General features: G+C 32.8%; 2 protein-coding genes across 4 annotated transcripts; both read right to left on the bottom strand.

Moving 5' to 3' along the window:
- Window positions 1-37,053: 37,053 nt before the first annotated feature.
- On the bottom strand, window positions 37,054-43,584 carry LOC117929733. Of its 2 annotated transcripts, none has more exons than XM_034850120.1 (7): window positions 43,349-43,584; window positions 40,484-40,627; window positions 39,758-39,825; window positions 39,599-39,649; window positions 39,417-39,476; window positions 38,856-39,320; window positions 37,054-37,426 (listed from the first exon to the last, which is right to left on the bottom strand). In XM_034850120.1, the coding sequence occupies exons 1-7, from the start codon at window positions 43,470-43,472 to the stop codon at window positions 37,388-37,390; spliced, it is 951 nt and encodes a 316-aa protein (XP_034706011.1). In that variant the 5' UTR covers window positions 43,473-43,584; the 3' UTR covers window positions 37,054-37,387. The 2 variants fall into 2 exon arrangements, with proteins under 2 accessions (XP_034706011.1, XP_034706012.1); XM_034850121.1 differs by having other exon boundaries at window positions 40,484-40,661; window positions 43,349-43,397.
- Window positions 43,585-47,010: 3,426 nt separating this feature from the next.
- On the bottom strand, window positions 47,011-53,173 carry LOC117930007 (probable disease resistance protein At4g27220). Of its 2 annotated transcripts, XM_034850457.1 has the most exons (4): window positions 51,469-53,173; window positions 50,212-50,915; window positions 48,967-49,478; window positions 47,011-47,942 (listed from the first exon to the last, which is right to left on the bottom strand). In XM_034850457.1, exons 1-2 carry the CDS (start codon window positions 53,032-53,034, stop codon window positions 50,868-50,870), a joined length of 1,614 nt encoding a protein of 537 aa, XP_034706348.1. In that variant the 5' UTR covers window positions 53,035-53,173; the 3' UTR covers window positions 47,011-47,942; window positions 48,967-49,478; window positions 50,212-50,867. The 2 variants fall into 2 exon arrangements, with proteins under 2 accessions (XP_034706348.1, XP_034706347.1); XM_034850456.1 differs by having other exon boundaries at window positions 50,212-53,173.
- Window positions 53,174-72,089: the final 18,916 nt, after the last annotated feature.

The raw sequence follows: 72,089 nt of genomic DNA, 5'->3' as shown, positions 1-72,089 counted from the left end.
ATATTCTTCCTGAATTTGGAGATACTTGATTTATTAGTTTGAATTTGATAACAACCATGGTAATAACTGGTTTTAATTTCAATAAGAAATCTAAAAGAAATCTACTGGTGGTGGTGATGCAACAGGTTTAGGTGGTGCCGGGCGGGGAATATTCCAACCAATGTAGCGGGAGGGCTGTGGAGGAGGCCTTCCTATGAGATTTCCAAGTCGATCTGGGTAAGCCTTTATTTTCTCAGATGATCAATTTGAAGCAACTGAAACAAAGCCCACATCGGAGAAGGCTCGGATGGGTCGGGCCATTGCAACAAAGCTCTTCCCTACTTGACTAGGTTGCAATACCATGGAATATGAGCAAAAGTAGAAGCAAGAAAGCAGAAGAAGAATCCATTTCTATTGCAATATACTCGATTATAAATTATTACGTAGAGATAGAGATGTTTCACATCGTATATGCTATCTCTATTTAATCCAGGACCCAAGACTTCTGCCAAATGAATAAGCGCCTTTCATTCTTTTGGAATTTGTCAATATAAATGGGACAAACTAATAAAGGATTCCAGACCACCAACCTTCTGGACCCGATTTTTTATTGACTTTTACTCACATATACAGATGATGTCATTTTCTAGCATGAAGAAATTAACTGAACTCCATTAATTCTGATATATAAAGTACATTGCACATGTATATCTCTTCCTGGAAGCAGCATGACCAGGATGCATGGGTGATACTTAAAAGTCTTAAATAAAATTTCCAAGTCACTGAATTGAAAATATATGTAGCTTATGACAACTGTGAAAAAGAGTAAGTCTTAAATATATGTGGCTTATGTAGCATGACCAGTGTGGGTGATGCTTAAAAGTCTTAAATAAAATTTCCAAGTCACTGAATTGAAAATAGATGTAGCTTATGACAGCTGTGAAGAAGAATTAGGGCATACACTCAAAAGTCAAATAAACCAGTAAAAAAAAGGAAGATGAAGCTTCCTATCCAGAGTAAGGTTATGTTTGGTCCAAGTAAGGAAAAAAAAAATTGCTCAATAAAATGATTTTTTTAATTTGGTTATCTGAAAATTTTCAAAAAGAAACCAAATATAATTCAAATTAATTAAAAACTTATACATTTTTAAATTACTTAATCTTTATATTGATGAGTTAAAATAAATATAATAAGTTTGACTTAGCAAATAAAAGTAATTTATCGACTTCAACTTTATTTTTTATTTTTCTTCATTTTTTCTTTAATTCTATTTTTGCTATCTATTTTTTTTTTCTTGCACTTTCTCTCAAATTTTTCGGGAAGCAAACATAGCCTAAGAATTTATTCATGAATTTTTTTTAAAATACTTAATTCGTTTTTACATCATTTCAGAGGGTTAACATATAAAAGCAAACTATATTTTATAAAATTCAGTAGTTGAGGTTCAACATGTAATATGGTTTTATAATGCTCTTTTTTTTCAATGTATATTTTATGATTTTAGAGTAGGGGCATTGGTAACTCATTATCAAAAGATACTTCGCAAGAAATGAGCCAAATACTCAACACATAGTAGTCAACAATATTAATTACTTCAGCAACCTTGATGTAAGGGAATCCAGCACCTTACAAGGATTATTGAATTTTTCAATTTTCAAAATATATTTTTTGGAGAAGAAACAAATAATGATATTTAATTATAAGATCGATGATTTTTTGTAACGAATTTGTTATTTGGTAGTAGGATGGATTTACTGCTGGTTGTGGGTGAGTATTGAGATATTTAATTCAACATTATATATATATATATATATATATGCCACAGTTCCTACAAAATTTTCTATAATAACAATAAAGCAGAAATTTTATTATTTTTTTTACTTTTTATTGAAAGTAATTCTCTCAGATTTCAAATTATTTCTTTTTTCTTTTTTTTTTATAATTTATTACTTATTTCTTAAATTTTTTTATTGAACAGAAAATATCAAGATATTTTGCTTTTTTTTAATGCTATAAATAACACTTGTGCTTTGTTTTTTGTTTTTTTTACAATTTAATACTTAATAAAAATAAAATATTAAAAAAATAAACAACTTAATATTTAATACTATTAAACATTATTTAGCTTTATTTAGAATTAAGTAAAAAAAAAAAAAAACAAACATAGTCTAAGTCATGCACATTGAGTACTTCTTTGATTGTGTTAATCACCAAAAATGTCAAGGTGGATTTACTCCTTATAGATTGCATAGAACACTTAATTTTTCCATTTATAAAAAGAAGCAAGTATAATATTAAGAAATTGCATCAATGCAAAAAAACAGATTGGAACTCTAAAAGACTTGTTGCTTTTATCTCCTTTATTGCAAGTTCATTTACATATCTTTAGCCTGTGGACATCTTTAGAGCTAAGGAAATCCTTGGATTTATGTCTTGTTACCGTGTGACCATGATATTTTATTAATCGTTGTACACGGTAGATCACAATGCGTTAATTGAGCCATATTTTGTAAGTATGGTTTTTTACTTAAGTTATAATCACTTTTAGATTACACTTGATTCCTTAATAAAAAGTAAAATTTATCTCCTGTTGGCATTATTTTGTGATATCCATTAAAGAACTTATGAGAAAATATATTATTTAGCATTTCATGTATAATGCATAAATCTTTTATGCTTAGAGAAGACAATGGATGGTGTTTTTTTTTTTTTTTTTTTTTGGTACCCACCCTACCCCATCCCTAATGCGATAAGTTTAAAATTTAAATAAATGGGTTTTGGACGGGTTTGAGTATTGTCTTGTTCTACCCCATTCCACCCGATCATATATAAAATTTAATTTTTTAAATAATTTAATTTAATTTTTATTTTCCTATTATTAATATATATATATATATATATATATATATATATAATAATAAAATACTTTTAAAATAGGTTTTAATATTTTAATTATTTATCAAATATATTTATTTTAATGTAATTAAAAAAATATTTCAATTTAAAAAAAAATAAAAAATAAAAAGTTAAAGAGGAAAGGCATGTCGGGTATGGGAATTTCTCATACCCACCCCACTCTATTTAATTTTTTTTAATGGAACGGGGATGGGAAATATTTTAACCCATTCCAAATCCGTATCGTTGTCATCCCTATTTATACTCTTCATTTGAATTTAAAGTAAAATGGAAAGAAATAAAAAATAAAAAGAAAATATAAGTAAATAAAAATTCAAGAGAAAAAAAAATATACAACTAAACTTCTTGAATCCTTTTTATGTTTTTTTTTTAATAATTTTATTACGTTTATTTTCCCTTCTTAATTTTCGAGTTAAGCCAAATCGAATAATTTGAATTTTTACACAATTCCTTTTTATAATTTTTGCTATGATCCAATCGGAGGAGTCTTAGAGATCCAAATTTCTCATGATTCAATAACAACAATGGGTCTCCCATCTTCAACAACACTAGAAAGGCAACCAACCTTGATCCTTTGTAGTAGTGGTCACCATCCTAGATTTGCTCATTGACAATAGCCGGTTCTCGAACTTAGGGACCACAAATCATGTGACCAATGATTTGAGCAATCTGAATCTTAGGTCTGAGTGTCAAGACACAAACAACGTTTACATGGGTAATGGTGTAGGTTTGGCAAAATGGTAGGAAGATGAAGCTGCAAAGAGTTTATGTTTAATTATAATTATTTATATTTAATTATACAAGAATATATTCATCAAACAAATTTTCTTTTGATTTTTATACACTTTATATATAATTTTAAAGGTTTTATGCTGATAAAATATGAGATTAATTCAGTGGTTCAATTGATCCAAACAAAGCAAATTTTGGTGCAATTAGTGCAATTGAAAATTTCTTAAACAATAAATGGAAATCAAATTAATAGTAAATTTCATCATCTAATTGATTTGGTTGACCTGGTTTGATTTAATGAATATATATTATTATTGTACAAATAAGCTCTGTGCTTATTTGATTTTTCTGATGCAAAAAGAACTTTTGTAGAGAAAAAGAAAATTGAGTGATAGTTTGATAGAAGAACAGTCCATATGTTATAGGACACTTGCTATTTACCCTTGAAATTTATATATATATGTATACCCCCATTGAATGTTCGTTTCTTTGATGATCATCTAAGTAGTTGATATCAGTCAAATATTTTATAAAAACACTTGTATTGTTCTTGCTCAAATTAACTTTAAATTATTTACTTTAAAATGAATTATTATTAGTGTTAAGTAGCCATAATTCCTTTTTTTTTCTTTTTCTTTTTTCTTTTTTATCTTCTTCATAAAAATTAAGAAACATGGCTCATAAACTCTCAAAACTCAATTTTGTTAATTTTTAATATTCTTCTTGGATTATCTTCTTCTGAGATTTAGAGATATTTGATTTATTATTTGTATTTGATGATGCCAAGGGTTTTTATCTTTTTTAATAATTTGATTTTAATTTCAATAGGAATCCTTTATCTAGAGATGTAGGTTTTTTAAAATGTGTTTGAGAGTGTTTTTATTTAAAATGTTTTTAGTTGAAATGATTTTATAGAAGTGTTTTTTACAAAATCACCTACCAAGTGCTTCTTCAAAAAGCACTATAAGTGATTTTTTTTAACTTTTTAATCACAATAGGCTAGAGTTCTTCTCTCGTAGTGGTTGTTGCATTGCCTCTAATGTATTCCCCCTGATACATATTGGGTCTCTTAAGATGAAAAGCAATAAAGATACAACCTATTCGCAAACTCCCTATACAGACTTCCCTCCATGGTGGAATATCATGAGGCTTGACCAAGGAGTTTATGTGATTCCCTTTTGTCATGCATGGGTGACACTTCACTATTTGTATAAAAAATCGTTAGGTCATCTCTACATATGTTGAATCTTTTGTGGTATTTCATGTTGATAGATCAATGCTCTTCAATGGTGCTAAGAATTGCTAAGTTTCAATAGATTAATGGGTACATTGTTTTCCCTCATTATTTGCTCAATTTGGAAGTTATCAAACCACTAGCTTCCAATTTGGCTTAGGTTAGGTATGCTTCCATCCATTCATCTTTGGCTTCATATTGGGTTAAAACTTGGCAAACCATGAATTTATAGTCAGGATAGACTTGAAACACTTACGAGCTCTAAGTAGGTGCATGGTTTCTAACTTATAAAGAAGGGCCTTATATTTAGCTTCATTATTGGATGCTTTGAAACCTAATGCAATACTTTTTTCAATGATTCCATAAATGAATCCGATGTTTGCACCCTTTTAACTAGAGGTTTTATCCGCATATAGGATTAGATGGAGGTTGCATACAATAGATAGCAAGTCACAAGCCCAAGTACTTAGTGTCTCATTTTTATTTACATAGGGATGAATAGGAGTGTAGTTGACTCAATGTAGTGGGATATTGAGTCAACTTCAAAATTGGATTCTAAAGGGGTCAGGACTGTCCTATGGGTTCTAATGGTCCTCATTTGAACTCATATATCTTATTGGGACTGTTTATGAAGGTTGGATTGACTCTTGGTTCATTTATGTACATACGGATGTTTTAGTAATTTCGCAAGGTTGCATAAGAGTTAGTGAATGACATTTTTAGATTGACCTAATTGATTAATTAGACAACCTTATTGGGTTAATTAATCAATTATAATCCTTTTTTAGTTAGATCAAGTGACCTAAGCCTATGATGGGCTCAAGTCACTTAAGCCCAGTAAGAATTTTATAAATAGCCCCTTAAGGGTTAACGTTTCAAGTTTTTTCTTTTGTTCATTCTTTGAATTTCAAATAAGGAGTCCTAGTCTCTACCCTCCAAACCTTCACCATTTGAATGCCAAGCTTCAAGGTTGAGTCATCCGGTGGAAGGACGTGGGTCTACGAGACTTCCAACGACTTCGTTTTGTTCTTCACCAAAAGAAAACAGTTTGGGAATTCCATATCAATTGTAAGCACACTAAACTTTTTTTCAAAATCCTAGAAAAAAATTTGGATGCATGTATTCCAATATGCATAGGATTTAGAAAAGCCTAGGGAGTTTTACATGTATCTAACCTAATCCTAAGATAAGAAACGGAGCAATCCAAAATTCTCTTTAAGATGTTGGAATGCAATTAACTCTCTATGGTAGAATGTTGAATCAATTTCAAAATTAGATTTTGAATGAGCTTCTATATCTTTTATGGTTCCCAGTAGTTCCTACTAGAGCTCACACTCCTTGATGGCATATTGAGGGATATTTGGGTTTCAATTCATATGTGTGCATAAGAGTATTTCAATAAAAATGTAAGGTTGCACAAGGGCTTATAAATTGTCTTTCTACAATAGGTTAATTAATTAATTGTAGCCTAATAGGACTAATTAATTAATTACAACCCAGTGAGTTAAAATAAGCAATGCAAGCCTGAGATAGGCTCAAATCATTGAAACTTACAAGGAGTCTATATAAACACTCTTAAGATTTAGAGTTAGATAGTCTAGCTTATTACTGTCTTCTAAAGAGAACCCTAGCCCTTATCCCTCTAGAGAAAAGTTCACCCTTCTCCATTGCTAAGATCCAAGGAAGAACCATCAATTGAAAGATCTTTATGTCTTTGAGATAGTTCTTCATTGATTGGAATAGACGTGGAAACATCCAAATCTTTGCTATGTGATCTTTATTGTTTTTTATAACCTTTAATAAAGTTTTAAGGGCCTATCTATTAATTTATACTGCACTTAGGATCTTAGTTGCATGCACCCTTAAGAGATCCAAGGCTTGTATTAGATTTATCCAAGAATCCAACCAGTAGGCTTTTCCTATTGTTTTGCAGCTTTTTGCCACATACTTCCAAAGGTGGTTGGAGGTATCTATTTAGCGACAATTGTTAGATAATGACTACTTTAGAGGTCATCATCGTATGTTAAGGCCCTCATTTTTGGGTTGGGTGATTTTTTGGACCTTCAATCCTCATACCATCATTTTGTATCATCGACTAGAGCTAGCTAGTTCTCTTTTTCTAGCCTCTGAATCAAGCTCTTTCACTCCTAAAATCCTCCATTCCTTCTTTTTGACCAATTCCTAATATAATCAGACTAAATCTCATGTTCATGGTATTGCTCACCCTATGATTACTCAATCCAAGAAATTGTTAGTTAAGCCTAAGGTCTACTTGACTATTAATTTTACCATTGTGGAGCCTAGCACTATGCAAGAAGCTTTACAAATTCATCATTAGAGGGAACCTATGGAATAAGGGTATACTGCCTTAATTAAAAATAAGATCTAATCTCCAATTCAAAAGTCAATTGATAGAAGAATAGTTTGTTGCAAATGGGTATTCAAAATCAAAAGGAATCCTAATGAGACTATACAACAGTACAAGTGACAATTGATGGCTACAAGATATCAGTAATCTCCTGGTTTAAATTTCATTGAGACCTTCGGTCCAATGGTTAAACTGACAACAATTCATGTGGTGCTAATAACTTTAGATAGAAATTGGGAGATCAAACGCTTGGATATAAATAATGCACTCTTGAATGGGATCCCCCAAGAACTGTATTTATGGAGCAATCTCCCAGGTTTGAACAACATGATCAATAGGAACTTCTACATGGCCTGAAACAAGTCTCACAAGTTTGGTTTGACAATCTTAGATCATCACTGCAGAACTAAATCTTATCTCCTCAAATTTTCTTTTCATTCCATTATTGTCCTCTTGAATAAAAACTGCTCTCTTAAGGATCTTGGATCCCTTAACTAAGAAATTGAGGTAAAGAAAACAGAAATTGGAAGTTTACTTCTTTCTCAAGAAAAAAATATAACAGAACTCCTACATAAAGCTCATATGGACATAAAGCATTTTCCACTCCAATGATGTGAACTCTACAGATTGCTTATGATGATGACTCTATGAAGAATCCAACACTACATATAGAAGCCAAGAGGATGCATGTAGTATGTAACTATTACCAAACGCAAGATTGCCTAGTGTAAACAAGGTATCTTAATATATGCAACACCCTTCATATTGTCATTGGAAGGTTGTAAAGAGCATCCTAGGTATCCGAAAGCGACTATTGATTTTGGAATTCATTGGCATCAGATCCACATAATAGAAAATCTAATCTGGATTTTGTATCTTTCTAGGCAACAGTCCTATCACCTGGAGCTCAAAGAAGGAAACTACAATCTCAAGATCAAGCACTAAGGCTGGAAATAGAAGCCTAGCTAATGCTACAGAAAAAATGGTTTGGCTTCAATCCTTTATCAAAGAACTTAGCATTCTACTAACCAAAGTTCCAACTGTTGTTTCTTTAAGTGCTAATTTTGTCCAACATTTAGAACCCAACGTATGGAACTCGACTTATATTTTGTTCAAGAAATTAAGATCCTTGAGAATTTCTTTTATCAGATTGTTGATATCTTCACCAAACCACGGTCTACTGCCTATGTGGTGTCACCCACCAACCACACTCAACTTGAGGGGGCTATTGGAGATGATGCAAGATTTGCTCCATAACTAAAGAAAAATTAGTCGTTGTCTATTCTAGAATATTCAATGCAGCAGAATTGTCTAGGGATTGCAACATCATAAAAACAATGTTTGATCAATGCTGAGAAGTAAGCAAACTTCATTTTTTGATAATATTTTACTCCATACATACTTGAACTGAAAAACCTAACATGAGGTATTGTCAAAATAACATCGATCTTAATCTGGCGATAATAGAGATTAAAAGCATATGAGGCAGACATGCGCTAACAGATGCATGAAACTCATGGGCTGCTAGGTAGAGGTGGTGGTGGTGGTGGTGGTGGAGAGGGAGCGGGAGGAGGCAGATAAAAGTGATGCGACTGCCCAGGCTGAGGAGGAGGCTTCCACATGGGACTCCCAAATCGATCTGGGTATCCCTTCATTTGCTCCAACAATCGATTTGAAGCAGCGGGCACAAAATCCGTATCAGAAGCAGCTTCTAAGGGCCGTGCCATCGCCACGTAGCTCTTACTTGTGTGACTGATCTGCAACACCACACTATGAATTAATATAACTAAAAGCAAGAAAAGAGCATTCATTGCAGTCACTTTGCTATGGCATTATGCTTGATCTTATGTATATATTTTATAGATGGAGAGGTCAATTAGTTGACTCATTGCTCGAGAAATATCAGATCTGTTACCAAACCCAAATCGCACGTCTTGGAATAAATAGGAAAAACTAGAAATTAAAAGAATTCTCACGCCACCAATTTCCAATATTTGGCGGCTTTCGACGACTTCAGTGTAGGAATTTGAAAACATATTGTTTGAAGTAGACATCATTAATTGGCCATATCAAAATTGTGTGGTCTAATAATTCATCACATGGCTCTTTCGATGAACACGAAAGAGATGGTGCACAAAAATTCCAAGTCAACCAAAGAATTAAATTGCATGGACTTGGATGATACTGCTTCGAAGAAGAAATTAAAGAGATGAAATTATACTTTTATACATTTCAAATACTCAAGTCCAAATAGTAGGAAGAAGAAGTTGCAAAGAGTATACGATTTATTATTATTTATCTTTAATTATACAAAAATTTATTCACCAAACAAATTTTCTTTTGATTTTAATACTCTTTATATATATATAACAGAAAATTTCAAAAACAATATATGGAAATCAAATAGTCAATTTTCATCTAATTAATTTGATTGACTTATAACTAAGGTTTGACTTAATAAATATTATTATTATTATTATACAACTAAGCTCGGTGCTTATTTGATTTTTTCTGTTGCAAATAAGAACTTTTGTGGAGTAAAAGAAAGAGGTTTGATATTTTGATAGAAGAAATACAATCCAGATATAACAAGACCCTTGCTATTTTCCCTAGAAATTTGGGATAAAAGGAATTAAAGCTTAATTTACCAAGTCAATATATATAAAAACTCTTATATTGTTCTTACTCAAATTAACTTTAAATCATTTACTTTTAAAATTAGCTATTATTAACTCTAGTTAGTCATAATTCCCATTTTATTTTTTATTTTTTTCTTTTTGAACTTCTTCATAAGAAGAAACATGAGATATAAATTTAGCAATATTCTTCTTGGATTATATTCTTCCTGAATTTGGAGATACTTGATTTATTAGTTTGAATTTGATAACAACCATGGTAATAACTGGTTTTAATTTCAATAAGAAATCTAAAAGAAATCTACTGGTGGTGGTGATGCAACAGGTTTAGGTGGTGCCGGGCGGGGAATATTCCAACCAATGTAGCGGGAGGGCTGTGGAGGAGGCCTTCCTATGAGATTTCCAAGTCGATCTGGGTAAGCCTTTATTTTCTCAGATGATCAATTTGAAGCAACTGAAACAAAGCCCACATCGGAGAAGGCTCGGATGGGTCGGGCCATTGCAACAAAGCTCTTCCCTACTTGACTAGGTTGCAATACCATGGAATATGAGCAAAAGTAGAAGCAAGAAAGCAGAAGAAGAATCCATTTCTATTGCAATATACTCGATTATAAATTATTACGTAGAGATAGAGATGTTTCACATCGTATATGCTATCTCTATTTAATCCAGGACCCAAGACTTCTGCCAAATGAATAAGCGCCTTTCATTCTTTTGGAATTTGTCAATATAAATGGGACAAACTAATAAAGGATTCCAGACCACCAACCTTCTGGACCCGATTTTTATTGACTTTTACTCACATATACAGATGATGTCATTTTCTAGCATGAAGAAATTAACTGAACTCCATTAATTCTGATATATAAAGTACATTGCACATGTATATCTCTTCCTGGAAGCAGCATGACCAGGATGCATGGGTGATACTTAAAAGTCTTAAATAAAATTTCCAAGTCACTGAATTGAAAATATATGTAGCTTATGACAACTGTGAAAAAGAGTAAGTCTTAAATATATGTGGCTTATGTAGCATGACCAGTGTGGGTGATGCTTAAAAGTCTTAAATAAAATTTCCAAGTCACTGAATTGAAAATAGATGTAGCTTATGACAGCTGTGAAGAAGAATTAGGGCATAAACTCAAAAGTCAAATAAACCAGTAAAAAAAAGGAAGATGAAGCTTCCTATCAAGAGTAAGGTTATGTTTGGTCCAAGTAAGGAAAAAAAAAGTTCAATAAAATGATTTTTTCAATTTGGTTATATGAAAATTTAAAAAAAAAAAACCATATATAATTCAAATTAATTAAAAACTTATTCATTTTTAAATTACTTAATCTTTATATTGATGAGTTAAAATAAATATAATGAGTTTGAGTTAGCAAATAAAAGTAATTTATCGACTTCAACTTTATTTTTTATTTTTCTTCATTTTTTCTTTAATTCTATTTTTGCTATCTATTTTCTTTCTCTTGCATTTTCTCTCAAATTTTTCAGGAAGCAAACATAGCCTAAGAATTTTATTCATGAAATATTTTTTAAAAAATACTTAATTCGTTTTTATATAATTTCAGAGGGTTCACATATAAAAGCAAACTATATTTTATAAAATTCAATAGTTGAGGTTCAACATGTAATATGGTTTTATAATGCTCTTTTGTTCGATGTCTATTTTGTGAGATTAGAGCAGTGGCATTGGTAATTAAATTATTAAAAGATACTTCGCAAGAAATGAGCCAAATACTCAACACAAAGTAGTCAACAATATTAATCACTTCAGCAACCTTGATGTAAGGGAATCCAACACCTTAAAAGGATTATTGAATTTGTCAATTTTCAAAATATATTTTTTGGAGAAGAAACAAATAATGATATTTAATTATAAGATCAATGATTATTTGTAACGAATTTGTTATTTAGTAATAGGATGGGTTTACTGCTGGTTGTGGGTGAATTGAGATATTTAATTCAACATTATATATATATATATATATATATATATATATATATATATATATATATATATATCCACACTTGCTACAAAATTTTCTATAATAATAAGAAGGCAGAAATTTTACTAAGATGGTGTTTGTTTTTTTAACTTTTTATTTAAAGTAATTCACTCAGATATTTTATTAATCGTTGTAGACGGTTGATCACAATGCGTTAATTGAGCCATATTTTGTAAGTAAGGTTTTTTACTTAAGTTATAATCACTTTTAGATTACACTTGATTCCTTAATAAAAAGTAAAATTTATCTCCTGTTGGCATTATTTTGTGCTATTCATTAAAGAACTTATGAGAAAATATATGATTTAACATTTCATGTTTAATGCATAAATCTTTTATGCTTAGAGAAGACAATGGGACGGTTTTTTTTTTTTTTTTTTTTTGTACCCACCCTCCCCCATCCCTAATGGGATAAGTTTAAAATTTAAATAAACGGGTTTTGGACAGGTTTGAGATTTTTTTTAAAACCCAAGACGAATTCGAGGCAAGTTTGAGTATTGACTTGTTCTACCCCATTCCATCCGATTATATATAAAATTTAATTTTTAAAGTAATATAATTTAATTTTTATTTTCCTATTTTCAATATATATATATAGTAACAAAATACTTTTAAAATAGGTTTTAATATTTTAATTATTTATAAAATATATTTATTTTAATGTAATTAAAAAAAAGTTAAAGAGGACAAGGCATGTCGGGTATGGGAATTTCTCATACCCACCCCACTCTATTTAATTTTTTTTAATGGGACGGGGATGGGAAATATTTTAACCCATTCCAAATCCGTCCTGTCGTCATCCCTATTTATACTCCTCATTTGAATTTAAAGTAAAATGGAAAGGAAAAAAAATAAAAAGAAAATATAAGTAAATAAAAATTCAAGAGAAAACAAAATACATCTAAACTTCTTGAATCCTTTTTATGTTTTTTTTTTTTAATAATTTTATTATGTTTATTTTCCCTTCTTAATTTTCGAGTTAAGCCAAATCGAATAATTTGAATTTTTACACAATTCCTTTTTATAATTTTTGCTATGATCCAATCGGAGGAGTCTTAGAGATCCAAATTTCTCATGATTCAATAACAACAATGGGTCTCCCATCTTCAACAACACTAGAAAGGCAAACAACCTTGATCCTTTGTAGTAATGGTCACCATCCTAGATTTGCTCATTGACAATAGCCGGTTCTCGAACTTAGGGACCCACAAATCATGTGACCAATGATTTGAGCAATCTGAATCTTAGGTCTGAGTATCAAGACACAAACAACGTTTACATGGGTAATGGTGTAGGTTTGGCAAAATGGTAGGAAGGTGAAGCTGCAAAGAGTTTATGTTTAATTATAATTATTTATATTTAATTATACAAGAATATATTCATCAAACAAATTTTCTTTTGATTTTTATACTTTTTATATATAATTTTAAAGGTTTTATGCTGATAAAATATGAGATTAATTCAGTGGTTCAACTGATCCAAACAAAGCAAATTTTGGTGCAATTCGTGCAATTGAAAATTTCTTAAACAATAAATGGAAATCAAATTAATAGTAAATTTCATCATCCAATTGATTTGGTTGACCTGCAACTAAGGTTTGATTTAATGAATATATATTATTATTGTACAAATAAGCTCTGTGCTTATTTGATTTTTCTGATACAAAAAGAACTTTTATAGAGCAAAAGAAAATTGAGTGATAGTTTGATAGAAGAAATACAGTCCATATGTTATTTACCCTTGAAATTTATATATATATATATATATATATATATATATGTATACCCCCATTGAGTGTTCGTTTCTTTGATGATCTAAGTAGTTGATATCAGTCAAATATTTTATAAAAACACTTGTATTGTTCTTGCTCAAATTAACTTTAAATTATTTACTTTAAAATGAATTATTATTAGTGTTAAGTAGCCATAATTCCTTTTTTTTTTCTTTTTCTTTTTTCTTTTTTATCTTCCTCATAAAAAGAAACATGGCTCATAAACTCTCAAAACTCAATTTTGTTAATTTTTAATATTCTTCTTGGATTATCTTCTTATGAGATTTAGAGATATTTGATTTATTATTTGTATTTGATGATGCCAAGGGTTTTTATCTTTTTTAATAATTTGATTTTAATTTCAATAGGAATCCTTTATCTAGAGATGTAGGTTTTTTAAAATGTGTTGGAGAGTGTTTTTATTTAAAATGTTTTTAGTTGAAATGATTTTATAGAAGTGTTTTTAACAGAATCATCTACCAAGTGCTTCTTCAAAAAGCACTATAAGTGATTTTTTTAACTTTTTAATCACAATAGGCTAGAGTTCTTCTCTCGTAGTGGTTGTTGCATTGCCTCTAATGTATTCCCCCTTATACATATTGGGTCTCTTAAGATGAAAAGCAATAAAGATACAACCTATTCGCAAACTCCCTATACAGACTTCCCTCCATGGTGGAATATCATGAGGCTTGACCAAGGAGTTTATGTGATTCCCTTTTGTCATGCATGGGTGACACTTCACTATTTGCATAAAAAATCGTTAGGTCATCTCTACATATGTTGAATCTTTTGTGGTATTTCATGTTGATAGATCAATGCTCTTCAATGGTGCTAAGAATTGCTAGGTTTGACAATAGATTAATGGGTACATTGTTTTCCCTCATTATTTGCTCAATTTGGAAGTTATCAAACCACTAGCTTCCAATTTGCTTAGGTTAGGTATGCTTACATCCATTCATCTTTGGCTTCATATTGGGTTAAAACTTGGCAAACCATGAATTTATAGTCAGGATAGACTTGAAACACTTATGAACTCTAAGTAGGTGCATGGTTTCTAACTTATAAAAAAGGACCTTATATTTAGCTTCATTATTGGATGCTTTGAAACCTAATGCAATACTTTTTTCAATGATTCCATAAATGAATCCGATGTTTGCACCCTTTTAACTAGAGGTTTTATCCGCATATAGGCTTATATGGAGGTTGTATACAATAGATAGCAAGTCACAGGCCCAAGTACTTAGTATCTCATTTTTATTTACATAGGGATGAATAGGAGTGTAGTTGACTCAATGTAGTGGGATATTGAGTCAACTTCAAAATTGGATTCTAAAGGGTCAAAACTGTCCTATGGGTTCTAATGGTCCTCACTTGAGCTCATATATCTCACTGGGATATTTTATGAAGGTTGGATTGACTCTTGGTTCATTTATGTGCATAAGGATGTTTTGGTAATTTCGCAAGGTTGCATAAGAGTTAGTGAACGACATCTTTAGATTGGCCTAATTGATTAATTAGACAACCTTATTAGGTTAATTAATCAATTATAATCCTTTTTTAGCTAGATCAAGTGGCCTAAGCCTATAGTGGGCTCAAGTCACTTAAGCCCAGTAAGAATTTTATAAATAGCCCCTTAAGGGTTAAGGTTTCAAGTTTTTTCTTATGTTCATTCTTTGAATTTCAAATAAGGAGTCCTAGTCTCTACCTCCAAACTTTCACGATTTGAATGCCAAGCTTCAAGGTTGAGTCATCGGGTGGAAGAACATGGGTCTACGAGACTTCCAACGACTTCGTTTTGTTCTTCACCAAAAGAAAACAGTTTGGGAATTTCATATCAATTGTAAGCACACTAAACTTTTTTTCAAAATCCTAGAAAAAAATTTGGATGCATGTATTCCGATATGCATTGGATTTAGAAAAGCCTAGGGAGTTTTACATGTATCTAACCTAATCCTAAGATAAGAAACGGAGCAATCCAAAATTCTCTTTAAGATGTTGGAATGCAATTAACTCTCTATGGTAGAATGTTGAATCAACTTCAAAATTAGATTTTGAATAAGCTTCTATATCTTTTATGGTTCCCAGTAGTTCCTACTAGAGCTCACACTCCTTGATGGCATATTGAGGGATATTTGGGTTTCAATTCATATGTGTGCATAAGAGTATTTCAATAAAAATGTAAGGTTGCACAAGGGCTTATAAATTGTCTTTCTACAATAGGTTAATTAATTAATTGTAGCCTAATAGGAGTAATTAATTAATTACAACCCAATGAGTTAAAATAAGCAATGGAAGCCTGAGATAGGCTCAAATCACTTAAACTTACAAGGAGTCTATATAAACACTCTTAAGATTTAGAGTTAGATAGTCTAGCTTATTACTATCTTCTAAAGAGAACCCTAGCCCTTATCCCTCTAGAGAAAAGTTCACCCTTCTCCATTGCTAAGATCCAAGGAAGAACCATCAATTGAAAGATCTTTATGTCTTTGAGATAGTTCTTCATTGATTGGAATAGACGTAGAAACATCCAAATCTTAGCTATGTGATCTTTATTGTTTTTTATAACCTTTAATAAAGTTTTAAGGGCCTATCTATTAATTTATATTGCACTTAGGATCTTAGTTGCATGCACCCTTAAGAGATCCAAGGCTTGGATTAGATTTATCCAAGAATCCAACCAATAGGCTTTTCCTGTTGTTTTGCAGCTTTTTGTCACATACTTCCAAAGGTGGTTGGAGGTATCTATTTAGCGACAATTGTTAGATAATGACTACTTTAGAGGTCATCATCATATGTTAAGGCCTTCATTTTTGGGTTGGGTGATTTTTTGGACCTTCAATCCTTATACCATCATTTTGTATCATCGACTAGAGCTAGCTAGTTCTCTTTTTCTAACCTCTGAATCAAGCTCTTTCACTCCTAAAATCCTCCATTCCTTCTTTTTGACCAATTCCTAATATAATCAGACTAAATCTCATGTTCATGGTATTGCTCACCCTATGATTACTCAATCCAAGAAATTGTTATTTAAGCCTAAGGTCTACTTGACTATTAATTTTACCATTGTAAAGCCTAGCACTATGCAAGAAGCTTTACAAATTCATCATTAGGGAACCTATGGAATAAGGGTATACTGCCTTAATTGAAAATAAGATCTAATCTCCAATTCAAAAGTTAATTGATAGAAGAATGGTTTGTTGCAAATGGGTATTCAAAATCAAAAGGAATCCTAATGAGACTATACAATAGTACAAGTCACAATTGATGGCTAAAAGATATCAGTAATCTCCGGGTTTTAATTTCATTGAGACCTTCGGTCCAATGGTTAAATTGACAACAATTCATGTGGTGCTAATAACTTTAGATAGAAATTGGGAGATCAAACAATTGGATATAAATAATGCACTCTTGAATGGGATCCCTCAAGAACTGTATTTTTGGGTCAATCTCCTAGGTTTGAACAACATGATCAATACGAACTTCTAGTACACAAGCTACATAGTACTATATGGCTTGAAACAAGTCTAACAAGTTTGGTTTGACAATCTTAGATCATCACTGCAGAACTAAATCTTATCTCCTCAAGTTTTCTTTTCATTCTATTATTGTCCTCTTGAATAAAAACTGCTCTCTTAAGGATCTTGGATCCCTTAACTACTTAGAAATTGAGGTAAAGAAAAAAGAAATTGGAAGTTTACTTCTTTCTCAAGAAAAAAATATAACAGAACTCCTACATAAAGCTCATATGGACATAGAGTATTTTCCACTCCAATGATGTGAACTCTACAGATTGCTTATGATGATGACTCTATGAAGAATCCAACACTACTTATAGAAGCCAAGAGGATGCATGTAGTATGTAACTATTACCAAACGCGAGATTGCCTAGTGTAAACAAGGTATCTTAATATATGCAACACCCTTCATATTATCATTGGAAGGCTGTAAAGAGCATCCTAGGTATCTTAAAGCGACTATTGATTTTGGAATTCATTGGCATCAGATCCACATAATAGAAAATCTAATCTGGATTTTGTATCTTTCTTGGCAACAATCCTATCACCTGGAGCTCAAAGAAGGAAACTACAATCTCAAGATCAAGCACTAAGGCTGGATATAAATGCCTAGCTAATGCTACAGAAAAAATAGTTTGGCTTCAATCCTTTATCAAAGAACTTAACATTCTACAAACCAAAGTTCCAATTCTCTAGTGTGACAATCTAACTGTTGTTTCTTTAAGTGCTAATTTTGTCCAACATTTAGAACCCAATGTATGGAACTTGACTTATATTTTGTTCAAGAAATTAAGATCCTTGAGAATTTCTTTTATCAGATTGTTGATATCTTCACCAAACCACGGTCTACTGCCTATGTGATGTCACCCACCAACCACACTCAACTTGAGGGGGCTATTGGAGATGATGCAAGAAGATAGAAAAGATGAAACTGAAACTCTGCTCTCTTTGTTAGAGAAGCAAGAGAGAGAAATTGAATATATATATATATATTGTTCAAACAACTCTATTACAACAGATGGAGACAGGTTGTAATACCAGCTAGTACAACTAAAATACAGTTGGTAAAATAACAAACCAATAACAATAAAGCTAACAAATAACAAGTGGGCTTCATCTCGTGAGATCAATAACTAACTCCTTTTTTCTTGGCTTATCATCCCCCCTCAAGTGAAAGGGTCTTAGAGCTATACAAAGCTGAGATTTGAGGGACAAGAACCTTGAACTTGTGAGATGCTTAGTCAATAAATCTATTGGCTGCTCTTCAGTGGGAACAAAGTGCAGTTGTATCTTTCCTCTCATGACTTGATCTCATATAAAATGAAGGTCTATTTCTATGTGTTTAGTTCTAGCATGAAACACAGGGTTCTTTGCCATATGGTAAGCACTGATATTATCATACCAAAGCAAAGGTATTACAAGTATTGGCACACAGCTATTGCAATAAGACTTGTATCCAAACAATCTCAGTAGTAGCGAAAACAAGGCCACGATACTCAGACTCTGCACTGCTGCGAGACACTACTTTTTGTTTGGTAGAGGACCAAGAGACTAAGTTACCTCCTAGATAAATGAGATATCCACTTGAGTTGCGCCTATCATCAAGGTGAGCACCCCAATCTGCATTTGTGAATCCCTCTATTGTCAAGTTACTTGAAGGACCTAACAGGAGCCCATCTTGCATCGTTCCTCTTAGATACCGAAGTATTCGTTTGACTGAGAGCCAATGAGTTGTGGTTGGGTGTTGCATAAATTGGCATGCCTTATTGACAACAAAGGCTATATCAGGTCTTGTCAAGGTAACATACTGAAGTGTCTCTACTACACTTCGATAATGAGTAACATCTGTCATAGGATCTCCATCAAATTTAGACAAGTTCTTCCCAATAGCACCAGGTGTTTTTGCCAGTTTGGTATCAAACATTTCAGTTCTATGAAGCAGATCTGAAATGTATTTGGTTTGGCTTAAATGCATAGAGCCTTCATTGTAAGAAACCTCTACACCGAAAAAGAATGAGAGTTAACCCAAGTCGCATAAGGCAAAAACTAAATCAAGTTTAGCTATGAGAGAAGAAATCTATGTGGAGGAGGTGCCTGTTATGATTATATCATCAACATAGACAAGAACTATCAAAGTAGCCGCCTAACCAAAGTGTAGAAACATAGAACTATCAGTCCGAGACATGTTGAATCCCCACTGAAGAAGAGCATAGCTGAGTCTTTGAAACCAAGCTCTTGGGGCTTGTTTCTAGCCATATAAAGCCTTCTTTAATCTACACACTCTATTTGGTAATTGAGTGTCGAAGTATCTAGGAGGTTGAGACATATAGACTTGTTCTTCTAACTCACCATTGAGGAAGGCATTGTGAACATCAAGTTGCCGAATTTCCCACTTAAAACTGAGAGCAACAGTAAGTATGATGCGAATAGTGACAGCCTTAACTACTGGACTAAAGGTCTCAAAATAGTCCAGACTATGAGTCTGATTATATCCTTTTACCACAAGCCTAGCTTTATACCTCTCTATACTCCCATCTGGCTTATGTTTCAGTTTATACACCCACTTACAACCAATCACATTGACATCAGGTGGTTGTTCAACAAGATCCCAAGTATGGTTTCGATGAAGTGCAGCAATCTCCATTTCCATAGCTTTAGTCCAGTTTGGATCTTTGAAGGCCTGTTTGAGAGTAGATGGTTCTGAAACCTTTATGGTAGAGAGATCAAGAATGGTCTTTTTCTTGGTTATACCACGCATGGACCTTGTTGTCATTCGTGGAGCAGGAGCAGTGACTTGAGGTTCTGGAATAGATTCAGCTAGCAAATCTGTAGTAAGAGAAGAACTATATGTGTCCAGAGGTGAAGAAGAGTCTATAGGAATAGGACTTTCACTTGTGGATAGAGAATGAGAATCTATGGAAGCATGACTGATATTTGAATCTGGGAAAAGACATGGAGTAGGAAAAGAAGTAGGAACTATAATGGCAAGGGTAGAGCCTTCTGTTGAAGTATCATTAGAAGAAATGGAAGACTTGGACTGAGCAAGTGGGAAAGTTGATTCATCAAAGACCACGTGGGGAGTAATATAGACTCTTCCAGTTACATAATCAAGACAAAAAAACCCCTTGTGATTCAAACTATAGCCATGAAAAAAACATTGGACAGATCTGTACTGCAATTTATGAGTGTCGTATGGCCAAATGAAAGTATAACAAAGACAGCCAAACACATGAAGAGATTTATAATCAGGATGCCTTCTAAAAAGAGTGAAGGAAGGAGAATCATACTCGAGAACTTTACTTGACATTTGATTGATAAGAAAAGTTGTTGTCTGAAAAGCGTAGTGTCAGTACTTCATTGGCAAGGAAGCATGAGATAACAAAGCTAACCCAGTCTCAACTACGTGTCTGTGCTTCCGCTCAACTCTACCATTTTAAGCTAAGTTGTATGGACAGGAGAATCGATGGGCAATACCAACTACTTGAAGAAAAGACATAAAAGATCGAAATTCTCCACCATTATCAGACTGTAAGCACTTAATTTTCATGTCAAATTGATTCTCCATTTGAAGCTTGAATCGCTTAAATATGGGAAGGGCCTGATCCTTTGTTTGAATTGAATAAAACCAAGTGTACCTGGAATAATCATCTACAAAAAGAATGAAATATTTTGCTCCAGATGTAGATTTAACTAAGGCAGGTCCCCAAATACCCGTATAAACAAGTTCTAAAGGTTTAGATGCACGAAAATTTGAGAGTTGAGTGGGTAGTCTATGACTTTTAGCTAACTGACAATCAAAACAAATAGTAGATTTATATTTCCCAGAAGCAACATTACAAGTATTCATGACTTTTGAAACAATGTCAAGAACAACATGGCCTAGTCTATTATGCCATAACTCTACTTTATTTTCAACAGTACTAGAAAAATGGGAATGAAAAGCAGAAGCATTATTAATACTACTACAAGGTTTCTTGTTGCTGAACACAGGAAACTTATAAAGCCCATTTTCAAGCTTGCCTTGAGCAAGAACCATCTTCGTATGTCGATCCTTCACAAAGAAAGCATTAGAATGAAATTCAATCAAGGCATTATTATCTAAGCAGAACTTAGCCACACTAATCAAATTAGTTGAGATAAAGAGGACATGAAACACCTTCTTGAGTTGAAAAGAATGTGTATGAGAATGAAGCTGTTTAGAGCCAATATTGGAGATGGAGAGATGCTTACCATTACCAATAGTGACTCTATCTGTTCCCGTGTATGGTGAAGTACTGGTTAGATTTCCCAAATTCTGAGTCAGATGGTGACTTGCTCCAAAATCCAAATACCAACTCTCATCTGCAGGACTATTAGAAGAAGAAGCAACCATAGCAGGTATATTGTTTTGATTCCCATTATTCAAAGAATGAGAAGTAGTAGTCTGACCACCTTGAAAAGAGATATCAAACTTGTGATAACATATCTGAGCAGTGTGGCCAAACTTACCACATAACTGACATTGAGGTTTCTCACTTGGACTGAAATTTTGCCTTCCACCTTGTCCATTTCTACCTCCATGTCCACAACCTTTGTAGGTGTAATTATTGTTATTTGGAGTGTAGCCTTGTCCACAACCTCCCTTAAACTTCCTCCCACCACCTCTGTTATTAGAGGAAAAGGCATAATTAGCAGACATTTGTTCAATCGAGCTTTGTTGCTCAAGATGATGCTCAAAGGCTAATAGCGTACTATGTATAGCTTCAAGAGAGATCTTATCATCTCTAATGTTGATAGTAGTAACAACAGCATTGTAGTTGGATCCAAGACCTCCAAGAAGATTCATAACCTGATCTTGTTTTGAGACAGGTTCTCCAATAGCAGCTAGATTATCAGCAGCTCCTTTGATCTTCATTGTAGTCTATCATCGACATTGATCCTTTCTTTGTGGATTGTAATTCGAGTCTGAGTTGCATTATCCTAGCTCTTGAAGAAGATGAAAAAAATACTTTCCAAGGCATTCCAAGCAGAATGAGAAGTATTATGGCCTATGATCTATGCCATGATACCTGGTGTGAGTGACAAGTAGATCCAGCTGAGGATTGTTCGATCTTGTCTCCTCCAAGCAACAAAAGTTGGATTGATCACTCCTAGACTCAGATCTTTCTCTGGACAGATAGAGGTTCCATCAATGAAATCCTCAAAGCCATTAGCAAAAACGACATTATCAATATGAGATCTCCATAGGATGTAATTCGTCCGATCAAGTTTCACAGGCAGAGTGTGATTAAGCATCTGATAGGAAGGAATGGATGTCATTGTTGAGCTTTGTCCAGATCCAATCGAACCAGAGGAAGAAGAAGATTGTGTCAAAGTAGAGGCCATGTTTGGATCGAGAGAAATAGAGAGAAAGTGAGAAAGAGAAGAAAAATTCACACCTTGAACGTGAGCTCTAATACCAAGATAGAAAAGATGAAACTGAAATTCTTCTCTCTTTGTTAGAGAAGCAATAGAGAGAAATTGAATATATATATATTGTTCAAAGAACTCTATTACAACAGATGGAGACAGGTTGTAATACCAGCTGGTATAACTAAAATACTGTTGGTAAAATAACAAACCAATAATAATAAAGCTAACAAATAACAAGTGGGCTTCATCTCATGAGATCAGTAACTAACTCCTCTTTTCTTGGCTTATCACAAGATTTGCTCCATAACTGAAGAAAAATTAGTCGTTATCTATTCTAGAATATTCAATGCAGCAGAATTGTCTAGGGATTGCAACATCATAAAAACAATGTTTGATCAATGCTGAGAAGTAAGCAAACTTCATTTTTTGATATTATTTTACTTCATACATACTTGAACTGAAAAACCTAACATGAGGTATTGTCAAAATAACATCGATCTTAATCTGGCGATAATAGAGATTAAAAGCATATAAGGCAGACATGCGCTAACAGATGCATGAAACTCATGGGCTGCTAGGTAGAGGTGGTGGTGGTGGTAGAGATAGTGAATGTGGTGATGATTGCAGTAGCCCAACATGAGGTGGTGAGGGAGGAGGCACATAAAATTGATGCGGCTTCCCAGGCTAAGGAGGAGGCTTCCACATGGGACTCCCAACTCGATCTGGGTATACCTTCATTTGCTCCAACAATCGATTTGAAGCAGCGGGCACAAAATCCCTATCAGAAGCAGCTTCTAAGGGCCGTGCCATCGCCATGTAGCTCTTACCTGTGTGACTGATCTGCAACACCACACTATGAATTAATATAACTAAAAGCAAGAAAAGAGCATTCATTGCAGTCACTTTGCTATGGCATTATGCTTGATCTTATGTATATATTATATAGATGGAGAGGTCAATTAGTTGACTCATTGCTCGAGAAATATCAAATATGTTACCAAACCCAAATCGCACACGTCTTGGAATATATAAATAGGACAAACTAGAAATTTAAAGAATTCTCACGCCACCAATATCCAATATTTGGCGGCTTTCGACGACTTCAGTGTAGCAATTTGAAAACATATTGTTTGAAGTAGACATCATTAATTGGCCATATCAAAATTGTGTGGTCTAATAATTCATCACATGGTTCTTTGGATGAACACGAAAGAGATGGTGCACAAAAATTCCCAAGTCAAGCAAAGAATTAAATTGCATGGACTTGGATGATATTGTTTCGAAGAAGAAATTAAAGGGATGAAATTATACTTTTTTACGTTTCAAATTCTCAAGTCCAAATAGTAGGAAGAAGAAGATGCGAATAGTTTACGATTTATTATTATTTATGTTTAATTATACAAAAATTTATTCATCAAACAAAATTTCTTTTGATTTTTATACTCTTTATATATAAATAAAAAATAGAAAATTTCAAAAACAATGTGGAAATCAAATAGTAAATTTTCATCTAATTAATTTGGTTGACTTATAACTAAGGTTTGACTTAATAAATATTATTATTATTATACAACTAAGCTCAGTGCTTATTTGATTTTTTTCTGTTGCAAATAAGAACTTTTGTGGAGTAAAAGAAAGAGGTTTGATATTTTGATAGAAGAAATACAATCCAGATATAACAAGGCCCTTGCTATTTTCCCTAGAAATTTTGGCTATTGACGAAGAAGTATAGAATCATAATCCTATTAGTTGAACTCTGAATATGGAACTGGAACCAGCTACCAAATTACCATAATATATGATAAAAGGAATTAAAGCTTAATTTATCAAGTCAATATATATAAAAACTCTTATATTGTTCTTACTCAAATTAACTTTAAATCATTTACTTATAAAATTAGAAATTATTAACACTAGTTAGTCATAATTCCTTTTTTTTCTTTTTGAACTTCTTCATAAGAAGAAACATGAGACATAAATTTAGTATTCTTCTTGGATTATATTCTTCCTGAATTTGGAGATATTTGATTCTTTAGTTTAAATTTGATAACACCCATGGTTATAATTGATTTTAATTTCAATCAGAAATCTAAAAAAGAATTTTGTCTTAAAATAGGAAACTACCTAGACGGGGTGAATAGGGAATCCAAGCATTTAACCTTATCTTATGCATTTACCAAAACACTTTTGTGTACACTTATGAATAAAGAACCCAAATATCCTTGAACAATGTGTCACTAAAGACTATAAATTCGAGTAAGAACCATTAGGACCCATAGGAAAATATTAACTCTCTCATAATCTAATTTTGAAGTTGACTCAACGTTTTGCTACAAAGAGTCAATTGTACTCCAATATCCTATGATATTAAATCGATATATAAAGCTCAAATTTGTGACCTACTAAAATTGCATACAAGCACCCCATGAATTGGCATTTGTAATCTAACTTGGTGTATATTAACAACCTTTCAAGATTACCTCTATAATCCTTAAGTCTTAGATCTTCTATAGTCATATGTCAAATTTCACTTAAGGGATTGCTATGGTCATAGTTTTCATAATTACATGTCCTTAAATCATTTAACAGGACACACTGTCTCAATCCCATGAAACACCATGATGTTCATCTTGAGAATATCTATTGTCATCTGCCCTTAGTTAATAGTGACTTAATCCATAGAGAATATATAACCATGCACCTCAAAGTCTCACCCGTAGGTCAAAGCCAGTAAAGACATGAGTAGTAGCTCAATATTCTTTCAAGGTTGACAGCTCATATAGTATAATAGCTTAGTGAAATCATAACTAACCAATAACTAATGTCATGACTCACCATAAGTCCTATCCAATGTGTAACCATACAAACTAGTGTACTCATCATGGGAACCTTATCGCTATGACCAAGACAAGTCATCCCTCCAATTAAGAGTAGTATACTACAATCTCAACTAGATTACCTAAGTCCATGAACCAGCTATGAACTTGTCATTAGCTTGCAAGGAACTCATAATTTGAATCTTTTGTACAACTTTTAATAAACCCAAGTCATGTATAATGCAAGTAATGTAAGAATGAATGTTCGATTACAGATAATGCAAAAACAAGATAGTGAATGGAAAATTGAAATCATAATATAAATAATGAAATTCAATTATTGTTACATGATATCATGCTTTCAAGGGCTCTATCTTAATACAAAATGTGTCAAACTATCAACATCGTAGTTTTTTCTCTTAAATACTGCTCTAACTTGACTTCGATGAAGCTCTGGAGTAGCTTTTGGGGTACTTGATGACATTAAATCATATTCTCAACTTGTGCCTCAAAAGTACCATTCACTTATTAGACCATTAGTCAAGAGTTACTTGATAGAACTTTTTTTTTTTCTATTTTTTTTTTCACCTGAAGAGATTTGGTTATAGCCAGTTCAACCAATAAGGCTTCATGCTTAACCTTATTATTAGTTTTTGGAAATATAATTTTAAGAAGCTCTTAAAGTGCCCCAATTAGGCTAATAAGAACAATTCCTACTCCAAAGCTCTTCCAGGAAGAAGATTAATCAACTTTTAGTTTCCAAAGTGTAATTGTTGTGGTGATGACATTAGACTCTTTGATTTCCCTAATTTCCAATGCAAAATCAGCTAGTACTTGGCTTGTCTATGCCTGGAGAGGGTAAAATTAGATACCAACTTCCCCTAATTCAATAAACCAACACACCATTTTCCCTTAAAGCTCACTTTTTGCAGGATTATCTAGATTAGATAAATTGTTAAAATGACAATAACAAGAGCTTGAAAATATAAGCTTGATTTTTTAGCAACCATAACTAATGCATACACCAACTTTTCTAGCGCAAAGTATGTGCTTTCTAGTTCAATTAGGACTTTATTAACATAACACACTAGAAGGTGATTAATTTGGATCTCTTAAGTTAACATGGCACTTTCTACATGAACTAAAGTTGCTAAGTATAATAACAACTTATCCCTGGGTCATGCACTAATCAAAATAGGTGGCAAAGATAGATAATCTTTTAGTTGGGTTAATGCTTTCTCATGTTCTTTCGTATAAGTTTTTTTGCCTGTTTTATAAGAGTTTGAAGAATCGTAGGCATCTATTTGAACTCCTTGAAATGAATCAATGTAGGGCAGCTATTTTCTAGGCATTTGTATATCATTTTCAATTATAGAAGACAACATATCAAGAAAAGCTCTCATCTTATTCAGGATAACTTCAATTCCCTGTTAACTAACCAAAAAGCCTAAAATCTTTCCTCTTTCCATACCAAAAATGAAATTCTTCAAATTTAACTTCATGTTATATAAATTCAGGATGTTGAAGCAGCGTTGAAGTGGGCAAAAATGGTCTCTATTGTCAACATTTTCACAAGCCTATCATCAATATATGCTGCCATCGTCTTACCTAATAGCAAATTGAACATTCTGGTGCCAGTTTTTTATATGTAAAACCTTCATTTTTCATTCCAAATGGTATAATAGCATAGCAAAAGCTTCCATTTTCTGTTAGGAAGGCTATGTCTTCAGCATCTAGAGGATCCATTCAAATTTGGTTGTACCCTAAGAGGTATTTGGCAAAACTTAATACTTACTATTTATATCTTAAGCTAGTTTTAAGTTAAATTCGTAAGTTTTTTACTCAAAACTTATTGCTTAATTTTTATTTTAAGTATTAAGGTTGTTTGATAAATTTAATTTAAAATTTATTCGAAATCATTTTATTGGTATATTTACCGTCATTAATTTTAACTAATATATATATATATATATATATATATATATATATATATTAGTTAAAATTAATGAGGGTAAATATATTTGTTAAAATTTATATTTAAAGTATTGTAGATTCATAAAATAACCATCAAAATATTTACTATAAAAATGAGTTATAAATATAGTCATTGTTATAAAATATACCCTAATTAGATATGGGTAAATCAATGAGGCAAAAGAAAGTTAAGATTTAGAATTAGTTAATCATTGTGACTGAATACATTTTTTGCAATATTAAGCTATTTTATCAAATATACTTAATCTACTTAATGACTTAAATTAAGTCATTAAGTCATAAAGTCATATTAAGTCGTTAAGTTGATTAATCAAACACCTTCCAAGTAAGCATTCATGAATGACAATCATTGATGCACAATTGTAGCATTTATCATTTGTTCAATACTAGGGAGTATAAAAATCCTTTAGGTACACTTTGTTTAGAGCAGTATAATCTACACATAAACACAACTTCCCATTCTTCTTCTACATGATCACTATATTTGCCAATTAGGTGGGGATACTTTACTTTTCTATTAGATCTCGCTTGTAGAAGGCACCTTATTGCCTAACTCACAATCTCTTTCTTCTTGGCTGAAGACTTTTTGATTTTCTATTGTCTGGGGGGATATATTAGGTATACATTCAAGCAATGGCCCATCACTGAGGTTGTATCCCAAACATATCTTGTATATCCCAAGCAGAATGTTTTAATTAGCCTTTAAAAAATTTATCAATTCTAACCTTTCTTCTGCCTATAGGAGCTTTCCAATCCTAAGATTTATGAGGTGCTCAAGTCAAATTTATCAATTATTTCTATGTCCTCGGCTATTGAGAAAGAATCCCTACATTTACTAGATAGAAGTTGTAATTTCTACAATGGTTATAATATCTCGTTAGATTGTTTTACAATAATACTTTTCAATGCTATACAGTAGCACTTCCTAGCTTGAATATGATCCCAAGTATTGCCATTATTTTATTATGAGATTGGAATAGTATTTACTAATGGAAGCAAAGACTTTCACTTGGTGAATCCATCCTCTCCCTAAAATTGCATTGTAAGAAAAAAGGGACATCCACTATCAAAATTCTGGTAGTCTACAACGGGTGTATTTTACTCTTCCTCACATCTCTATCCGCCACATATTGACTACACAAACTCATCACTCCCTCATAACTTTTTCCCCTCGTGACCTAGAATATTTATAGAGATATCCCACTAGTTTTATTTATTTTATAAAGAATCTATGCTGTGAAAAACCATGATAAAGAATAATAATAGGAATAAAAGAATAAGAGAATGAGAACACAAAGCACACAACGATTTATGTGGTTTGGCCTAAAACCTACATCTATGGGCAAAGATAGAGAAGAATTTTCACTATTGTTGAAGGAGACTACAACCATAGAGCTCTTAAATCCTGAAGTCCCAATTACACCAAAAAAGAGACTCACTTTTTTTTTGTTAAAATTCTTTCCTATATTTTTTACCTAATTACATAGGAAGATTCCATATGGGAAACTAATTGTATAATTTTCAAAGATGTCTATTTCTAAAAGATCTCACAATAGGATATTTATTTTATAATAATAGGAAACCCCTTTTGAAGAATATTTTATATTAGAAACTATCAGTGACTTTTCAATTGACTCAAAAATAAATTCTAAGATGATTTCCAACAATCTCCACCTTGGATCAAATTCCATTGAGTCAACCTTCCATCTCTATGATACACACTTTTGTATCACATCCCAACAAGAGAACAATCAACTCCATCTTCAACTAAAATTCCTTTTGTCATCTTCTTGTGTGCTCTGTTCTCTTTCTTCTAAAAATCTTCATTGAAGTCCACACCCTTCTTTTATGTGTAGCCCTTGTCATTAAGGATGCTTCGAACTAAGCATCCTCCTCTCCTTGAATTCCTTCCTTTCTTTTGAAGACCTATTTACAACCAACAATCTTTTGATCTTCAGGCTTCTCAACTAGTTGCCAAGTATAGTTCTTTTGAAAAGATTCAATCTCCCCATTCATAGCAACAATCCACTGTGTAGACTCTCAATTAGTGATAACTTTGTGATAAGTACAAAGTTCCTCATTTTCAATGCATTTTGTCACACTAAGTGTATAAGAAACCAAATCTGCATAAGTATCCTTTAAGGTGGTTTAATCTACTTCCTCATTCTATCTCTAGCCAAACAATAATGTTGCTCTTATGGTGCATTTTCTTTATTATCAAGATGTTGTAGTACCTCTTCCTCCTTGGGCTTTATTAAAATTGTTCTTTCTATAGTCCCCGAAACTTTAGGCACAAACTCCACCTTTTCTCTTGCACTTAGGTTGTTTTCTACATCAAATTGCTCCTTCCTAGGAGTCAAATTTTCAAACTTATTAAAAGTCACATCTCTATACTAATAATAAATTTGGAGAATTTTGAATTTGGGCACCATAACCTATACTCTTTCACTCCATCTGCATATTCTAAAAATATGCACTTCATGGACCTTGGTTCCAACTTACCTTCATTCACATGAGCATAAGCAAGATAATAAAAAAAAAATCCTAAATTAGCATAACTAGAAGAGGAACAAGACCATACCTCTTTAGGAGTCCTATAATTGATAAGAATTGAAAAAAATCTATTCATAAGATAACAAGCTAAATTTATCGCTTCAGTCTAAAAGTTCATTTGACAACCTTGCACTTGAAAGCATGCATCATGCTCTCTCTTAGAGAGTTCTATTCGTCCATTTTGCTGATTCGTTCCCAATTAGTGTCTCAGCTGATTCATGTTCTCTCAATGGTCCCTGACAGTGGTGCCATTTGATTCGTGTCCAGCTGGTGTCCCTTGATTGTGGTCCTCAGAAGGGAGTAATCAACAAAATTTATAACATATTACACCATGTACTAGGATAGTCTTAGCTAGCATAGCATAGTGGCTCTAGGGTCGTTCACTGGGATGGGTTTTCACTCCACAATTGATATTAATCCAAAGATGAATTGGTGCCTTTTCATTTCAAGGTTAGCTTTAAAAGAAAACATAAAGATGTTTGAATGAAAAAGGTTTGGTTTTAAACTAACCAAAAATAGTAACTGATTTTACTTACAAAGAAAAGTGTTTCTTGGAGTTTAGATCACTAGGTTCAAGTTCCTCATACAAAAAGGAGAGTTCCGATCACTAGTTTCTTTTCCTTGCATTAGAGAATTAACATATAGTTAATTCTTTAACCGGTGTGCTACAGATGCTTCCCCTTAATGGGTTCAAACACTAAATCCCTCTCACTGATGCACCTTGCAATGGCTCGTGCCTCTCACCTAGCATTTGCCATTCAAGGTGATCTTTAACCTTGGATTACTCGTCAAAAGCTCGCAAGAGATAACTAATGGATGTCTCCTTAGAGTCCAAAAGCTTACCAAGTGTTGGCTATTCTAGAAAATCCTACCTTCAAACCACCTCCCAAAGGCTCGCAAGAGATAAACTAGTGCATCTCAATGAACGGAGATCACTTACCTTACCAAGTGTTGGCCCAGGTGAGTTAAAGGCGTTTTAAGTTAACTAAAAAGATAAAAACCATTAACGGGTCACACTTTCTCTTCATTAAAAACTAAAACAACAAAACTTCCAATTTATGCATGAAGAAACTTACCCGGCTTTCTTTACTCCAAGAGACAAAGAGCCTAGCCACTCATCCTCTGAGGAAAAATCCTCAGAGTTTGGTTGGCTAGAAATAAAAAGAACGAGAAAACAAAAATATATAGGAAAAACAGAGCAAGTGCTCTGTAAAATATATTTCGTACTACTACCAAAAGGTTCTCTCCAAGAACACGCTCCTCAGAGAGCTATATTCTATATGTAATATCTCCCTTCTTTACATTGGTTCAAAGATATATATAGAGAAGATATTTTCTAAGAAATATCCCAATAATATCTTTGACTGATTACAAGGAGAAAATAGAAATTTACACAAAATATCTTGAAAGAAAAAATCTAACTTAGTCGGTGGCAAATATCGGGAAGCTTTAGGAGAACACCGCGGCACTGTGCAAAATCCGGGTAATCTGAAATGTCGGCCACGGATGCTCTCCAGGTGAACGCTATCAGAGGATCCAGACATGTCTGACTGGGGAAGTTGAAACGCCTCCTCTCCCATCCGGATGTGAGATATCTCGCGCTGCAAGGCTATCCGGATCAACTCCATCCGGATTCCCCCAAGTGGAAGGAGCTATGTCGCAAGGGGGACCGTCTGCGTGTGCAAGGTGTAGGGACCTCTCTCCCGGATGACACAGAGCGCGCATTGCTATCCGGCGCAACTCCATCCGGATTTCCCAAAAGGACATACGCCGCCATGCTATCCGGCACTCGCGAACATCACACTCCGGATGATAGCATATCCTATCCGGATATGTTGTCCGGATGGAAAACATTGACTAAAGCGAGCAAGCCTTGCTACTTCATTCCGAAAGCTTGTCACAGACCATGTTCCGCCGCCATCCGATGGTGTGTCCGAACGCCCTGTCCGGACATCTTTGCCATGGATTCCAAAGAACTCTCCTCAATCTCGGATTGCTTTGGTGATCAAAAAGCTATCAAAACACCAAAACTTAACACAATTTGATTAGAATTGATTGCAAGGGTCCTTAATATGTTAATTGGGTTAAAAGGTGATAACTACTACTCAAAAGTGTTTAGTTTATTACAAGCTATGAAATAGCACTTTTTGAGTAGTAATCATTTGCAATACCATTTTGTTGTGGCATATGTCAATGTCTCACAATACCTTCATTCTTGTAAAACTCAATAAAATTTTTCCCACAAAATTCCATGTCATTGTTAGTTCTCAAGTGCTTAATCTATTTTCCTATGTGCTTCTCAATCATAGTTTTTCATTGCTTGAACTTCTCAAAGACATCATTCTTATGTTTCAAGATATATACCTAGACCTTTCTAGAGTAATCATCAATAATGATCAATATATATCTTCTATCACCATGTGATACAACCTTAGAAGGGCCCCAAAGATCTTAATGGATGTAATCCAAAGTACCATTAATCATGTGAACACTTGAACTAAATTTAACCCTACATTATTTCCCAAACACACAATGCTCACAAAATTCCGATTTTCCTATTTTCTATCCATCAAGCAAACCTTGTTGGCTCAAGATTGTCAACCATCTCTCACTTATATGCCCAAGCCGCATATGCCATAATCTAATGGTCTCTAAAATTGATTTTGTTGTAAGTACAATTGTGCACCTATAACCATGCTACCTTGTAATATATAAAGACCATTAATTTTCTTTCCTTTCATCAAAATAAAAGCAGCCTTATTCTCAAAATTATTGCAATTTTATTAAACTCGTCAAGGTGATCTTTAATGGATGTACCTTCTTTCATTTGGAGAGTGAACCCCCGCTTCTTTAAATAGAAGCGATTTGTAAGAGACTGTCATATACAAACTTTCTAACTTCAACCATAACTTGGCAATCGTATCCTCTTCTACAACCTCACAAAGTACCTCATTACCTAAGTACAATATAACATCACTATGTATGTTCTCCATAAGTCCATCCTTTTCTTTGTCAAACATCATTGTTGGTAGAGACATCTCTCTACCTTTCAATACTTTAGACAACCCCTACTGAACCAATAAGGCACACATCTTAACGCGTCATAAAATGAAATCATATCTTTTGTCAAACTTCTCAACCGCAAATTTTGTCGTCATTCCAAGTCTAATAACCTGTGTTTTGATGCTAGTTCAATGTGAAAAACCATGTTAAAACCTCAAATATACCTCTATGTGAATTGTTTTATCTTTGTGTTCTTCAAGTAACAATTGTTTGCATTGAAGTTTCCATTGGTACAACAATCTAAATACAATCATATATAAACTTTAAAAATATTTTATATAATAGTCCTTTTACACAAAGAAAAATGTTCCAATTAGAAATTTGAAATACTTCACAATATATAAAATTTAAATGGCTAAAATCTCAAAATTTATGAGATTTTCCATGAAGGGAATATTAAATATTCCTGGAACGATTTGCACCAATTCTCTCTTTCAACTCATCAAGCTGTAATTCCAATGGTCCTCTCTCTCTCTCTCTCTCTTTTTCTCTCTGGCTTCAAAGTTCCGTTTCAAATGTATTTCTCCTCTTCAGCAATAGGTGGGGAATCTTCCTGTTGCAATTTAACTTCTTGTTAATGTGGTCATGAAAAGACAAAAATGGTGGTTCGTTTGAGCCTTAAACAGGAGCATAAGTCATTCTCCCTATTCAACTCTTCATTTTATTGTCTTATGGCTTGTAATCATGGCTTAGGACACAGCAGGGAACTCGACATTTTGAATTTATGTCCTATCATGGCTTAGGAGTTGTTAAATGCAATAGAACACATGTTTTCAAATCTCACTACATCTATTACAAAAATTTATTATTGGATTTTTTAGTAAAATCTATTCCTTAAATGATTAATAAAATTTTTACTAACTCATGATTTGTAACTTTTGTAAAGTTTACTCATATATGCAAATTGCATGAGAAGGGAACAACAAAGTGCTTTTATGATGAAAATATTTCATTATTTGGAACACATTATCAAGTATTATATGTCATCTATTATGGTGAATGTTGAATGCTTATGGAGATAAGTTAGTATAATAAGTTACTTTTTTGGTACTATTAAATTTCGAGGCTTAACAATAACATTAATTGTTTATAAATTAAAGTTTGGAATAATTGTAGAGAAATATTTTAAATGAAAACTAGTTAAAGTTTGAATTACCACCCGTTCAAAAGAAAATAATGATGATTTAAAACAAAGTCAAATAGAAATTAAGGTCTTATATGGTAAATGTTTTTTGGAATAGTTTTCCGTTCTAGATTGGAATAGTTTTCTATTCTCTAGAACAAAAAATCATGAAAACATATCTGACAACCAAAAAATAGAAAATAGTTTTTTGTTCTTAAAAATAGAAAATAGGGTATTTTCATATAATATTTTTTAATTATTTCCATTTATTTTTTAGGGCTAGTTTACAAAATAATTATAAAAATACAAAGAATGGTTAGAAATAAATCATTAAATATAAAAGTTATTTTGAAACATATTTAAAAACATATAAAACAAGTTTAAAATATTTTAGATTTCCAAACTTTCGTTCTACAAAATATTAAAGAATAATTTTCAAGAACCATTTTTAAAAACAGTTACCAAACAAAGCCTAACTTAGTAAAGCTTCCTAGATATCATGAGTTACAAAATTAGATTTTTAATTATAATCCTAATGTTAAAGACCATATTTAAAGATTATATTTGCAAAAGGTTTTCTCATCAATCTCGAGAAAATAACTTTATTTCAAGAAATTAAATTTTGGAAAATATCATAATGATTTAACACTACAACTTCGTTCGATAAATATGAACCAAAGATATTGCATTTTGTTTATATTGTTGAAGGAAAAAAAAATTAGAGTGCGTTTGGTAATGATTCTAGAAAGTGTTTCTAACATTTTTAATGCATGAAAGATAAACATTTTTTAGTGTTAAAAAGGCTTGAAGCACTTCCTATAATCACTATCAAACAAATTCTTAATATTCATATTAGATGCCCTTATAATACTCACAACCATACTTAAAGTAAATATGAAGTTTTATTAAAACAAAAGCAACATCTAGAAACACATTTTTTAAATCGTACAATCAAACCAAACTTGAAATGAATATCAAATTATTTTGAATATATTCATTGATTTTTTATTTTTATTTTTATTTTTATTTTTTTTGCAACAATGATTATATTTCATGGTCATAATGAATATGAAGATTCTAACAAACAATGAAACTTTCTTAAATTTTTGACAAATTCACTTGAAAATCTTAAATTGACACCTAAGTAAGATTCATAAAGACATTAATTGCCACAATGGCTACAATTAAAACCACCAATATTGCTATTATTAAAGATCTAGAAGCTGTATTTTTTCTATTTTGATTGATGAACCCCATGATACCTCATCAAAAAAGCAAATGGTTGTTGTATTGTTTTGTATAGAGAAAAGAAGCTTGTAGCTTCTTTTACTTAAAGTAGGTATTAGTCGATTATTTTCTAGACATGGATTGAGCATGAATGAATGCGCAATTTATATTCATTTTTTTCTCATAAACTTTAATTAACACTTGTTTAATTCATAAACAATGGTTGGGTTTAGAAAAAAAAAAAAAAAATCTTTTTATTGCAATGAGGATGAGGGATTATGATCATGTTTTAGAAGAAGATGATAGTGTGGTTTTATAAGGTGGAAAAAATAATCATAGACTGTCATTATAAGCAACTTCTGTGATCTAAGCAAGAAAATGGAATGAATGAAATATAGTTAATAATTTATGGGTGTCGATAAAATTTGCTTTAGTCAAATCCAAAATTCCACTTAAACTTAATGAAATTTGAAAGTTTAAAAACTTCATTAAAATCCTTTAAACACTTTCCTTTTATAAATTTCAAGTATTTCAAACTCTAGTGAATTGAAACCAGTTTATTTATTTTTCCCTCTAGACTCTCTAGATTTTCCTTTTTTTAAGCTATGTCAAGCTCCAAAAAGTACTAAGAAAAGAAAAATAAATAAATGCTAAAAAAACAAAAATGGTTTTCTCATGTTTGGTTTTGTTACAAAAAAATAAGAAAGAAAGTCAACTGTAATTAAAATTATTAAGAAATTTTTAAATTATTTAATCTTTATATAGAGGAGTTAAATAAAGAAAAAGAAATTGAAGTAATATATCAAAATAATTTATTAATTTTAAATCCTTTTTTTTTCTTCCTTCTATTTTTTCTCTCCATTTTATTTCCCTTGTATTTTTCTTCACACTTTCGAAGAATGCTTTAAAAAGTTTTTAGAAAAAAAAAAAAAAAAATTGGTTTCAAATACCAAAATTTGTTGGCATGAAAAGTTCTTTAGGAGCAGAAAAATTCCTAATTATTTTCTAAAATCACTGTAACATGCATTTTCTAATATCTTTCCTTTTTTTTTCCCGCCCTTGCTGTAGAACATGATCCAAGAAATACAATCCTTTCAATATCACACCAATAATTCTAACTTCTGGCTAGTACCTTTAAGAAGCCTATGTATCATAAATAATAAAACTATAAATTATGATAGAATTTGGGTAAAGCATCCACTATTTTATTGGCTTCACTTCCAATGTAAATACTAATGCATGTCAAATCTTCTGACGGTACCTCATTGTCCAAACCCATTTCCCATAAGCCAAACACACCAACACTGGAAACTGACATACATTATGGCACCAATTGCCCAAAGAAGCATTAAATTCCTGGAAAACTTCACCATACATGTCCAAATTAGAGATTCAAAACCATCAGTCTCTTGAGAAGGTAAGGATATGGCATTAAGGGATTATTTAAGAAGAAACTAGTTTTGTTGTTTTGATTGATTTTAAGTTTTACATTTTAAAGACAATTTTCAATTGATATCATTAAAAAAAAATCCTTCAATTTTCAATTGATATCATTTCTAGCAGTGAATTGGGGAGTTTAGGTCTCTTGAGTTCATCCATTGCATTTATAGAGTTGGGCTCTGCCCCTTTCTCTTTTCATTTGTATGATGGATTGGTGAGAAGCAAATAATTGGCACATATAAAATGAGATGAAATTCTGAAATCATGAAGACTTCAGATTCAACCTGAACCATAAAAAATCCTTGGTATATTTTCATAAAATACACTGATCTACTTGAGAATTTGAATTCATTATTTTAGTGGCAACAAATACAACTAAATAATACAAAGATCTAGAACCAGGATTTAATACAAGAACTAAAAGAAAAAGGAAGACTAGAGACCAGAATCATACAAGAGCTCTAGAACCATGAAAGAACTAAAGACCTATTAATACAAGAAACTAGAAGGGAAGGAAGAGAAACCATGGAGCTGCACTTATATCTTCATGTGCAATTATAAAGATCGATGCTCTATGTATTATTGTTCAATATACAAGGTCCTCCCCGATAATGAAGGATCATGATAGCCTCAGCTCTCTCATCGCATCTGTAAAAATCTGAAAATTTATGGATGGAATTAGCATGATCCAAAATAGATAGTATAATCCAGCAATTTGATATCAGGATATGAATTACCAGAGTAACATATGCTTTGACAGAAAACATAATCAGAAGAGTGGAAATGGTTGTGAGTGAAGCATTTATGATAATGTTCTTATGCTTCCCTCCTATCAAAAAAAGTTCCTCTTATTTGTTTCAACTAAAAATATAATTAGGAGAAGAAAAATAGTTTTGAGTGAGACATTTTGTTGTCACAATCTTATGCAACAATCAGCACCATCAGCATATTCATCATTTTATTGTTGTCTAAATAATGCATAGTACAATATGAGATAAGACCTATGTAGCCAGCCTATACTCAGGCCACACAAGCAAATGACATGAAGGCCATGCGCCAGGCCTTCAAATGCAGTATCATATACAGCAGCACAACCGTGTACATGGCCTTTCCACTGCCCAGCAACCACACACATACACCACAAAAGAAAAAAAAATGAGGCATCATTGTCCTTCCATTTTAAGACAAACATTTTGGTTTTAACAAGCAGCCATGTCCATTGCACATAAAGAGTAATTCACATGTTCTGAGAAAGCCACTTCCCAAGGTAACATATTGCAGCCCACTAGTTTTGAAAGTATACAACCTCACTTGGGACACTAGATTTGTCTTCACAACAAGGACCAAATATTATATATGTGAGTGTAGATAACCTTCTTTTCTAGTTTTCTTTCCTCATGTTACCTGGAACTGAACATGGAACCTCCCTCATCCCACCCCAACCTCTTACCACTCGAGTCCTCAAGGGCATGGACCAAATTTTATAATGATGTATACTTTTATTTTAATGGGGAAATGAGTGAACATGGTAGTCAACCTCCAGAAGAGACTTGAAGTTTATTTATAAGCATCAGATCCATCTATTTCACTGGATCTCAGGACACAAGAAGACAGCTGAATAAAAAAAACAAGTGTGCAACTAAGACACAATGAACAATGTGAAACCCATGGTTGCTCAACATGGACCATAAATCAGTTCCTTTTCTGTCTGACAATCCATTGGGTACATATGACATACTTTAAAATTGTTCCATTTAACAGAAAAAAACTGGTAATGTTGCCATGAAGGAAGCTTAGATTTGGACCTAGCATCTAATGGTATTAGATCTGAATCAGTCTTAAAACAGATTTGTAACTGAATCAGATGAGACGTAGGATATTGTAATGAGATATGAGTTCGCTAAATGGCTTCAGATGTGATTTATTTTATGGATAGCCATGTTAAGGTTCAAATGTTTCTAAGATAATATTAATTTTTCATTTAGTGACAATTAAAATGTCCAAACAACATAGTTCATCAAATGAGCTCATCTTTCTAAGGAAGAACATAAATCAATTCCAACAGTAATAGTCCAGGATTTGCATACCTTAGAAGGAGGCCTCAGATGCTGATTTGAACCTGCACGAGGAAGCTGGTTGTGACTACTGATTCTTCCATCATGCTCAGAGTAACTGCTTTGCCCTTGTTTAACAAATAACTGAGTCCCTCTATTAGATCCTTTATTAAAGTTTCCAGCTGGTGATTTATTGTTCTCCCAAGATTTACTCTCAAATTGACCTATTCTCTTGGCATTAATTATATTTCTATTCTGGATGGCATCATTGTGGGAACTCTGGTCCTTCTTTGAGAATTGCGTAGCTGCTGCTTGTGCACCAGCTATGGCTGAACTGAGAGTTGACGATTTCTCCATTTCAGTTGCTTTAGATTCAGGAAATCGTGCAAAAATAGATCCTGGCTTCAAGGAAAAAGGATTGCGTGGATTTGGAAGCGGGAACTTTATAGGCAGTGGACTTTCAACAGGAGCAAGACCTCTAACTGCAGCCTCATATATCTGTGTGGGGGGTGTTACACAGTTACACAACTTAGTCCAAAGTTCACATGCATGTGTGACAAAGAGAAAGGCTTTAGTTCTTTGCTCTATATTTACCTTCCTTTCCAAGTCATAGACACCTTGGTTGCCTCGCATCTCAAATGGAACTAATAATTTCTACATTGATTGGAGAAGAATTAATTCAATCCACATCTTCAGAAATGCTTAAGTAGAACAGTAAGCTACTAAGTGTAATTCTGGAATTTATAGTAAATGCATATCAGTATGAAAATAGATACCTGCGGCTGTTCACAAAGCCAGCAAAAATCTGTTAGTACCTCCAGCCTCACCTGTAGTGGAAAAGATGTTCTAAATTACTCAGACAGCGCTGGGAAATATGAAATAGTATCTCAGTGTTTCATGGATAAGAGAAATGGAATAAAAGTTCAGTAGCCCACCCCTTCAGATACCTCCTTCCAGCATGCTAGTTCTTCACGTTTAGAACAGCCAACCACTTGAACACAACCTATTTCGCAGATGACACAATTCAGATCTGTTAGAGCATTTATATATTAAGAATTCTATTACAAAGGAAAGTTCCGAGGCATGTAGCAGCAACCCCTCTTAGCTTTTTTTTCATGCATATATTATATGCTGTGCCCATAGACATGTCAATCGTTTTTAGGTATCTAAATTGGACTGTTAACACCTGTATGTCATTGTTTCATAGATTCCAATATGGTAACACCATATTGGAGTACATAATAAATTGAGATTCCAAATCATGGTTAACTGGTTTACTGGTATGCTTGCTCCCGTAATTATTGTGATTTGAGAGGAAAACAAAAATATGCCCAAAAAATTTTAAAAAAAAAATGTGTCAATTTCTCTTTTCTTTTGCATTTTCTTTTATTTCTTTTTTTTTTTTTAGTTTTTTTTGGTATAACCCTTTCTTTTTCGAGAAGAATTTCTTATCCAAAAAACAAGCAAAAGAGGTCCTTGAAAATTCAATTCAAAGCAGGAAATAGGCAGGCCTCACAGAGTTTAGTCACAATTACCAATCTATACATGAAATGTCTTGACAATGTTACCAAAATAGGTTAAAATAAAAATAAATAAATAAAGCATAAAACAAAATAAAAAAGAAAAGTCAAGCCATATCAGAGTTACAAAAGTATAAATACCTAGAAGTCGTGAAACAGGATAATTTTCTGGGAACTTGAGATCATAAATCCCATCCACTGCATATATTTCCTTGTAGAACTCCTCCATCGCTTTAACTGTAGCTTCATCAGGAACCTTACTAGCAGCATGAATCCAAAGTCGGCCTTCAAAAGAGAGAAATCCTATAACTCAGCATACCTTCTTTTCAAGAACAAAGAACATACACAAGAATTCAAACTTTCAGGTTTAAAAAATTAAAGGCACTTCAAGATTTAATCAATGAATTCATCTCTATGTTTTAGATGGTTATATATGTCTTAGATTAAACAAACAACTCAGGTCTTAAATGCTCTGTAGAAAAAAGCTTCAATTTTCATGAAATTTCAAACATATGCCTGATGTGTCCTTGAGTTTAATAGATGGTAGCAACAAATGGTAATCAAACCAGAACGAACACAATTACATTATTCTAAAATCCATGCTAACATGAAGTCCTCGCCCAAAGATGTAAAGTTAAATTAAAGAATGATTCAAGCCCAAAGCTTTGAATTGCTATGCAATTTCAATAGCTCCCACTAAACAAAACTTCTCAAAGGTAATCTATTAGAAGAAATTAACAACTCTTCTCAATGCCTCCCTTAGCAATAATTTTCTTTCCCCTTTTCCCAAAAGCAGGAATTATTTGTTGCTTGAAGAAGCCTAAAACAATTCCCTATTCCATCTACGCCCCACCAACATCACACCCAAAAAAATGGTGATGGAAACCTAGGACAGAATAGCAAACTACCCCTCCTAAAATGTTACAAAGCTTCTTTATAGAATTATGGGTCTGGCCTTAGAGTTCAACCCTAGTGAAGACTAACCAAACACAAGACATCCATCACAAAATTCTGCAGTAAATCATTTCCACTGGAGGTATGGTACACCTCAAGACTCTTTAAATAATGATTCTCAACTTGCACAAAACATCATCAAGATTCACCCCAATCATGTGAAGTACTCACTCCTATTCATAATGCAGAATATCTCTTCTAAAAATTCACATAAAGGTCTACACGCTACATCAAAAACCTTAAGTAAAGTTCTTGAGTCTTCTTATATCTAATCCCAGGAAAAAATGTTACTCCAATATTCTGGTGGCAGGTCATTGCTGTGGGTCAGCACATATTTTTAGCTTCCCAAGATCTAGTTCCTTTAATAAAAATTTTATTACCTAGCTTATCTAGCTTACAAAATTATTCAAGAACAGAATTCATTGACTTGTCCAAAGATTCAAGACCCTCCAATAGCTGAGAATGCAGTTTCTTACTAAAAATCTTCAATGCCAAAACACCATTTGAGATAATGTTCTTGAGCTAAAAGCAAGTGAAGTCACTTTTATGTGTGCACGTGAGCTAAACAAGGTCTTTAATAAAAGCATAAATTTAGAGAACCCTTTAAAATATGGTAGACATAATTTTAATTTATCAGCAACCTACAAGTTAACCAAATTCTTTAACCCATATTTGCAATATCAAAAATATTTTAGCATCTAATGCATCACATATGAGGATTCAGTGAACAGGTCTTTTAAAACTGTTGTAGCTGATGTGAAAATTGACAATTTTCTGTTTCTTGACTGCTGCAAATTCTACCCGGGCTGAAAGTCACAACCCAATAGCACCATTTATCACACACATACACACAGTATCAGATATTTTAGCAATATCCAAAGATGGCTCACAAAAGATGGTGTTGGATCTCAAACAGGCAGCATGAGAACAGGACAAAAAGGCAAACAACTTCAAAGAAAACCATTAAATGAAGAATTTTACCAATGTAATCAACATTCCAGGTAAAGAACCTCTCCAGTGCAAGCCAAGAACCTCAGTATAATCACCCACCATGCATTAGACGAGGGTCCCAAATCAGAGGGCAAATCCCATCTGAATGCAAAGTGTGAAATTGCAGAGGAAGAATAATGGAAGATCTAAGCCTCTAAGTAACAGAAAGAAGCCACACACATTCCACATTTTGGTCACATCAAAGATAATAATGAACTTGCAAACCCAATCAGAAGACAATCAATTTCTTCAACTTGATCAAGATAAAATAAATTCTAGAAACTAGCTTAACTAACCATGGTTGTAATTAGTGTTTTCTCATCAGGAAAAGTCAATACATATACGGCATTGACATGTGATTTGAATCAAATTGAAGGAAATTTGAAATGAACATAGTTTAGCCCCTTTTCAAAAGCTAGGTCTCTCTATTCAACAATTCGTTGGAAATCAGAATGCATGGCTGTTTGGCAGGATATTTAATTTTGAAGAACTGTTTGGAAAGTAAAACTAGGTTGAAAATTTTGAAAAATCTACAGAAGAGTGAATCATTAAATTTAGTATTTGAACATTAAATATTAGTCCAAATTCTGTAGAAAATTATTAAAAAAAAATACAAACAAACAAAACAAAACAAAAACAAAAAAGTGACCATAATCATGAACCCAAATAAATAACAGAAAAACCAAAATCAGAGTTTCAAAATAACTTTCCAACCCTAAATGTCTTAACCAACTGAACAGAAGAAAAACAAAAATTCTCAGCATTCTATTCCTTAATACTCTATTATTTCTCGATTTGACTACCAAGAAAACATGGAAAAACAAGTTTGGCTTCCTAAAACAAACAAAGAAACAAGAAATCAAAACCTCAATACAACTTAACCAGAAACTTGTATCACACTCAGCGGATTCTGTACTTAATTTTCTCGGTTACAAACCCCCAAAAAACCTTAAACGCTTATTTTACTTATTTTATTTTCCTACTATTCTCCACAAAAAGGGAAAAAAAAAAATGGTTTTAGGGTTTATAACTGAAAGAAAGTGTAGGGTTTAATATGATTACCTCTAATAGGAGCAGGCCAAGACCTTCCCTCAATTCGCTTGATACCATAAACAAGCAGTGAAGCCCAGGGTTGGTGCATGGTCAAACATGGGTTTCTATAATTCCAGGAGTTTCTTTCTGTCATCTCTCCACCAGATTTTCTTTCTTGGAGGTGTTTGGAATGAAAGAAAATCGAAGAGAAGTGTGTAGCAATGAATATGGAGCTTGTGGGTATAGAAAGTATGGAGTTTTGTTTTGGAAACTTTACCAAAATCAAATAACTTTGGCTGGAGTTAGTTTTATTTTTCCGTTAAATATTAAGATTATGCTTTACGTCAAGATTGTAATGAATAGAAAAGAGATAAACTTGAATTTCTTTCTATGCAATCTTATTTGAAAGTATGGATATTTATTATTATTTAAATTTTAAAATTTGTAAATATCTTATTTTTAAATATTACCTGGTTTATTATTATTTAATTTTTTAAATATTAATAAAATTAGTTAAATTATAACTTGAAATAATCTAATTTAAAAAAATGAATATATGTTATTATCTTAAATATCTAAATATTTAATTTTTAAATATTATCTAAATGAATTAAATTGTTTCAAAGGATTCAAATGAATATGGTCGGATGATAAGGCATTTTACGATAAAAAAAAAATAGACAAATACTTCACTTTTTCATATATGGTATAGATTTTGTTTTTGTAATCAAATTGTATGTCTTTTATGATAATTTATTAATGTTAAAAATGTGTTCATTATTATGTGATATATTGTCAAAAAAAAATACTATTAAAATTACTTTTTCAAATTCTTATAAAAGTATTTTCCATATAAGCACTAGACTCTAAAAGTGATTTTTCAATAATTTTAAAAAATATTTTTAAAATTTTATCAAACACCTCATTTAAAAAAAAATATTTTAAAATATTAAATTATTAATATTTTACATATTTTATCCGTAGAGTTGCCATAATAAAATTATTTTACAAATCTAATATTAAAAGTCAAAAAAAATTTCAACTCCTCTTTCATTCTTGATAACAAAAAGTTCAAGAAAATAAGTTTATATTCGGCATTTGAAAAACCTCATATTAATTGTGGAAGACTATGCACAAAAAATAAAAGATTAAACCAAAAATTAAAAAGGTAAAAACTTCGATTCTTAAATAAAAAAATACAGCAAAATGTGATTGATAATTTCAATAAAAAAAAAATATTTCTTAATAAACTATATTAGGAAATGAAGATTATTAGAGTCAAGATTGTTCAAAATTTGTTGCATTCATAGCTTCATTGGTTGAATTTTTTTTTTTTTTTAATTGGATTTTCATTATAAAAAGTAGATTATTTTCCTCAATTTTGATGATGCATTTTTTAAAATTTTTATTTTTATATTAAGAAAAGAGTAGTTCATTCATAAGAAAGTAAGTGACAATGAACAAAATATTATGATGTAAAATAAAGCTTTCAAGTTCCTTTTGAGATGTCCAAGAAGTACAATTGATTTTTTCATTGACTACTTTTTTTTGTCACAAGTCATAAATGTAATTACAAATATGAAAGTTATTCTTTTCCACGGTATAAAAGTTTTGATCTTTGTTTTCATATGAAAAAAAAATTAAGAGAAAATACTTATTTTTTCATAAAGAAGAATTGTATTCTTTCTTTGTTTTCAAAGAGAGAAAAAAATATATATATTTTTGAGGGTGAGATTATTCCTACACAGGGTGAACTTTTTTTTTTAATAATGGTTGTTTTGATTAGTTTAAAAACTCTCAAAAACCGCTTCCTTTATTTCTCTCATTTATTGAGTCGAGTTGGGTCAACTCATTTAGGCATTCTAACCCAACTCTAACACATTGGATTGAGTAAACAAGGTTGACCTAGTTTTCGAAAAGGAAGGCGAAAAAAAAAAATTGTTAATTTTTAGCCATATTTCATCAAAAGATGATACTTTCACTTGATTTCCCACCACTATCCTAATTTAGTTGGTTCTTTAGAAGGTTTGATGATTATTTTAGGTATTTATTTTACCCTACCCTTTTGGGTACCAATATCTCACCAATTTTTCAGTTGAAATATTGGAAATTATAGAGTTTATTTGGCTATGCAATTTAAAAATAGTTTTTTATTTTTAAAAACAAAAGATTGTTTATAAAAACTTGAAGTATCGTTGGTTATTGTTTTATGAAAACAGTTTTAAAAAATGAAGTGTTGTAGCGTGGATTTCAAATGGTAAATAAAATTACAAGTAATGAGAAGCAAAAATAAGAACAATTAGGATGAAACATGAAAATCTCATTCTATTTAAGAAGATTCTAACCCTTTTGATAACTTGAGAATCAATGCACCAGACATCTCTTAGTTTATCCCCACTCTAAGATATAATAACTCAACTAATTTGTATCACCCCAAATTAATTTTTGTGGGTAAAGTAGTAATTTAAATAAAGGAATTAAATACTTTTAATAAAGGTAGAAATGTCATTTCATAATTAATTCTTTCTTGCCTACTCTTTTTAGAAAACCTTATTAATCGAAAATCAAATAGATCGAAGAACATAAAGCACCTTAAAATTAAACATTTGGAGATTTAGGGTTTGAAGAACAAATTTTTTGATAAAATTTTAATTTTTAAATTATTATTTAGATTGATTAATTAGTTTTGAACCCTAAAAAAAAGTATAATAATAATAATTTTCTTTTAGTTCAAAATATTGAAAATTTATGAATATAGGTTGTTTTATTGATAAAAAAATGAAAAATCAAATTTTTAAATGAATAGATCTAAGTAATGAAATTGATAAAAAAAAAAAAAAAAATAGGGTTATGTGATTGATGAAAGTGTAAAAATAATAATAATAGGTTTTGTGGTCGTGTGTGTACGTGATGGTCGGAAATACATATATATATATATTTTGTGCATGTGGTTAAAAAAAAAGTTAAAAATATATCCAAACTAAACTAGTTTTTCTTTTAATTTTTTTTAATTCATTATTACTTACGCCATATCAATAAATTATAGTTCATATCATGTCACTGTGGAACTCTCTATGTGTAGAGAAATCAATAGCTAAAAGCAAAGAATGCATGAAGAACTACAAAAAAAAATAAATAAATAAATATATAAAATTGGACTTTGTGCATGTGAATGTAACATTATTATAAATAAAAAGAGAAAGTGGGAGGATAAAGAAAATATTTATAATATATTTAAGATATTGAAAATGGGGATACAAGATTAGGTTAGTCGTTAGTTTAATAATAAAAATAATAATGTATATTAAGTAATAAATAAAATAGAATTCAATAAGTGAAATAAAATTTACTATAAATTGCAATATTGGTTTGAACTATATAGACTAGTCATATATATTCCTCTCACAAGAAAGGATTAGGTCAAATTTTAGCTTAAAAGTTCAACTGCGATAGGGAGAAACAAAGAAATCTAGGATCCTCTCTGAAGAACTTCTGGATCAAGTGGGGGCCAACAATCGTGTTGCCAGCATGTTGTTTTGGTCTCTGCATCCACCTTTTCAGATCAAGTTATTAGTTTACTTGTACTGAAAGACCTCCTCAATCAGATAAATTCAATTGCAAAATATAATTAATTGAAGTCTCCCACTAGTTTCTTTGAAGGGATATCTAGAAAATTCATGAATAGTCTCTGATTGGACGGGTTTTATAAACATATATAAGGGTTGGCAAAACTGAAAAAATAGTGGCAAGGGAGCAATCCAATACATGATCTGCTGAGCAAGCTAATTGTGATTGCTACAATAACATGAAAATTTAATGTACAATTAAACAAAACTTGACAATTATGAAACTTGATGAGGTGAATCACATCCAAAAAGGTTTGGGACCTTACCTGTTGCACCAAGAAAAGGGGCTGGTGAATCAGCATATCAAGATTTCCCATATGATGTATTTGTTGGAATGTTGGAGTTTCAAATGCAAATAAATTGGCTTCAGGGCACTCATGCACCTTCAGTTCTTTCAACAATGGCCACTGTGAAGTATGTGCCCCTGGGTAGAAACTCCTAAGTTGATGTAGCTGGGAGAGTCTGAGAGAGGTTACTTTAGGGAATACAAACTTAGCTGCTGTCTTGACTCCATTGTCCTTTGCAACAATTACCTCTATCCCACAAGACCACACTTGTAGTTCCTGAAGTTGCACTAGATCTCTGACTAAAGATGCTGGAAAAAGATTTTTCAAACTCTGACATTGATCAATCATTACTGATTTTAAGTTTTGAAAAGTGAGAATTCCATGGGGTTCCTTATTCCATATCTGCTTAACCTTTGGCAGAAATTGTAGAATCAATTTACTCAACTGAGTGACTGCTATAGCTTCCTTCACATTTATCCCTTCCATATCAAAAACCTCTTCTAATGAACTACAATCCACTGCTTTCAGAAACTGTAGACTCTGTAACGTTTTCAACATACTGGATGGAAAAATATTCAGCAGTTGTCCACAGGATGCCACCTTCACATCTTTTAGTTTGGTGAAGGAATCTTGAGGTAGTTGGTTGTGCCATATCTTTTTCACATTATCCAGTCCTGAGATGTTTAATAGCTCCAAGCTAGGCAACGCAGCCTGCGGAGTTCATCCCACCATTTTGTTATTTATATATTTTGAATAATTTGACATAAAGACAATATAAGGCAAAAGGTTAATAGAAGAAAATTATCCATGTCTAGAACCAGCTAGAATTGGGGCAAGAAAAAAAAAACATAATAAATTTCATCACTTCATCTTCTCAGAAATATTCAAAATATTGCTTATGAAGTTGCCATCAATGCTATCAATACCATTGAAATCAAAATTCCATGTTCCAGGTGACTGTTTGCTTATGAGGTGTCCTTACCATCTAAGAAAGAACTTTTTAAAGAGAAAACATGCATCATTTGATCTCAATGTATCAATTTAAGTCCAAGGCACTGACTAGCATTTGATCTTGGTCTATACTGATTCAAATATTCAGATACAATAAAGAAAAAGACAAGGAGGAGGATCCTACAATTGCTAAATTTTGTCATTTTTCTTGCCACTTTCACATGAATTATTTTGTTTGCTGAGCAGAGGAATTCACATTTACAGCTGAAATTTTGTGGATGGAACACAAATTCCAGATCTCAGAAAATGATTAGAAGCACCTCTCAATAGCATTTATGTACAAATGGTGGAAAAACATATGGGAAGCAATAAGATACTCTAACCATCTTATAATCCCCAAATCCACCTTTCCTTAAAACCAAAAAAATACTAAAGTTCTACCTTAACATTATTATAGGCAACTACTTTGGGTTGTCCTGTATATGTTTACCAGAGATCCCCATTGAAGAGGGGGTGGAGGGAATGTAAGTGCTTAAAAAAGTTGAATTCCATCACCTAAAATAATTAGAATTTGTAAGGAAAAAAAATCTGTCAACAAATAACAGAATTTGGATGAAATTCATTCTAATATAAATAGAAAACTGTCATACAATTAAAATATTCCAGAAGCAAGATTTAATCTAAATTTTCTTTCTTTTCATTCAAAATTTGATTCTAAACAGTATTATAATGAAATTTAATATCATAAGAAGTAAAAAGAAAAGGATTCTAAGAGAGAACTGACCTTCTCATTAAAGAGCACTGCAACTGGGATATCATCTGCAGAATCAAACCTTTTTAGAACATGATATGCTTGATAGAAACTTGTTAGGCTGGGTAAAGATTCTAGTGAAAGATGGATTAACTTAGGAAATATGATAGTGCCCATAAGACCCAAGGCCATAGAAGCAGGGAAAAGGTTTCTCAAGCTGCCACATTTGTGTACTTTTAACCATTTCAGGTTTTGGAAGCACAGAATGTGTCGAGGGTCCTTGTTGCATATATGTCTCAACATAGGCAAACCAATTAAACTCAGTTTTTCTTAGGCAGGAGTCCAACATGTCCATCATCAACATTTTGCCCTTCAAGATCAAATACTTCTTCAAATTGTTTACAGTTTTCCACTATTAGTACTTCCAAATTCTGTAAGTTTTGAAGCAAACTGGGTGGGAGTACTTTCAACAGTGAAGCGCTATTCTTCATCTTCAGGGACTGGAGGTTGCGGAAGGAAAGTAGGAGTTGACCATGCCAACCCTCCTGTAACATGAGAATCTCAGAAAGCATAAGAACAATGGTATATTGCATCATTTGTATATGCCAAACTACTGAGGACAAGGCATAATACTGCAATAAATATAGTGAAAATATTATCATGACGGCTGTAATCTCAAATAAAATTAGAGTTTTCTATCAAGCATGTTTATAGTTTCCAAAACTGTTATAAATGATATGCAATTTCTCATAACTTTAGGTATTTGTAGTTTCTGTCAAGATTTTCATACACATACATATACATACACACATATTGTGCGTGTGTTTATATATGGATTTTATACTAAGCTCTCCAGAACTAATGGTCTGGTATTTGGACATCGCACCAAGACAAGATTCACTGGGTCTATTTGGATTGTGTGAACAGTTTTCTATTACATCAATGGAAAAACCTTAAATCTTTGCACAGTTTTCCCTTTGAACCCAGAGTTTCAATATTAAAATAAAACATGTAACCTACAAAAGGCATGATGTCATGTCATATTTTCCTTTCATTTATCAATAGGTTGGGTATTAGTTGAAACTCATTCTCTTAAAGTCTTAGAAGAAGAGGCACTAACAGTGATAATTTTTGGGATATAAATGAAGGGAGACCTATCGACCCAAATCAATTGAGTGGCAAGTCCTGAATTTTTTTTCCAAAAATAGCAATTTTTTAAACTGAAGAGATTCAAAAATAAAATGACTAGCTAGAAAGTATTATTGAGCTATGACATACCAGTTGGTTGAAAACCGATGTCTGATTATCAAGTTCACCCTCTGAACAAATGCCGTTGAACCTTACATTAGTTGTTGGTGACCTCTTCGTGGTGGAAGGCATTGTTTTCCCTTCTAAGCAGAAATTTCTGAGCTTTGGTAAGTGTTGTAATGTCAAGTATCTCAGCTCAGCGAACAAAATTGCATCAACAGCATCATCTCCATCTTCTTTTCCTTGTGCAACCATCTTATACATATTTTTGCATCTAGTTATTTCTATTTTTTCAAGTCTTGAAAGGCCTCTAACCATAGACATTGAAAAGAGGAATTCTAAACCATCGCAATGTTCCACTTTTACAACTCTTAAGTAACTAAAGGACCCTACTAGAAGTTGGCCATGACATACTTCTTGCAAGTTAATCAACTGATTGAGAAATAATTACTCCAGAACAGGAAAAGCACAAGGTGACAGAACTGGATCCATTGAATTCATGATATGTTGCATCTCTGGACTTCTTTTAACATGGAGATGCTTTAATTGAAGAAAACCTTCCCTATCTAACTTGGGAAAAACATTTGCAGCACCACTCAGTTCACGCAAGTGTAGATCTTTTGCTCCTTTCAACAGTAAGCTAATACCATCAGCTAGATGAAGGCTTGTATCGAGCTTATTGAGCTTCAATGTTTTTGTGGTTGGACAATTTTTATCCCAGCTCCAGACATCACCTATAAATATTCTATATCTTATCAACTTCTCAAAGAGGACGTCTGTCAGCAACAGTTTGGCATCTGGTATTTGTATGTCTAAAGTAGTTAAATGGGGCAAATATTTTAACTCGGCAATGGAAGCATTACTTTTTCCTTCCACCTCCCATAGAGTAAAACTATTTTCCATGCACAAATTTTCTAATTTGGACAAGCTTGATATGGCATTTGGTGGAATTTCTCTAAGTTTGGAACAGTCCCGCAAATCAAACAGCCTTAGATGGGTCAACTGTGCTATTTCTCTGGGCTACTTTTCAATATTCGAACCCATAAAGCTAAGAAATTCTAGTTTCTTTAGCTCTACAATTATCGAGATGTCTCCTAACTTGCACCAATTCAAACTCAATCTTTGAAGATTTGTAAGGCAATGGAGTGATGAAGGTAGTGATGTAAAATGCATATTAGAAAGGTCTAAAACTTTGAGTTTTTTTATCCCTTCAAAAAATGTCTCTGGGATTTTCAGATGATAATCAATGGTGTGATAGAATAAAAAGAGTTCAAGTTCCGGACATACCAATCCTATAGGAAGCTCACAAATATCATTGTAAGCCAGAGAGATCTTGGTGCAGGTTTGGAGTTCATCCATCTTTGGCCACTCTGCCAATTCATCTTCTCGCAGAGAAAATACATGATGGACCTTGGATACAATTGCTATGGCAACATCACGAACAACATCATGCATTCTAACAAATGAATTGTGGCCAGTGTCTAGTAGCAGCTTTGAAGCTTTGAGGCTATCGACCAATGTATCAATTCTATTTTTTGCCTCTTCCAATGTATTAGTTCCTTGAAACAATCGCAGACCCATACCATATTTCAATAAATCATCAATATAAATCTTATTAGACATTAAACCACAAAGTAAGAACAAGGACTTAACTTCATCACCCTCCAAGTGTTTGTAACTCAACTGCAAAGTTGAGTATACCATTGCATCCATTCCTTTAATTTTTGTTGGAATAGACCTCTTTAGTTGTCGCAAGGCATCCTCCCATATAGACAAACCCTTGTTTTTTAATGCCTTTGCCACTGTTACGATTGCAATTGGCAAACCCGCACATTCTTTTGCTATATCAGTTGCTATGGATTGCAAATCTGGCTCCTCAATGGAATCACCAGCCATCTTCTTAAATAAAATCAATGCTTCTTCCTCTTGTAAATGTTCAACAGGGAAATCCTTTTGAGTACCCATCTCATTGGACAATACATGTTTATTTCTAGAGGTGAGCACCATTTTACATCCCTTATGATCATCTCTAAAAGGAATTCCCACTTTCTCCAGATCGAGTTCAGTCCAAATATCATCCAAAATCATGAGGATCTTCTTCACTTTCTTCAACCTCTCACATAGTCGAGCCGCTCTTCCCATTTCACTCTCCTCCTCAAATTTCAAACCAAGCATGTCTGCAAGTTCACCTTGAATTTTTTTCAACTCAGGAGTGGAAGATATATAAGCCATAAGCACCTTATCAAATAACTTCTCTTCTTCAGCTTGTTTAGCTACTTGTTTCATCAGTGTGGTCTTCCCCACACCAGCCATTCCCCATACCCCAATGATATTGACATGAGCATCCCTCAAGGCCTCCATAATTTCATCCAAAGTAGTCATTCTTGATTCTAAAGCTTCATGACCTTTGAAAGGCGCAGATCCTATCCCTGGCAGAGGAGCACGATATGATACCCTCTCAAATTTTCCATCTCCTTGGATTTCAGCAACAACCCTTGCCCTCTTCTTCGCTTCCCTGCTCAGTTGGTATTGTGACTTCAAATTTGGACAGGACCCATTGAAACAGCTCTGGTTTGCTTTCTTCTCAGCCTCAAAAAATTTGCCAGCCTCTTCCATGAACCCACTAACACGCAAAAGCCACTTGTCAACATCAGCTTCAATTTCATCCCCATTCCTAATAGCTTCATCTACAGATCGCTCCAACCTAGCCCTGGCATCCCCCAGCTTTTCAACTTGTTGCCTGAGATCATCAATGTTGCTGCGGTAGTTAAACAGATAGCCAAATGAACGTCCAATTGGAGCAACCAGGTACTCTGCAACTTTTGCTGCAATCGTAACAACAATTTCCTCCATTTCCTATTTGGGATTTCCCACTTTTTCTCCTCCAGGAAACCAGATGACAAAAAATACCAGCAGTGCGGATTCAATGAAAGGGTTTTTACTTTTAGCAAGCAAAGGGCCTCAAAGGACTATGGGTCAAGAGAGAACTTATACAATTGGATTCAACGTGACAAAAGGAAAAAAGGAAAAGGAAATGAAAGGTTTTAGAAAGCAAAGAAGGAGATGGAGGCACAAACCAGCAGAATGGAAATGAAAATGAAGATCAGCCGTGGGTATGCCCTCTCATTGATTCAAAGTTCCAACCATATCCATCGATGGGTTCTCAGTAAGTCAAGTTTGTTGGGCTTTGTGGAGCCTAGTTTTGTTTGATCCGGTTTGATGACCCGACCCAAATAATATTGCATGGTTTTTTTTTTTTTTAATGGGAGATTTATTGAGGCCTGTTGGGCCCGTTTAGCCCATTGTGGAACCACTTTTGCAATTAGGGTTTTTTAGTGTGGTGTAGTTGCCATGTTATATATAGAGGGAAAATATTGTAGCCGCTGGGGTTGTACTCTGTATTCTTCCCTAATAATAGTGATATCCCTGCAACTCCGTGGACGTAGGCAAATTGCCGAACCACGTAAATACTGTCTTGTGCGTGTGATTGTTTTTCTTTGGCCTGTGTTTTCTCTAATTTTTGTTTCTCATGGGTTGGGAATTCGGTTTAATTCCCTACAACTGGTATCAGAGCCTAGGGTTAGGTTTGAGTGGGAGCAATGGCAGAGGAAGCAGGAAAGGCGTCTGGAATAGAAAAGTTTGATGACACAGACTTTGCATATTGGAGGATGCAGATTGAAGATTATCTCTATGGGAGGAAATTGCATCTATCTCTTTTGGGGACAAAACCTGAGAGTATGAAGGCTGAGGAATGGTTGCTTCTTGACAGACAGGTTCTAGGAGTTATTAGGTTAACTCTGTCTAGGTCTGTTGCACATAATGTTGTAAAGGAGAAGACCACAACAGATTTGATGAAGGCTTTGTCCGGTATGTATGAAAAGCCGTCCGCAAACAATAAGTTGCATCTGATGAAGAAATTGTTCAATTTGAAGATGGCAGAGAATGCATCAGTAGCACAACATCTGAATGAATTTAATACAATCACAAATCAATTGTCATCTGTAGAAATTGATTTTGATGATGAAATTCGTGCTCTGATCATCTTGGCTTCTTTGCCAAACAGTTGGGAGGCAATGAGGATGGCAGTAAGCAATTCTACAGGAAAGGAAAAGCTCAAGTACAATGATATACGAGATTTAATTCTGGCTGAGGAGATTCACCGAAGAGATGCAGGTGAAACCTCAGGATCTGGTTCTGCCCTAAACCTTGAGACAAAAGGCAAAGGTAATGACAGAAATTCAAATCGAGGTAGATCAAATTTCAGAAATTCTAATCGGAACAGAAGCAAATCTAGATCAGGCCAACAAGTACAATGTTGGAATTGTGGGAAAACAGGTCACTTTAAAAGACAATGCAAAAGCCCTAAGAAGAAGAATGAAGATGATTCTGCTAATGCTGTAACAGAAGAGGTACAGGATGCATTACTTCTTGCAGTAGACAGTCCACTTGATGAATGGGTTTTGGATTCAGGAGCTTCGTTTCATACCACTCCACACCGAGAAATCATACAGAATTATGTTGCAGGTGATTTTGGTAAGGTGTATTTGGCTGATGGTTCAGTCTTGGATGTTGTGGGTATGGGAGACGTCCGGATATCGTTGCCCAATGGATCTGTTTGGTTACTGGAGAAGGTTTGACATATTCCTGACTTGAGGAGGAATCTGATTTCTGTTGGACAACTTGATGATGAAGGACATGCAATACTATTTGTTGGTGGTACTTGGAAGGTTACAAAGGGAGTTAGGGTATTGGCTCGTGGAAATAAGACTAGTACTTTGTATATGACCTCATGTCCAAGAGACACAATTGCAGTTGCTGATGCAAGTACTGATACAAGCCTATGGCACCGTAGACTTGGTCACATGAGTGAGAAAGGGATGAAGATGCTGTTGTCAAAAGGAAAACTACCAGAATTGAAGTCCATTAATTTTGACATGTGTGAAAGTTGCATCTTAGGAAAGCAAAAAAAGGTAAGCTTCTTGAAAACTGGCAGGACACCGAAGGCTGAAAAATTGGAACTAGTACACACTGATTTGTGGGGGCCTTCTCCAGTTGCATCCCTTGGAGGTTCAAGGTACTATTTCACTTTTATTGATGACTCAAGTAGAAAGGTATGAGTTTATTTTTTGAAAAATAAATCTAATGTATTTGAAACTTTTAAGAAGTGGAAGGTCATGGTTGAGACAGAAATAGGTTTGAAAGTAAAATGTTTGAGGTCAGATAATGGAGGAGAGTACATAGATGAAGGGTTCAGTGAGTATTGTGCTGCACAGGGAATTAGGATGGAGAAGACTATTCCTAGGACACCACAACAGAATGGTGTGGCTGAGCGCATGAACAGAACTCTCAATGAGTGTGCTAGAAGTATGAGGTTGCATGCTGGACTACCAAAAACTTTTTGGGCTGATGCTGTTAGCACTGCAGCTTACTTGATAAATCGAGGACCATCGGTTCCCATGGAGTTCAGACTTCCTGAGGAGGTTTGGAGTGATAAAGAGGTGAAGTTTTCACATTTAAAAGTTTTTGGTTGTGTTTCTTATGTTCATATTGATTCTGATGCTCGTAGTAAACTTGATGCAAAGTCAAAAATATGTTTTTTCATTGGCTATGGTGATGAGAAATTTGGCTATAGGTTTTGGGATGAACAAAACAGGAAAATCATCAGAAGTAGAAATGTGATATTTAATGAACAGGTTATGTACAAGGACAGGTCAACTGTAGTGTTAGATGTTACAGAGATAGATCAAAAGAAATCTGAATTTGTCAACTTAGATGAATTGACTGAAAGTACTGTCCAGAAGGGGGGTGAAGAAGATAAGGAGAATGTAAATTCACAGGTAGATCTGAGTACACCTGTAGCTGAAGTTCGCAGATCTTCCAGGAACATTAGACCTCCGCAGCGTTATTCACCTGTTTTAAATTATCTCCTGTTGACTGATGGTGGTGAGCTAGAGTGTTATGATGAAGCCTTGCAAGATGAGAATTCAAGCAAGTGGGAGTTAGCCATGAAGGATGAGATGGATTCCTTATTGGGGAATCAGACATGGGAACTGACTGAATTGCCAATAGGAAAGAAGGCTTTGCACAACAAGTGGGTATACAGAATAAAGAATGAACATGATGGTAGCAAACGTTACAAAGCCAGATTAGTTGTTAAAGGGTTCCAACAGAAGGAGGGCATTGACTACACAGAGATATTTTCTCCAGTTGTGAAGATGTCAATAATCAGACTTGTACTGGGAATGGTGGCTGTAGAAAACTTACATCTTGAGCAGTTAGATGTGAAGACAGCATTCCTTCATGGTGACTTGGAGGAAGACCTTTACATGATTCAGCCAGAAGGGTTCATTGTTCAGGGACAAGAGAATCTAGTTTGCAAATTGAGAAAGAGCTTGTATGGCCTTAAACAAGCTCCTAGACAGTGGTACAAGAAGTTTGACAATTTTATGCATAGAATTGGGTTCAAGAGATGTAAAGCTGATCACTGTTGCTATGTTAAGTCCTTTGACAATTCTTACATCATATTACTGTTGTATGTAGATGATATGCTTATTGCAGGGTCTGATATTGAGAAGATTAATAATCTGAAGAAGCAATTGTCCAAACAGTTTGCAATGAAGGATTTGGGAGCTGCAAAAAAAATCCTTGGTATGAGAATCATTAGAGACAAGGCTAATGGTACATTGAAACTTTCACAGTCAAAGTATGCGAAGAAAGTTCTCAGCAGGTTCAACATGAATGAAGCTAAACCAGTGAGCACACCCTTGGGTAGTCATTTCAAACTAAGCAAAGAACAGTAACCGAAGACAGAAGAAGAAAGGGACCATATGAGCAAGGTGCCCTATGCCTCAGCTATTGGCAGCTTGATGTATGCTATGGTGTGTACAAGGCCAGACATTGCACATGTAGTGGGAGTTGTGAGCAGATTCATGAATAGGCCTGGAAAGCAGCATTGGGAGGCAGTCAAGTGGATTTTAAGATATCTGAAGGGTTCATTAGATACATGTCTTTGCTTCACAGGTGCAAGTTTGAAACTGCAGGGTTATGTAGATGCTGATTTTGCTGGTGATATTGATAGTAGAAAGAGTACTACTGGGTTTGTTTTTACTCTAGGTGGTACAACTATATCATGGGCTTCAAATCTACAGAAGATTGTTACTTTGTCTACTACAGAAGCTGAGTATGTTGCAGCAACTGAAGCTGGAAAGGAGATGATTTGGCTACATGGTTTCTTAGATGAATTGGGTAAGAAGCAGGAGATGGGCATTCTACACAGTGACAGTCAGAGTGCAATTTTTCTTGCCAAAAATTCGGCTTTTCATTCAAAGTCGAAGCATATACAAACAAAATACCACTTTATCTGTTATCTTGTTGAAGATAAACTGGTAATACTTGAGAAGATTTGTGGATCTAAGAACCCGACAGACATGTTGACTAAGGGTGTCACTATTGAGAAATTGAAGTTGTGCACAGTTTCAATTGGTCTTCTAGCTTGAGGACAGGAGGATGAGTTGCAGGGATGAGAGATTGTTTCTTGAAGGATAGCGGTTTGATGTTGGTGATTAAACTAGTCTCCAAGTGGGAGATTTGTTGGGCTTTGTAGAGCCTAGTTTTGTTTGGTCCGGTTTGACGATCCGACCCGAATAATATTGCATGGTTTTTTTTTTTAATGAGAGATTTATTGAGGCCTGTTGGGCCCGTTTAGCCCATTGTGGAACCACTTTTTGCAATTAAGGTTTTTTAGTGTGGTGTGGTTGCCATGTTATATATAGAGGGAAAATATTGTAGCCGCTGGGGTTGTACTCTGTATTCTTCCCTGATAATAGTGATATCCCTGCAATTCCGTGGACGTAGGCAAATTGCCGAACCACGTAAATACTGTTTTGTGCGTGTGATTGTTTTTCTTTGGCGTATGTTTTCTCTAATTTTTTGTTTCTCACGGATTGGGAATTCGGTTTAATTCCCTACAAAGTTATCATTACAATTTCTGAGTTTTTTTTATTACTGTCTTTAATGTTATTATCTATTTTCTCACCGTAGTTGAGATTTTGATTTCACTGTTCTTGGAAAGCTTACCATGCTACCTGTGCTTTGGTGGCATTTTTCAACCACAAGCCACTGTCTTCACAACTCTACTTGGATTAAGGAAAGTGAAGAAAAATGAAAATAAAAGTAGAACCTTCTACCAGGCTACTGGTATGAATTATAATCAAGGAAGACAAAAAAGGAAAAAAAAAATTGAAAGGAGAAGCAAGTTGGCCAATCCTGGCTTCTTGTTTGCACCTGCCACATCAAATAAGACAACACTCAACTAATTAAAATTAATTTGCCTACTAAATTTTCCAACTTTATTAGCAATGAAGCCATCTCATTTGACCAAAATAAAAATAAAAATTTGAATCTCTTATCCTTTGTGTATAAAAAAATTTGTGAGCCCATCATTATTTGGTTTTCATCTTTTGTTAATTTATTCAGATTTTATATCGTGTTTTTATTATTTATTTTTTCAAAAGGAATGAGCTAATATTTTATCTATGAACTTGTTACACGTATGGTATTAAAAACTTTTTTTTTTCTTATTTGATGTAAAATATCAAACTGATAGGAACTCGATTATTTTATAATATTTATGATTTATATTACACGATATAATAATATTTATTTCATTTATTCTTTTTTTATTATTTTTAAAGAAAAGTAAAATTAAACCTATTAAAGTGTACGATAAGTTAATTTATTGACTTAATGACTTAATTTAAATCATTAATTAAATACATTAAATATGTTTGATAAAGTAATTTAATATATTACAACTTAAAGTTAAAATTGATTGAGTAATTCAACTTAACCACTTAATATAATTTAATAACTTAAAAATAGTTTAATTCAAAGACAATTTTAAGTAATTAAATAATAAATATTAAATTTTACCGAATACCTTTTATATAATTTACTTTTTTATTTTTGTGTAAAGATGTATAAATTTGTTTTATTTTGCTATGATTATTTTCAAATTTTATTTCATTTACTATTTAAATTTTAGTATAAATATATAAAAAAAAAGTTCGAAAAAAAATATTATGGATTGATTTTGAATAATATAATTTGATCAACCTAACTAATTCGAATCTAATTCAACTAACTTAAACTCGGAATAATCTTAGAAACAAAAGAGGTTGAATTGATTTTGAGTTAAGTACTCAGGTTAGAGTTTGACTCCGACTTGGGTTGAATTTAAGTTAATTATTTTTTACTTGAACCACCAACCTAATCCAACCCTGTCCTGATTTCAGCCCTAATTGTAATTGGTTCCTATTTTAATCTTAATTAGTAATTCAAACCAAGTAATGAATACTGAGACATAGGATGTGTTCCAATCCAGAAACATGCCCTAACGGTGTAACATTGAGGACCTCTCTCAACAGGTTGAGATGCCGAGGGATGCCAGAGCTAGGCAGCAGCAGCAGCAGCAGCAGCAGCCTGTGGATGGGGCTCTTAGGAATGGACATAGAATCAGACTGATGTTTGCAAGTGGTTGACACATGCAGGCTGATGGGTTCATACGAGGTGGTGCTAGCAATTTCCTAGAAGACGAGGAAGAAGCACAGAAGAGTTGTTTCAATGGGTTGTGTCCTAGTTTGAAGCCCCGGCAGCTATGAGCCTACGAGCCTATGAGCTAAGCAGGAAAGCAAGGAAGCGTTTCAAATCCATGGAGGTTGGCCATTCTGAGAGTGTATCGTTTCGTCTTTCGAGGAAAAGTTATTTCCTTGTCTACTGACTTGTATACAGTAAGGAAACAAAAGGGCATTGTCTACTTGTTCTTATCAAGTTCCTTGGAAATTCATTTTCCAAGTTCTCTTGCTGACATGTTTGATACGTGGGGATGAAGACCATAAACGGACACATCTATTTTCTTTTTTGTCATTTTTCTTTATGTTTGGATAACTGGAGTGATTAAAAGAATGGAAAGAAAAATAATTTCCATTAGGAGACATTTTAATTTATTTTTAAAAATGTTTTTCAAAAAATAAAAACATTTTTTTATTTGATTTTATAAAAAAAAAAATTACAAATTTAATTTATATAATATAAACTAAATTTCATTGAAATCTTATTAAAAATAAATTTTCAATTACAAATAAATTAAAAAATCAATAGTTTTTAATAAAATATAATATTAATACTATAATAAAATAATAAATTATATATATATTTTTAAATATTCTAAAAATATGAATATTAACATTTGTCAATTTTTTAAAAAAATGAATAATAATAAATTAAAAATAATAATTATTAATACTATTTTATTTGAAATGAATTTAAAAATAAGTAAACTTTTTAAGATATAAATGATTCAAGTTGTTTATTACATGTACAAATCTAATAATTAATTCAGGATTAAGTGTTTGAACATTTTTATTTAGTCTATAATTAGTTAATTAATTTTTTGAATTCCAAATAATTCAAAGCATTAATTATGTCTCATTTAATTTAAAATTTATTTACCTAGAGAAAACTCAAAAAACATAATTGTGTCTATAGAAGGACAATAAAGTCACAATTCATATATATATATATATATATATATCAGTTTTTATCTATTATTTTTTTAGTGAGTACATATATTTTTTAAGTTTTAAATTAATTTTAAAAAATGATTAAATTCATTAATAAATTCAATATAAAGTATCCTTAATTTGAAATTCATTTCTAGAAAGTAAAAAAAAAAATATAATTCTCTATAGAAGAAAATAATATAGTCATTTTAGACCAATTTTATTTATAAATTTCTAATATATTGTTATATCACTATTTGATTTTTAAATTATTATCCAAAATTACTAGTTTTATTAGTAAATCCAACGTTTGTTTTACTTAATTTGGAATATAATTACTTAGTAAAAAATTTACAAAATTATAATTATATATAAAGAAAAAATTAGTAAAATCATTCAAAATGAATTTGGGTTTGTGAATTTTTAATGTTAATTGAATTAATTTTAAGTTTTCTGACTTTCTAATACTAATTCAATCAATTTTTGAGTTATGAATTGTTTTTAAAAAATGAATATTTTTTGCATTAAGAGTTGATTAATTTGGAATTTATTTGTTTCATAAAAAAATTTAGAGAAATTAAAAGGAAATTCATAAAAATGGATATAATTCAAAAGAAGATCGTATTTTAAGTTTTTTTTTTTTTTTTTTTTTTTTGATATGGGGTGATAAAGAGGATGAAAAAAAAAACAAAGATATCATGTTTTACTCTTTCTAATTTTGTTGTTTTTATTTTATTTTTTTCTTATTTCTTTGTATTTTTATTTTAAATTAATAAAAATAACTTCTATTGTTTTCTTTTTATTTTTTCTATTTCATTTTATTTTTAAAAATTATTACAAGAAGATAATAGCCAAATCGTGTTATATATTTTAAGAGTAATTTCTTGTTTTTAAAAATAGAACATTGTTTTTAAATTACATCATCAAATAAGATTTTATCATTTAGCAAAAAAGAAAAAAACTGTCAAAAGATGTTTTTATAAAATGAAAATAAACAATTATTTTAAATTATGTGTAATTTGAGAATTTTTAAAAAATGAAAATAAAAAATATTTTAAATCATGTGTATGTATATTATTGTCAATTTATTTTTATTTTTATATCCTCATTTCCATTATTGTTGACATTAAAATTGAAATAAATAGTCATTCTAATCTTATATTCTTCAATGCATTTAAATACAACAAATTAAAACCACCAAATTCATTTCTATTTCATTTTATTTTTATAAATTATTAAATTCATTAATAAATTCAATATAAAGTGTAGCTTAATTTGAAATTCATTTATCTAGAAAGAGAAAGTAAAAAAAAAAAAATGGTTCTCTATAGAAGAAAAATAATAGAGTTGTTGTAAAATAAGGACAAATAAAATGCAAATCAAAGTAGTAAAGATAAATATATCTTACTTTGATATATAATATGGAAGAAGGAATCAAGGAAGAGAATTGAGAAAGTGAAAGAAAGAGAGAGAGAGAGAGAGAATGAAAGGAAGAATTTTCTTTCTTTTCTCGGGATGCTTTTACATGGAGGGGTAAGAAGCCTTTTATAGGCTTCATAATATGAACTCCCATTACTCATCTTAAAGATGAGTAAATGGAGTTCATAATGGACATCAATGTGGTCATTCATTACTTTTCCTTTACAACACTCCCCCTTGGATGACCACCATATTAAAAGAATATGCCTCATTAAAACCTTGCTAGTAAAAAACCTATAGGAAAAACCTAGCAAAGAAAAAAGAGTACAATATTCTTTTCTTGGTATATTAGAACTGCCTCGTTAAAAACCTTGCCAGTAAAACCCAGTAGGACAAAACCTGGACGAAGGAAAAAAGAGTACAGTACACTAATACCCTTTTACAAGCATACTCCCCCTCATGTCGATATCCTTGAGTTGACGCATTCCAATCCTGTGTATTAACTTCTTGAATGTTGAGGTTGGCAATGATTTTGTGAATAAATCTGCTAGATTATTACTTGAGCGTATTTGTTGCACATCAATTTCACCACTCTTCTGGAGTTCATGTGTATAAAAGAATTTTGATGAAATGTGTTTAGTTCTATCTCCTTTAATATAACCCCCTGTTATTTGTGCAATGCATGCAGCATTATCTTCAAATAATGTTATCGGGTCACCTTTGATAGAGGAGAGTCCACATGATTCCCGAATATGCTGGATCATAGATCTTAGCCATATACATTCACGACTTGCTTCATGAATTGCCAGTATTTCTGAATGATTTGATGATGTGGCTACCATTGTTTGTTTGACAGATCTCCATGAAATAGTAGTACCATTGCAATTAAACACATACCCTGTTTGTGACCTGCCTTTATGTGGATCTGAAAGATATCCTACATCTGCATATCCAAGCAATTGTTGCTTTGATTCCCTCGAGTAAAATAAACCCATATCAGTAGTTCCGCGAAGATAACGCAATATATGTTTGATATCATTCCAATGTCTTCGAGTTGGAGCGGAACTGTATCTTGCTAATAAATTGACAGAAAAAGCAATGTCTGGACGTGTACAATTGGCAAGATACATAAGTGCACCAATAGCACTAAGATATGGTACTTCAGGACCAAGTAACTCTTCATCATTTTCGCAAGGACGAAATGGGTCCCTTTTCACATCAAGTGATCGAACAACCATTGGAGAACTTAAAGGATGCGCTTTATCCATATAAAAACGCTTCAAAACTTTCTTAATGTATGTTGATTGATGTACTAAAACTCATTTGGAAAATGCTCGATCTGCAGGCCGAGACAAAATTTTGTTTTTCCAAGATCTTTCATCTCAAACTCCTTTTTCAAGTAATTTGTTGTTCTTATGAGCTCTTCAGGAGTTCCAACAAGATTTAAGTCATCAACATACACTGCAATAATTGCAAATCCGGTTTCTGATTTCTTAATGAAGATGCATGGGCATATAGGGTTATTCACATACCCTTCTTTTAGCAAGTATTCGCTAAGGCGATTGTACCACATGCGTCCAGATTGCTTTAATCCATACAAGGATCGTTGTAACTTGATTGAGTAGATGCTACGAGGCTTTGTATTATTTGCATCAGGCAATTTAAATCCTTCGGGGATTTTCATGTATATATTATTATCCATGGATCCGTATAAATATGCTGTAATCACATCCATGAGACGCATATCCAGTCCTTCTGAGACTGCCAAGCTAATTAAGAAACGAAATGTGATTGCATCCATGACGGGAGAATATGTTTCCTCGTAGTCAATGTCAGGTCTCTGCGAGAAACCTTGTGCTACTAATCACGCTTTATATCTTATGATCTCATTATTCTCATTGCGCTTTCGTACAAATACCCATTTGTACCCAACAGGCTTTACATCTTCAGGTGTTTGGACTACAGGTCCAAAAACTTCTCGTTTTGTTAATGAGTTTAATTCTGCCTGTATAGCTTCTTTCCATTTTGGCCAATCATTTCTATGTCGACATTCTTCCACATTTCGTGGTTCGGGATCTTCATCATTTCTTATGATATCAGAGGCCACTTGGAAAGCAAAAATATTGTTAATAACAATATTATTTCGATCCCATTTTTCTCCCGTTTGTACATAACTTACTGAGATCTCATAATTTTCAGGTACCTGTGCCTCTTCAGGGGCTTCTCGTTCAATATGTGGATCTTCAGGGGTTTCTTGTTCAATATGTGCCTCTTCGGGGGCTTCTTGTTCAATTTGTGCCTCTTCGGGGGCTTTCTGCATTATTGGTGCCTCTTCTAGGGCTATAGATTTATCAATTTTAAACTGATCAGTCATTTTGATGGTCTCTTCTAGAGTGCCAAGTTTTTCTTGGGTTCTCCTCTTCCGGGGAGTTACATCCTTTGAGCCGACAAGTCTACCACGCTTCAGGCGTATCTTAGATTCATTTGTTAACTGTCCTACAGGGACATCAATCCGTGCTGGAGTATTTGCAGCCGGGATATGTGACTTTGTCACTTTCTTGGTATCAATGAATGCATCTGGTAATTTATTTGCAAGATTTTGCAAATGAATGATCTTTTGAACTTCTAGTTCACATTGATTTGTACGAGGATCAAGATGGGTCATAGTAGATGCCTTCCAACTAATTTCTCGTCGTTCTTCAAGAATCGACTTTTCTCTCCCTAATGATGGGAAAACACTCTCATTAAAATGACAATCCGCAAAGCGGCCTGTAAAAACATCGCCTGTCAAAGGTTCAAGATATCTTATGATAGATGGAGAATCAAAACCTACATAAACCCTAAGTCTTCGTTGGGGACCCATTTTAGTGCATTGTGTAGGTGCAATTGGTACATATACTGCACAACCAAAGATTCGTAAGTGAGAGATATTTGGTTGTTTTCCAAGCACAAGTTGTGAAGGAGAGTATTCATGGTAAGTTGTAGGTCGAATACGGACTAAAGCTGCAGCATGCATAATAGCATGTCCCCAGGCGGAAGTAGGTAATTTGGTTTTCATTAGTAATGGTCGAGCTATTAATTGGAGACGTTTGATGAAGGATTCTACTAAACCATTCTGGGTATGAGTATGAGCAACAGGATGCTCAATATTTATCCCTACTGACATGCAATAGTCAATGAATGTTTGAGAAGTAAATTCGCCAGCATTATCAAGACGTATTGTCTTAATTGGATAATCTGGAAATTGTGCTCGTAATCTGATTATTTGTGCAAGAAGTCTAGCAAAGGCGTGTAGAAAGGAGATAAACATGTGACCATCTAGTAGAAGCATCTATTAAGATCATAAAATAACGAAATGGTCCACATGGTGGATGGATAGGCCCACATATGTCCCCATGTATTCTTTCTAAAAAGATTGGTGACTCAGATATGACTTTAGTAAAAGATGGTTTGATTATCAATTTACCTTGTGAGCAGGCAGCACATGAGTATTCATTGGGCGAAAGAATCTTTTGGTTCTTTAATGGATGCCCATGTGAGTGTTCGATTATTCGACGCATCATTGAAGACCCTGGGTGACCTAGTCTGTCATGCCAAAGGACAAAAACTTTTGGGTCGTTGAACTTCTGGTTCACGACAACATATGATTCAATAGGCTTTATAGTTGTATGATACAACCCAGAGGAGAAAGCCGGGAGTTTTTCCATTATAAGCTTCTGGCCAGATATAATGGAAGTAATGTAAAGATATTCTACATTATCTTCATTCATAGTTTCAATATGATATCCATTTCTGTGGATATCTTTAAAACTGAGCAAATTTCTTCTGGATTTGCTAGAATATAACGCGTCATTTATATGGAACCTAGTTCCATTTGGCAACGTTATGTTTGCTCTTCCAGAGCCTTCAACTAAGTTTGTAGTACCAGATATGGTACTTACATTAGCTTTTATTAATGTCAATTCGAGGAAATATTTTTTATCTCGAAGAATTGTGTGCGTGGTAGCACAGTCTGCGAGACATACATCATCCTCATTCATCTTGAGACCAAATAACACATGGATTTCAGATATAACAAAAAAACAAGGCATAATGTAAATAACAAAGTAAATCAGATGTAAATATAAGACATAATAATATATTATTTTATATATAAAGTAACATCAATCAATGTTCATTTTTTCATCATTTATCAAATGGTCTGTTTTTTCATTGGGACCTCCAAAGAAATCAATGTCATTGTAGGTTAGGTCCAATCCATCACCATCGGTAAAGTTCATCTCTATCTCTTTTCCTTTAGCTTTTATTGATGCTTGGTAAAGGTCGACCAAATGTTTGGGCGTACGACAGGTACGCGACCAATGCCCCTTCATACCACATCTATAACAATTATTCTCATGGTTCTTAGGAGGTTTATCTTGTAAACGATTCCCATTTTCTTGTATTGTCTCAGTATTATTCCACTTCTGGTGGTGCAATGAGGCTTTCATTTTCTGAGAATTATTACTATAAGAACCATGGTATCGGGGATTTCTTCCACGACCACGACCACGTCCTCGTCCTCGTCCACGTCCACGAGTTTGGGACAATATTGCATTCACTTCAGGGAATGGTTCAGATCCAGTTGGACGAGACTGGTGATTTCTCATCAAAAGCTCATTATTTTGTTCAGCAACAAGAAGACATGATATTAATTCAGAATATTTTGTAAATCTACATTCTCGATATTGCTGCTGCAGGAGCACATTCGAGGCATGAAACGTAGTAAAAGTTTTCTCTAACATGTCTTCCTCTGTGATTTTTTCTCCACACAGCTTTAATTGAGAGCTGATTTTGAAAAGTGCAGAGTTGTATTCACTAACAGTTTTAAAATCTTGCAACCTCAGGTGCATCCAATCATATCGAGCTTTTGGGAGAATCATAGTTTTCTGGTGGTCATATCTTTCCTTCAAATTACTCCATAGAGTAAAAGGGTCCTTTACCGTAAGATACTCATTTTTTAAACCTTCATGGAGGTGATGGCGAAGGAAAATCAATGCTTTTGCGCGATCCTGCAGGGATGCTTGATTTCCTTGTTTGATCGTAGCTCCAAAGTTCATTGCATCAAGATGTAATTCAGTATCAAGGATCCAAGATAGATAGTTCTTTCCCGAAATGTCAAGTGCCACAAATTCGAGTTTTGTGATATTCGACATTGTCAAATAACTTCATATATATGACAAAACCATATTATTAAAATCAGTTATAATAACTTGATAGCATTGGTATAATTTTGATTATAAACAAAATCAAATAATTTGTTTATAACTTTTAACAATATGTAACAAAACAAATCAACAATAATATAATTATGTAAAATTTTATTCTATATAAATAACTTCAAGTTTAAGATACGAGAATTACCTTCAGAGCAATTCGTGCTGATAACGTGTTGTAAAACAAGGACAAATAGAATGCAAATCAAAGTAGTAGAGATAAATATATCTTACTTTGATATATAATATGGAAGAAGGAATCAAGGAAGAGAATTGAGAAAGTGAAAGAGAGAGAGAGAGAGAGAGAGAGAATGAAAGGAAGAATTTTCTTTCTTTTCTCGGGATGCTTTTACATGGAGGGGTAAGAAGCCTTTTATAGGCTTCATAATATGAACTCCCATTACTCATCTTAAAGATGAGTAAATGGAGTTCATAATGGATATCAATGTGGTCATTCATTACTTTTCCTTTACAACAAGAGTCATTTTATACCAATTTTTATTTATAATTTTCTAATATATTGTTGTATCGCTATTTGATTTTTAAATTATTTTTCAAAATTACTAGATTTGTTAGTAAATCCAACATTTGTTTTACTTAATTTGGAATGTATTTAGTTTATAAAAAATTTACAAAATTATAATTATATATAAAGAAAAAATTAGTAAAATCATTCAAAATGAATTTGGGTTTGTGAATTTTTAGTGTTAATTTAATTAATTTTGAGTTTTCTGACTTTTTAATACTAATTCAATCAGTTTTTGAGTTACGAATTGTTTTTAAAAATGAATATTTTTTGCATTAAGAGTTGATTAATTTAGAGTTTATTTGTTTCATAAATTTTTAAGAGAAATTAAAAGAAAATTCATAAAAACGTATATAATTTAAAAGAAGATCGTATTTTAAATTTTTTTTTTTTGTTTTGATATGAGGTGATAGAGAGGATGAAAAAAAAAAAACAAAGACATCATGTTTTACTCTTTCTAATTTTGTTGTTTTTATTTTTTTTCTTGTTTCTTTTAAATTAATAAAAATAACTTTTACTTGTCTTCTAATTTTTTTTCTATTTCATTTTATTTTTAAAAATTATTACTAAAAGATAATAACCAAACCCTGTTATAAAATTTTAAAATAATTTGTTGTTTTTAAAAATAGAACATTGTTTTTAAATTACATCCTCAAATAAGATTTCATCATTTAGCAAAAAAGAAAAAAAAAACTCTCAAAAGATGTTTTTATAAAATGAAAAAAAAAATATTTTAAATCATATTTATGTATATTATTGTCAATTTATTTTTGCATTCTCATTTCCATTATTGTTAACATTAAAATTAAAACAAATAGTCATTCTAATATTATATTCTTCAATGCATTTAAATACAAAAAATTAAAATCACCAAATTTATTTCTATTTAAAGAGATATATGAATGAAAACAAAATGGAAATATCCATTTCCATTCTTCATTCCCATATACCAAATATGATCTTAATGTGTAGAAATCGATTTCCTCGTTAGAGCTCGAAAAAGGAACTCACAAAAAAATGATCATATTTGATTATTTAAAAATAAATATTCTAATTAAATAATTTTACATTTGAATATGTATCCTTGATAAAAATATCTAAATGTACAATAAATATTTTCAATTTTTAAAATAATTTCATAATTAAAATTAATAAATTTTCTTCAAGCTCCTCATATTTACTTTTCGAGCGAATCTATTTCTCATCAAGTTTAAAATGTATTTGATAATAATTTTAAAAAGTATTTATCCTCTTTTTCATATTTAAAAACCAAAATTTTAAAGTGATTCCTAAAATTACAATCAAACTTACTCTTACAAAACACATCTTATTCGTATCAAGATGATACTTTTATTTTAATGGTGATTCAGACTTCTATAACAACAATCCCAATGGGCCTATAGAGCAAGAGAAGAACGAAGAAGCCGAGGAATGAAAAATCAATGTTGTTTGATTTAATAAAGCCCTTGGGGTGGGAATGGCTGTGAAGTCCATCTGTACTATTGGGTTCTTAGCTGAACCAAATCAAGTCTCGTAAGCCCATTATCAGTGCGAACTCCGGCTTCCTCTATGTTTCCTTCAATGTTTTGAAAATCGGATCGGACTGGCCAGTCTAACCGGTTCAACAGTCGACCGGTCACATTTCCGATCTAATTTACCCTATTAAACCATTTGGGTATTGAACCGATCACGAACCGCCTAAACCAGCGATCGAACTGGTGAACCGGTGGAACCAGACGGTTCAAGTTGCCCCTCATTTTGTAAGCATGAGGACCCATTTTTAAAGGCTGTCATATCGTGCTCCTCTGCCAGCCAGGCTCTGCAACTCTCAGAGGGTACGAAGCTTTAGAATCAAGAATGTCAACTTTGAACCAAATTATGGAGGCCTTAAGGGATGGTGATGACAACATGATAGGGGTTTGGGAGATGGGTGCTGTTGGGAAGACAACACTGGTGGAACAAGTGGCTAAGCATGCCAAGGAACAGAAGTTATTTGATGAAGTGGTTATGGCATCTGTATTCCAAAATCTAGATTTGAGGAAAATTCAAGGATAGTTGGCAGACATGCTAGGTTTGAAATTTGAAGAGAAGAGTGGATGGGGAAGAGTAGCTTGATTAAATGAGAGGATCAAGAAAGAGAAGAAGATCCTAATCATTTTGGATGATATTTGGGCACAACTTGATTTGGAGGAAGTGGGAATTCCTTTTGGAGATGACCATAAGGGGTGTAAAATTGTGTTGACTTCTAGAAATAAACATGTATTGTCCAATGAGATGGGTACCCAGAAGGATATACCTGTTTTACATTTACCGGAAAAAGAAGCATTAGTTTTATTTAAGAAGATAGTGGGTGATTCCATTGACAAACAGGATTTGCAAGCTATAGTAATCAATGTGGCAAAGGAATGTGCAGGTTTGCCAATTGCACTTGTAACAGTTGCAAAGGCTCTAAAAAATAAGAGTGCGTCTATATAGAAGGATGCTTTACAACAGTTAAAAAAGGTCTATGCCAACAAACATAAGAGGAATGGATGCGATGGTGTACTCAAGTCTGGAGTTGAGCTACAGGCATTTACATGGTGATGAAGCTAAGTCATTGTTCTTGCTTTGTGGTTTAATGGATAATGATATTTTTATAGATGACTTGTTGAACTATGTTATGGCTCTACGATTGTTTCAAGGAACTAGTACATTGGAAGAAACAAGAAACAGAATTGAGACATTGGTTGACAACCTCAAAGCCTCAAATTTGTTACTAGAAACCGGTGACAATGCATTTGTGAGAATGCATGATGTTGTTCGTGATGTTGCCTTAGCAATTGCATCCAACGATCATGTGTTTTCATTGAGAGAAGGTGTTGGATGGGAAGAATGGCCAAAGCTAGATGAACTCCAAAGCTGTAGTAAGATCTCTTTGGCCTACATTGATATCCGCAAACTTCCTGAAGGATTGGTATGTCCAGAACTTGAACCTTCTGTGTTATATCACATCAGTGATCCCATTCTGAAAATCCCAAATACAATTTTTGAAGAGATGAAAAAGCTCAAAGTTTTAGATCTCACTAATATGCATTTTACATCACTCCCTTCATCAATTCACTGCCTTGCAAATCTTCGAACACTGAGTTTAGATTAGGGCATATTGGGAGATATAGCTATAATTTCAAAGCTGAAGAAATTAGAATCTCTTAGCCTTATAGGTTCTAATATTGAACAGTTGCCCAAAGAAATAGAGCAACTAATCCATCTAAGGTTGTTGGATTTGAGTAATTGTTCCAAACTTCAAGTAATTCCACCAAATATCATCTCAAGCTTGTCTCAGTTAGAGTATTTGAGAATGGAAAATAGATTTACAGGATGGAAGGTTGAAGGATCCGATGATAAAAAAACTAATGCTAGCCTTGCTAAGCTTAAATATTTGTCTCACTTGGGCACTTTAGATGTGGAAGTACCAGATGCCAAGTTATTGCCAAAAGGCATACTCTTTGAGAACTTGATAAGATTTAAAATACTTATCGGTGATGTCTGGAGTTGGTGTGAAAATTGTGAAACCACAGAATCACTGAAGCTCAATAAGCTCAACACAAGCCTCCATTCGATGGATGGTATTAGTAAATTGTTGAAAAGAGCAAAAGATCTATACTTGCATGAACTTAGTGGTGCTAATCATGTTCTTTCCAAAGTAGATAGGGAAGGTTTTCCAGCATTAAAGCATTTTCATGTTGAAAGCAGTCCAGAAATTCAATATATCATGCATTCAGTGGAACAAGTTCCAGGAAATCCTGTCTTCCCTGCCTTGGAGTCATTGTATCTCACGAAGCTAATTAACTTGCAAGAAGTGTGCCATGGACAACTTCCACCAGGGTCCTTTGGACTTAAGAATTGTAAAAGTTGATGATTGTGATGGAATTAAATGTCTCTTTTCAATATCTTTGGCTCGAAGCCTTCCACAACTGCAAGAAATAGAAATAAAAATATGCAGGGTTATGGATGAGATGGTTGAACAATATGGCAAAGAATTAAAAGATGGGAATGATGTAGCTGATACAATTTTGTTCCCTCAATTACCATCCTTGACATTACAACATCTACCAAGGCTGCTAAACTTCTATTCAGAAGTGAAGGCACTGCCTTCCATTTATGTAAGCA

This window comes from Vitis riparia, chromosome 14, assembly GCF_004353265.1.
Source record: "Vitis riparia cultivar Riparia Gloire de Montpellier isolate 1030 chromosome 14, EGFV_Vit.rip_1.0, whole genome shotgun sequence".
Lineage (NCBI taxonomy): Eukaryota > Viridiplantae > Streptophyta > Magnoliopsida > Vitales > Vitaceae > Vitis > Vitis riparia.
Note: the sequence above shows the minus strand (reverse complement) of the source record. Positions and strands in the feature narration are given on the sequence as shown.

Coding starts and splice junctions, on each gene's coding strand:
- LOC117929733 (XM_034850120.1), bottom strand. CDS start 43,472: ATGACAGAAAGAAACTCCTGGAATTATAGAAACCCATGTTTGACCATG. Junction 39,477..39,598: donor GGCTTTGTGAACAGCCGCAG/GTATCTATTTTC, acceptor CAATCAATGTAG/AAATTATTAGTTCCATTTGA. Junction 37,427..38,855: donor ATCTGAGGCCTCCTTCTAAG/GTATGCAAATCC, acceptor ATAAATTTTCAG/ATTTTTACAGATGCGATGAG.
- LOC117930007 (XM_034850456.1), bottom strand. CDS start 53,034: ATGGAGGAAATTGTTGTTACGATTGCAGCAAAAGTTGCAGAGTACCTG.